Below are 72089 nucleotides of genomic sequence, written 5' to 3' on the forward strand. Positions count from 1 at the left end.
TATCATTTTCCCTTTTTACACAAGCTCTTTTCCAATTTTATCATGTTTTTGTATTTTTGCATTTTTACTGTTTTTGTATTTTCTGAAAATACATCTACTCCCCCTAAATACCAAAACAGGTAAAAAATCGACAAACCATTGCAGATTGTTTCTCATCTTCATCCGCAACAGTACTCTCATCAACGCCAATTATGCCATCCAACACCGAAAGAAGCTTCACACCATTCAGTTTTAACAAATATTTAAACCGATTTTTATCAAAAGCTTTGGTATGTAAATCAGCTTTCTGTTCGTTAGTGTGGATTTTCTCAATTCATATCAACTTTTTCTCGAAGTAATCGCGAATAAAATGATGACGAATTTCTATATATTTAGTTTTAGCGTGATGTACTGGATTCTTTATTATATTTATTGCGGCCTCATTATCAACAAAAAGAGGTGTGTTAAGAAACTGCAAACCGTAGTCGCGCATCTGTTGCTGTATCCACAGGATCTGAGAGTAGCAACTGCTAGCAGAAACGTACTCCGCTTCACATGTAGATAGTGCCACAGACGTTTGTTTCTTACACTGCCAGGTAACCAATCTAGGTCCAAAGAACTGGCATCCTGCAGTTGTTGATTTTGTATTGACTTTGCAGCATCCGAAATCCGAATTGGAATACCCTTCGAGCGTAAAGTCGCCTTTTCTAGGATACCACAACCCCAATGTAGGAGTTCCCTTAAAGTAGCGTAATATCCTCTTCACAATAATCATGTGCGAAGCTCTCGGGTTAGATTGATATCTTGCTGCGAGGCACATTGGGTACATGATATCAGGACGTGAAGCAGTTAGGTACATCAAAGAACCTATCATGGAACGGTAGAACGTTTCATCAACCTTGTCTCCGGTGAGATCTAGATGAATCCCATGATTTATTGCAAGTGGGGTAGCAGCTGGAGTAGAACTTGACATTCCAAATTTCTCTAGAATATCATGCACGTACTTCGTCTGATGAATGAAAATTCCCTCAGGTAGTTGTTCAACTTGTAGTCCCAGAAAGAATTTCATCTCCCCCATTGATGACATTTCAAATTTTTTGCTTCAATAAAGATGCCGATTCATGCTTCGCGATCCAGGAAGCTCCGGCAATTCAAACTGCTTAGTCAAACATGGTGTCCACCCAGGCCTCATCAGCCTTAGGTGTAACCTTGACAGTTTTAACTCTCGCAACTTGAATTTTAAAGTTTTCAGCCTTCAGAGGTGGAAAATTTGCATCATAATCAACTTGAATTGAATCCTCAGAAGGTAAAATCTTTTTCTCTGTTTTTGGTTTCCAAACTTGTTGAGATAATGCAACCCATTAGTAAAATTTATCATTTTTAGTTACCGACTTCTTTACAGATTCATTTTTCACTTTGATGTTGTCATTTTTCACACTCCTTTTCTCAACAATGATTGGTGCTTTACCCTTCACTTCAACTTTCTTCTGTTGAGTCTTCACAGTTTCAGTCTTAGGCTTCGCATTGGTACACTTTCGTGCAATGTGACCAACTTGATTACATCTGAAGCATGTTCGAGTATCAGCCACTTGACTTGTGCCTTCAGACTGAGCCTGTGAAGCTCTTTTCTCAAAGAACTCTTCATTCGATTTTGAAAATATCTCTTTCTCTTCATCAGCAAGTGAACTTGAACTGTTCACAAACTTTTTCTTCTCAACAAACCTTTTGTTTGAAACATTTCTTTTCTGATATGGCTTACCCCCCTGATAACCACCCGACCAATTGTTTCGGTTCTTGTTGTAAAAACGCGGTGAATTAACAGATTTCTTGTTGTAAGCTTTTTCTTTCTCAAAACTCATTTTTCTCTTCGTTTGACTAAGATTGTTCACTTCTGACAACTCAACTTCGACCAACTTGAAAATATTTGTTAATTTGTTCATGTTTACATTCTCAATTGGAAACTCTGAATCCGAAAACAACTTATCAGATCCCAACATCTTGTACATGAAAAGAGTAGGTTCATCATCTGAGTTGTTCTTGGACTTTTGTTTCGGAATGTATTTGTCCAGAAAACATCCATCTTCCTCAGTAGTGTCACTATCCGTTTTTAGCACATTTTCAACAACACCTTTTACAATATCATTTTGGACACTATCGTCATTGGAAGATGTGAACGTGACATCAATTGAATCCGGAAGTTTCATTTCACTTTCTTCCTCAATTTCAACCAACCCAGATTGCTTTTTCGTGTAATTATCCAAAATCGGCGGTGGAACTCTATGAAAACCCACCCCGGTTCCATCAGAATAAACATCTTCGCCAGTTTTGTTTTTCCCGATGGGTTTGGGAACAATATGTTGCAAAACAAAGCTTGCGGAGCTGTAACTATTAAGCTTCAACTGGATTCGCTCGTTTTCAATTTCAGCCTCTTGAAATTTAAGTTTTAGTTTATCGATTTCATCCAGTTGTTTGTTGATTGATTCTTCTTTTACTCTCAGCATTGCTTTTAGATGAACGTTTTCTTTATAAGTTTTAACATTTCGATCATCACTATCTTTCATTGTGCTTTTGAGTTTTTCAAACTTTTCAGAAATCTGACGGTTTTCAAGAATTAACTTTTCATTTGATCAATTTTATCATTTTCAATTTGGTTAGTTAATTCTTTTATCCGTTCAGTTGAAGCTTTAACTCTTTTGTCACGCTCAAGAATTTGATTCTCAACGCTTCTGACTTTTGATGTCAGATCCTCAACTTTCTTTCCGTTGAGATACGTGACTGTATTACAAAATTTGCACTCTTTGTTCCAATTTTTGCAATCAACATTTCCATCAATTTTCTTACCTGACGCATTTGTTGACAAGTTTGAACTGACCTGGCTTTTTGACTCAGACACGGAGTTTGTAGGATCGTTTGCTGACCTGACGAGTCGTTCAGAAGAGTGCTTAGACTAGTTCAGAGGCGGAATTCATTGAATTAGTCTTCGTAAAGCTTGATTTCACTACTTAACGTCTCCTTTATTGATTAATTGTCAAATTACAAGTACTTGGAGACAAACGGGCAGGGCTTCGCCGGTACACCTACAAAAACACCTACTTGGATCGCTCATATGGACCACTATTTATAGACATTTGGGATCGCTTATAAGACATGGTCCAATAAGCGACCCACACACTTGCCACACGAGCGGTCCAACCCAATGACACTCGAGCGGTCCAGATGAGATGTCATATGAGCGATCCTACTATCTAATTGGACTAATGAGCGGTCCAACAAGTTCAATTCTATACAAGCTTTCTCGTTTCCTATCACTATACAATCAGCTCTGCCCTAAGACTCGAACTAAGATGTAGTCGACAGACAACTGCACCAACAGACTCCCCCTTGAATGTTGACGGAATCTTCAGTGAGAGTCTTCAATCACTCCCAGCTCTTCACTCTTGTTCGGTCTTCTTCAGGAACTCAGCCTGGAATCAAATCTTCTACAGGAACATCTCCCTGAAAACATATGCCTGGATCTTTCTCTGGTTTTAACTTTCATCAGACTCCCCCTATCATCATGCTAGGATCTCTGTCTGGAAATCGTTATCACCATTGAAATCAACTCCTGGCTTTCTCTGTTTAAGCTCTTCTCTGGTTCTGATATGTCTCCTGGCTATCTGTAGCAACAGGATCAGAAACCTGCAAAACTCAAACACACTATCACAATACAACACAATTGTGATTCAACTTAATGAATCAACTAATCATTTGATATTTTTTACCATTAAACACTGATTCACGAATTTGAAACATTTCAATTTCTGATTCAATCTAATGAATCATTTTAACAATTTCAAACAATTTAACCAACCTGTCTGTTCATCAAGTTTAGCCTTTGAGATTTTGAAAATCAGCTCTTCAACATCAGTTGTCGAAAATCTTTTTGGATTTTTCAAAATATAAAACATAAAATGCAAAAACAGAATTTTAAATGCAAAACAAACATATTTTTGTGAGTTTGTACAAGAGGATCATATCAGTTTTTTGAGACATAACACAAGCACCGTTAAGCTTTTAATCGTTTTAAGTTCTAAACGATTCACGTAGATTGACGATATATTTGTCCTCTTAAATTTTCATACAATTTTCAATTTATTTAGGATACTATTTAGGTATTTTATGAACTTAGTTCAATTCATGTGTCCCACCTCTTGAATATATTCCCGTATCCAGAATCCCAATATTCAGTCTTACAGGTATAAACACTACAATGATGTCTGTACATAAATTAGGGGAAAGATGCGAGAACTGAGGGATCTCAGGTCAGAACTTCCGTTCAGCAGAGAGATATCAGCTTCGACTTAGCGGTGTGTCCCCTTTAGAGGATCTTTTTAGCTACAACAGATGATTATCAATTTTATTGTCTAATCAACTGAGGGCTTAATGCTATGTTTCAAGAATTTTGTGGAAAGTATTAGCCAAGGACTAGGTCAGAACTACCGTTCAGCAGAAGTCCCGGAATAATACCCCAGACATCATAGAGTATAAACACCTAGTATATCAGAATACGAGACCTTTCAAACGAGATTTCAGGGGTTACCTATATATCCAAGTAGTGTTCCCCACGAATTTCACAAGTTTGAAATTTTAGGTTTATATCCCGAATAAATCTACTAAATGTACAAAAACCTATCGTCACATCATCAGTGAGACCGTTTATCACATTTGGCATTACATTTCTTTAGCGTGCTGTGATAGTCCTACTGATTTACTATCATTTCCTCTTGTTTCGCAACAAAACTCATTTTTAATTTTTCAATGTTTTTGACATTTTCAAATTTTCAAATTTTTTTTTAAATTTTACTCCCCCTAAAATCAAAATATGTCTCAATTTTGATTTTCTGGGAAAATTTGAAACAAACTGTACAAATATGACAACATGATGAGAATCACTTCAATTCTCCATCCACTTGGCATAAACAATCAGAACTCCCCCTCTCAACAAACTATTTTCCCATTATGATTTCAAAACACTTAAGTTTGTTTTAATCAAAATGGTTTTTTCGGAAAATTAGTTTTGTGTGACATTTCATAAACACGGGGTTACTTCATCATCTTGTTTTCTACACAAAAGTAGGAAAAACCAAGTACAAGTTAATGTCCTTGATTTACAATTTGCAGTCCAGAATCCTCTGTACCACTTGCAAAAATATAAACTCGTCTACTACCTCTTGTAAGAAAAACACATACAAACCTTTTACCGTTTGTATGATTGACGTTACCGAATTAAGTTTTAGACAGATGCCGATTCATGATCCACGATACCATCTTGGGATCTCCGGCAATTCCTGCAAAAACCTTCAAACACAGATTTAAAAAGATGTCGATTCATGCTCCACGCTTACAAACCTGGGAGCTCCGGCAATTCCTGCAAAAACCTTCAAACACAGATTTAAAAAAATGTCGATTCATGCTCCACGCTTACAAACCTGGGAGCTCCGGCAAGTCAGGTTTTTTCTATTTGAATAGTTTCGCCCAAGCCTGACTGTCCTTGGGTGATTTTGAATTCTTATTCAACAATCGTGGAAAATTTTTCTCATCCATTGTTAAATCAGAATTCTCGACTTTTACCTCAACACATGGCTCTTCTGGTTTTACTTGATGAGCCAGATTCATCGCCTGAAGGTGGCTTGTCTGACTTCGGCACGTCAGATTCATCGCCGACCTTTTCCTTCTTCTTCTCCTCTTTTGTCCCCAGATTTGTATCTGATGAGTTCTTTTTGCTTGTCTTTACAGCTGAGGGAGTAGATTCATCAGAACTTTTATTCGATTTGTCGGGTGAACCCGAGGACAAAATCTTCTCCAGATATTCTCTGGCCTTCTTCCTCTTCTTTCGCAGTTTGTCTTTTTGCCCCTGAGAAAGCTTCACTTTCTTTTCTTGAACTTTAGGTTCTTGGACCTTCTGTTCTTTGACTTTCTGGTCTGAAACTCTCAGTTCCTTTGGCTTGACAGTGACTGGTTTCTTTGCCAATTTCTGAGAATTAACCCTCAATCTCTGGCAATGTGTCCTTTGATTTGACAATTATAGCATCTTCTTGTCTCAATTCTCTGTCTCTGGTAGTTAACAGCAATGTGTCCTTGATAACCACATTTGTAACACATTCTGTTATCGTACCAATCACCATCTTCATACCAAACGCTCAGATCAAAGCATTGTCTGGCTTGGTGATATTCCTTCCTCAAGTTTGCTGGATTTGGCTTTTGAGCACTGTGGTTCGACCTGCACCACTTATTACCAACAGTTTTTGAGTTTTCATTTTTTACTTTTTGTAATTTTTTATTTTGATTGGATGATCGATCTGATGAACTTTTATTATCTTTTTGTTTCTGTTCCACTTTCTTCTTCAAAGGTCTTTGTTTAGAACATTCACCTTTTTCAGTCGATTGTAGAACAGTTTTCTGAAATTTTTCTTTTAATTTTAAAAACAATTTTTGTTTTTCTAATTTTTCATTTACATCATCAGATTTTTCATCGCAATCTTCAACTTTGACTTTGTCAAAGTTTGTGACATTGTCACTTATTGGAACAGAGTTGATTGGTTTTGGACAAGGAATATTCAACTTGTCAGGTGAAGTCACAAAACCGATCAACTTCTTTTCAAGTTCATCAATTCTGTTCCTCGAATTCTCAGCTTCACTTTCAAGCTGAGATATTCTCCCAAAATGAGACTTGATTGTTTTTTCATTTTCATTTTTCAAATTTTCAAGAACATATTTTTCATTCATCAAAACTTTTATCTGTTCCTGAAATTTTGATTCACTCGCTTTCAAGTTTTTGTTTTCCAGCTTAATCCAGAAATCCTCATCTTCTGAAGATTTCTTTTTGCTCTCAAACTCTTTTTCTAACTCTTTGATTTTCTTTCGAGCACTTTCACATTCCTTTTCCAAAGTTATAATTTTCTGAAGATGTGAATTGATCAGTTTTTGCTTCTCAATGTTGTTTTGGCTAAAAACATTTCTCCCATCTTCAAGAATTCTCAGTTGATTTTGAAATTCTTTTTCACTTTTTGATTTTTCAATTTCAAAATCTTTAATTATCTCTTCAAAAATCTTTTCCTTTTCTTTCAATTTCTTGTTTTCAAATGTCAAACTGTTCAAACCATCCAACAGTTTGTCATTTTCAGTTTTCAACTTCTCACAATTTTCCTTCAGAATACGAATCTGATTATCATCAGTCTGTTTCTCATTTCTCAACTTCTTGATCTCCAATGCCAAACTTTCCGCATCTTTGACAAGTTTGTCATTGTCGGTCTTCAAGTTGTCACATTTGAAACACACTGATGCAGAACTTGAAATTTCATTCTCCACAGATTCTACATCCTTTGGAGTGTCCTTTGTTTCCATCTTGTATGTACCTGCACAAACAATTTTTACAAAATCAAGAGGTTTTAGATTTTCATCAATATAACATCCTCTTTTATAATCATATTTCATGTTTTGTATTGCACCAAAACATATGCAAATTCTATTGTTAATCTCAGTAATTACATCCAAATTGATTTTATCTAGATTTCCCAGATTCAATCTTTCTAGATTCTCTTTTACTCTATTCATCAATATCTTCTTTTTATCAAGATTTTTAAAATAACGTTTTCGAAGTTTATTGATGAAATCAGATGGATGTAATTTCGAATATTTAGGTTTTTGTTTTAACTCCTCTAACACATTATCCCATTCAGCAGGTAATGCGGCCTCCAACTTTGATGTCATTTCAGTATCTGTCAATTTTATACCAAAAGACTTTAACTTGTCCATCATGTAATCAAATCTTTTTTCCATCTCTGTCAAACTCTCATTTTGTTGACAAGCAAAATTTTCAAGTCGGAGAGTCCAAATATGTTTATCATCTTGATCAAATGAATTCGTACGATATCTCCCAAATCCATTTATCCTTCCAACAAAATCATTTTCTCTTTCGTCAAATACCATCGTCATTTTTCACAACAATCCAACAACTGTCTTTTTTTAAAAAATCCAAAAACAATGTTCAGATAAGCGGATCGAATGGATGTTGTTAAAGCGGTCCAGAACTTGTTCGTTCGAGCGACCCAAAAGATATCTGTTCGAGCGGTTCAAACGATTGTCCGAAAGAGCGGTCCAGAAATTTCAAATTTCGAGCGGTCCTGATGATGTACGAAAAAGCGATTCAAACTTCGAATTTTGGAGCGATCCAAAGTCAATCGACCGAATGAGCGGTCCACAATCAAGCCAAATAAGCGATTCAACCCTATGAAATTACAAGCGGTCCAAGTCACCCGATCAAATAAGCGGTTCAAACACAATCACTTTCGAGCGGTCCAAAAAAGCGAACACCACTCGGACATCATTTTGACCTACTTTTCCTTCGAATTTCGACACCAAACTTTCCAGGGTTTATCTTTGTACTAACGTGCACAATCCCTGAGATTTTGAGCAAGTTTCGACCATGAAAAATATCTGAATCTGAAAAAGAATGAGTAGAAGAGAGAATTTCGAGCGAAAATCGAGCTAAACGGTAAGAACTCTTCCTCCTGAGCTCTGATACCACTTGTAGGATCGTTTGCTGACTTGACGAGTCGTTCAGAAGAGTGCTTAGACTAGTTCAGAGGCGGAATTCATTGAATTAGTCTTCGTAAAGCTTGATTTCACTACTTAACGTCTCCTTTATTGATTAATTGTCAAATTACAAGTACTTGGAGACAAACGGGCAGGGCTTCGCCGGTACACCTACAAAAACACCTACTTGGATCGCTCATATGGACCACTATTTATAGACATTTGGGATCGCTTATAAGACATGGTCCAATAAGCGACCCACACACTTGCCACACGAGCGGTCCAACCCAATGACACTCGAGCGGTCCAGATGAGATGTCATATGAGCGATCCTACTATCTAATTGGACTAATGAGCGGTCCAACAAGTTCAATTCTATACAAGCTTTCTCGTTTTCCTATCACTATACAATCAGCTCTGCCCTAAGACTCGAACTAAGATGTAGTCGACAGACAACTGCACCAACAGAGTTAGAGTCTACCTCAAGTGCTTTAGCAGCCAGCACTTTGTCAGCCATTTTTCCGAGGTTTTCAGCAGTTAACTCCTGCGTTGTGTCAATAACCCCAGTATCAACTTTCTTTGCCTTCTCTATCTCTTCTTTTTCCTTCTTCTCTTTCTCTTCTTTCTCTTTCTCGTCTCCAGTTCCCCACCATTTATTCTGCGAATAATCATCTTCATATTTGAACTCCTTGATTATGGCTTCCAGATCAAGAGTTTTGTCATCCACAACAATATTTCCATATGGATCAAGATAACACTCTCTGTCTGGATCCCATCTTCTCGCTCTCTTCGCTTCCAAATAGATACCAGATATTCGAATTATTCTATTTTCAGCCAACATTTTTCTGTGTCTGTACTTCTACTCTTCAGTTCTGTTGTCTTTCCACGGAATAGGTTCGGTTTTTGCCATGAATGCGTAGTCAACCGCATCTTCCTCTGATAGAACCTCTTGACTCCAATCATACCCCTCATCATCATAAATCACTGCAAGAGCTCTAGATTTCTCTTTGTTGTCTTCAACCTGCTTCAATCTAGGCGGCTCGGATTTATTCTGATGATATATCGCCTTCTTGTAATAGTCTTCTCTGAAAGGGTTCTCTGACTCATCAGCATATGCGTTTCTGCATTCTCTCTTGAAGTGACCTTTCTGCTTGCACTTGAAGCACGTCACCTTGGACTTATCAAAACCCAGCTTGGTAGATGGACCACCAATTGTCTTCCTGCCGGTTATTTCCATGAAACGTTGTGCTCGACGAACAGCACTGGCCATGCACCAACGAATGTCAATTAATTCCATTTCTTCAGGGTCTATTTGATCATAGTCCTCTTTCGTTAAGTTGGTGTTGCCTATCTTCCCTGCTACTAACCCTTCATACGACTCCAACACAGATGCTAGAAAGATCATCTGCTATTTAGCCGACTCCTCATCAAAATTCTGAGCATTCTTTAAGTCTATTGCGATGTTGCATTTAAACTTTGCATCAGAATGACTTGCAGATGATGAAGATCCACTGTGATAACCACTGTGATTTCCACTGCTTTGACCACTTTGACTTTCTTTGTTTGTTGTGGACACATTCTCAGCATAAAAAGCAGTTTTGGGAGAAGTTGCTTTATGCATCATGCTTTTTGGATAATACAAATCCAAATTCTGCTGGTAGGATGAGTGATTGACTTTGTATGTCTTCTTTAGTTCCAACTCGTGACTTTCAAGTCTCTCAATCAGCAAATCCACAGTCAACTTTGCAGGCTCGATAGTGTTTTCAGCATCAGCGCATAATATCTCCAATCCATCTCGTCTGGTAATGAATCGAACAATTTATCGATAAGCTCATCTTCAGGATATCTGATATCATGTCTTGCTAATTCCAGCTTCAGATGACCAAACCTTTCTATCATTTTACACACTGACTCATTCTTTAAACAACCAAACATATCAAATTCTTTCCTAAGAAGTTTCTTTTTTACTTTTCACAATTTCAGCACTTCCTAGACATTTCGTTTCTAGCTTTTTCCAGAGATCTTTTGCATTAGAATAATCGATCAATGAGATTATGTCCTCTCGGACGGACTGGAATAACAATGCCACACATTTCTGCTCAGCCACAAATGATTCAATCTCCTCAGCTGATGTTAAAGTTTCACCATTTTTGTTTCCATTTGAATATCCAGTTTTTAGACTCCTCCAGCTGGGAAATGCAAATGCCATCAACCAATCTTCAAACTTTCTTGACCACCGAATGTATTTCTCGATAGCCATAAGCTTTGGTGGTTTATTGAAGGTTCCAAATGCGCTTTTAGATTCCCAAGCTTCCTTTTTCTTCGCATTTGACGGATTCTCATTCTCTTTGCTTGACGAAGTATCATTGTTTCCAGAATTTCCAGAGAATGCGTACATGTCGCTAAACGGGTTCAAGAATATGTCATCCATCTTGATTGTACCTGCAAAATTAGCAAACACTTAGAAAAATTTTCGAGATTTTTGAACAACAGTGACGAATAAGCGAAATATCAATTTTGTGACAGATAAGCGAAACCAGATATGTCACAAAAGCGAAATAACAACTTGACAGAAAAGCGAAATCTGATCTAATCCTAAGAGCGAAACCCTATGAGCGAAATAGGCAATGTACGTATGAGCGAAATAGCAAGATGTCCCTAAGAGCGAAATACCAATGTCCGTATGAGCGAAACTACCGTATGAGCGAAACCAGGGTAACTTCGAGCGAAACCTTCGAGCGAAACTAGGTATTTCGAGCGAAACCTTCGATGTCCGAATAAGCGAAACCCTATTTTTAACCAATTTTTACCATTTTTAAGCCGTATTTTAATCAGATTCTTTCTAGGGTTTGTTATTACTATGTTTCACACGTTATATTCGAAAATTAGGCCATTTCAACCATAGGAACCAGTTCAAATCGAAAAAATATGAAAGAAAGTGAATAGAAGTAAGAGAATTCGGTAGAATCAAGCTGTAGTAGTATGAACTCCTCGTCCTGAGCTCTGATACCACTTGTTGGACCGGTTTCCGACCCTAAACAGTCAGTGTAAGGCAGTTCATCTCCAAATACAAAGGCGGAATCAATGTAGATGAAGTAACACAACTATTCCTTTCAATGCCTTCTCTTTTTATGCTTTCTGATTCAATTTTGACAGAGTTTGGTTCCACAAGCAATGACTAGGTTCCGCTCCAACGTACACGACTACTCTATGTGGTTTCGCTCAAACTGACTATATATAGTGCCAGTGGTTTCGCTTATATGACCTGACTAATAAGCGAAACCCCCCTAAAACCAAATGAGCGAAACCCTAAGTGACACAAAAGCGAAACCTCCTGTACAAATGTTCACATAAGCGAAACCTCTAATATATAACCTAATTTTGACTTTCAAGCTCCTATGTTGACCTAACTTGACCTAAGACTTAATGCAGACGAAGTCAACAGACATTCCATGCATCAACAAATAGCACCACTTGCCCCACGGTGGGCGCCAAATTGTTTTGGTCAAAAATTACCGATGCAATTTAGTGATCAAAGTAGTTAAGGGAGGTAGTGTGCTAGAAATATGTGTTGTAAATATGCTGATTAAGTTATTTGTAAAAACAGTTTGAGGATACGGCTCAGGATACATAGCTCTATCTATGATCAAACAATGAGCAAAAAAGGTAAAGGGTGACACCGGATATACGATGAAAGCCCTTGATCAATCTTGATCGCCGGCACAAAACCTCGGGAGCTGACAATCGCAGCTGCCTTGTTCTTCTATTGCTTCAAATATCAGGTTACAGTGCAGGATGTGATGCGGATCAACTAGGTGTTACAAGGTAATTCGAGTACAAGTGTTTGTGTGCAGTGATTGCTAGTAGCTAGAGTGTAAATTGTGCGAATGAAAAGTGAGTGCCTTAACTTGATCCGATCCATCTATTTATAGTAAAAGAAATTTAACAAACTACCCTATTAAACCGGGATTTGGCGGATATTCCCCATACGAACGTTGTAGACCTGGTCTTTCGGGTTCAACGTCTCTCACATAACTGGTTTGCCCGAGTCTTAAGGAGAAGAGGTCCACTTGACCGTTAGTGACCCACAGTTTCTAAGCTGCACGTGGTTAATTTAGCTAATACCAGGATATCGCATCAGGATGTTACCAATATCCTGATCCGGTATCCTGATCACAAGTAAACAATCAAAAGCAGAATATTAGTCAGGATATACATGCTTAGAAAATGACTCATAACAGTCATTGGCCATTGACAGTTCCACATTTGAACATTCCCCGTGATAGTCCCACATTTCACCTATTTTTCCTCCACTTTAGTTAAAAAAACTTAACTAAGTTTTTTTTACTGAATTACAAACTAACGTATAAGGGCATTGGATCAGAACGAGGATAGGAGTCTATTGATGTAAAACTTACCTCGAAATGGTACCTCAAACGACTTGATTTTTATTAACTGGAAGTTTAAACACCCGAATTGAAGCATCGTTTTCATCGTTTGGAGCACCGTTTCGAGGTAAGTTTTACATCAATAGACTCGTATCCTCGTTCTGATCTAAAGCCCTAATACGTTAGTTTGTAATTCAGAAAAAAAAACTTAAGTCCGTTAAGTTTTTTTAACTGAGGACCGATAGAGGAAAAATAGGTGAAAATTGGGACTGGCAATGGCCAATGACGTCTAGGTGAGATTGTTACATGCCAATTCCCCTATAAAAAGTTACCATTCCCCTATAAAAAGTTACGGTAATAGTTTAGTGGGGACTTTTTTACGTTTCTAGAATAGTAGATAAACTTCAAATTTTATAGTAATTATTATTTCAAATTCCTGATAAGATATGGAGTAGTTATTGTGTTATCAAATTTTAAATAAAATTAAACTTTCAAATTATATATGTGATAACCGAAAACTAGGAATGTTTTTATTAACAAAAAAATTGATTTTAGGTTAAGTGTAATTATCCTTTTCTTGAGAAATATATTATAAATGGTTTCTACAATTTCTTGAATTAAATTTGGCATCGAGAATCAATTAAGGTTTAGTTTTGAATCAAATTCAAACAAAGTTTAACATATAAGAGCTCAAGCTCGGCTCTCGAGCTTTGTTTTCAAAGCTTGGCTCGGCTCGTTGGTAGTTCTCAAACTCGTATATTAACTATAAATAATATAAACAAGAGACCCGTTTAGACTCGCAAGCTCGATAAGTGAAGCTTGTGCCTAAAACGCAACAACTAGAGTTATTGTGAAATACTAACATGGAATTCAAACTTCCAGCAAACATGATAACCATCCAATATCTTATTCGCAAACTATGCTATTTCTACATTCCTTTCTTTTTTTTTCCTTTTCTTTTTCAATTGTTTAACCATGTTGGAAACGGTTCGACACTTAATCCCTCTTTATCATCATCATTAATTCGCTCAACCTGTTCATAACAGGTCAATTACATGACTATTTTTTAACATATCATTCTAGTTGGTTTGACTCATTCATAACGTGTCAAATACTTGACCATTGTTAAACATAACATTCTAGTTCGTTTGACCCATTCATAACGGGTCAATTACATAGCCATTCTTTAACATAACATTCTATTTCATTTGACCCGTTCATAACGGGTCAATTACATGACCATATTGCTATACGCATTACGATTTTCACAATTTATAACCATACGCATTACTACGAATAAAACTAAAATCGTACAAGTAACATACCTTGGTCTTGCGAGCTTTGAAGTTTGCGGTTGCTTGAAATTTCCTCTTTCACTCCTACACTCAAGACATTCATTCTTTAATTCTACGCGATATAGCTTACGCGACAAAAAAATATACTCCATTTATACAAAAACTCTGTTTCAATAGAACTTATGCCTGAATGTTCATATATATAGATATATATATATACACACACACACAAGTACATATTAGTTCTTTTTAAGTTAATGATCAAAAGTTAACAAAGTAAGATCATATTAATAAAATATTAAAAGTGTATATTATATATAGTATAAGAGAATAAGAACTTTAAAAAAAATTCACACTTACATACAGAGAGGTAGGATCAAACAAATTAGTTTTAGGGGTTAGCATTAGGATTAGGATTAGGATTTAGGGTTCATAGTTTAGTTTAGGTTTTATGTATTAGGGTTTAGCTTTTAGGTTTATAGTTTAGATTTTAGAGTTTACCAATGGACTCTAGAATTAGGGTTAAGGGTTATGTGGTTAGGGCTTATAATTAGGGTTCATAAGCCTGTTCCAATACCACTAGATTGAGACCAATTGGATTTTATTTGACTTGGTTTTCTACATTTCATTGGTTAAGGACATTTTGTACAAGAACCATGCATACATACATACATACATACGTACATACATACATACATACATACATACATACATACATACATACATACATACATACATACATACATACATACGTACATACGTACATACATACATACATACATACATACATACATACATACATACATACATACATACATACATACATACATACATACATACATACATACATACATACATACATACATACATACATACATACATACATACATACATACATACATACATACATACATACATACATACATACATACATACATACATACATGCATACATGCATACATGCATACATGCATACATGCATACATGCATACATGCATACATGCATACATGCATACATGCATACATGCATACATGCATACATGCATACATGCATACATGCATACATGCATACATGCATACATGCATACATGCATACATGCATACATGCATACATGCATACATGCATACATGCATACATGCATACATGCATACATGCATACATGCATACATGCATACATGCATACATGCATACATGCATACATGCATACATACATGCATACATGCATGCATACATACATGCATGCATACATGCATACATACATACATACATACATACATACATACATACATACATACATACATACATACATACATACATACATACATACATACATACATACATACATACATACATACATACATACATACATACATACATACATACATACATACATACATACATACATACATACATACATACATACATACATACATACATACATACATACATACATACATACATACATACATACATACATACATACATACATACATACATACACATATGTATAAATACATACACACAAAATATATACATATAAATATACATGTGCGCTGGCAATACATACACACATCCTCATACACGCACACATACATATACACACAAATACACATATACATACGTACATACATACATACACACATACGCATGCAATTTTATCTTTTGTAAATTTTTTTATTGTATTGTACTAACAACTAACAACATTTAATAAACAACTAGTTTTTTATAGGGAAATTGGCCTGTAATAATCCCACTTAGACCTTATTGGCCATTAATAATCCCACCTCACAATATTCCCCCCACCAGTCCCACATTTCACCTATTTTTCCTACAATGGTCCCCCATTAAAAAAACTTAACGAGGTTAATCTTTTTTCCAAATTACAAACAGATTTTTTAGGGCTTTTGATTAGTACGACGATACGAGTCCATTGATGTAAAGCTTGCCTCGAAACGGTGCTCCAAACGATTAAAACGACTCTTCAATTCGGGTGTTTAAATTTCTAATTAACCAAAATCAAGTCACTTGGAGCACAATTTCGAAGTAAGTTTTACATCAATGGACTCGTATAATCGTTGTTTTGGTCAAAAATTACCGAAGCAATTTAGTGATCAAATTAGTTAAGTGAGGTAGTGTGCTAGAAATGTGTGTTGAAAATATTCAAGTTAAGTTATTTGCTAAAACAGTTTCAGGATACGGCTCAGGATATAGAGCTGTATCTATGATCAAACAATGAGCAAAAAATGTAAAGGATGACACAGGATGTACGAGGAAAGCCCTTGATCAATCTAGATCGCCGGCACAAAACCTCGGGAGCTGACAATCGCAGCTGCCTTGTTCTTCAATTACTTCAAATATCAGGATACAGTGCAGGATATGATACGGATCAACTAAGTGTTACAATGAGATTTGAGTACAAGTGTTTGTGTGTAGTGGTTGCTAGTAACTAGAGAGCAAAGTGTGCGAAAGAGTGTATGTGACTTAATCTGATCCGATCAATCTATTTATAGTAAATAGAAAGCAACCAACTATCCTATTTTTCCGGGATCCGGCGAATATTCCACATGTGAACGTTGTAGTCCACATCTTCCGGCTTCAATGTCTTTCTCCCAACTGTTTTGCCTGAGTCTCAAGGAGAAGAAGTCCACTTGAACGTTGGAGACTCATACCCTTTAATCTGCACGTGGTCAAATCAGTTGTTACCATGATATCATTTCAGGATGTTACCAATATCCCGATCCGGTATCCTGATCTCAAATAAACAATCAAAAGCAGAATATTAGTCAGGATATATGTTCAGAAAATGACCCATAACAATTGTCCCCAAATATATCTGTTGGTATACCAATCCAACGGATATATTTCAAATATTCTATCTCATGGAACGAGGCAATTAATATGACGAGACCCTTGAAGTGACAATGTGCAACTTCCAATGTACTATTTACTCTTTACCCCCTGTATTTAGCCTATATTAATCGAGGGATTCTTCATTATTTCTATCTTCAAGCGAATTTCAGGTACTCTCCCTCTCTATCTTCTCTGTTTTCTTAGTTTAGCTCCGCTATAACCCTTCATGGCTACTCGCACTAGATCACAATTGGCAGATTCAATCTCCCTCTTCGATAAACAAAACCTGCTCAAGGAACCTTCAAGAGAAGTATGCTCATTCGATAATGCTGATATCGCGGCTTTACGAGCTTCTGGTGCCTTCCCCGCTGGTACAGTCTTCCACCCATTTGACCGAGAGGTCCGATCGGATTTCTGTTCCGACGAGTGGGTGTGCTTCTTTGCTTATCCCTTCTCCATCGGTCTTCAATATCCGTTTTCACCCTTTATCTTTCGATTTTTCGAGTTGACTGGCCTCAGCTTCGCCCAAACCATGCCAATGGTTTGGCGCGTCTTATCTACCCTAGAGAAGATTAAGGCTCGTCATATGCCGGACTTGTGCATCGAAGATCTTCCGATGGCCTATCGTTTAAGATCCCACGGAACTAGCCGGTTCCTTTTATTCTCTATCTCCAAGAATCCCCTTATTCTTAAAGCTGCTAAGAATGAGGATAAATGGACAAGAAAATTCTTCTTCGTAAGAAGGGACTCCATCGATAGGGGTTTCGACCTTCCTAAGAGATGGCTAACTTCTGGTAGGACTTAGGGCTTTAGGAAAATCCCCAATCATATCCCGAAACTATATCCTGATACGTTTATCTTTTGCAGCAAATTTCAAGGAACTAGCTCCTCCCATTGCTGAGTCAGTAGAAAGGATAAAGGAGATCTATAAGCTTCCAGAAAGTGAGAGGACCTTCACCCTGCTATCTACAAGTTCAAGTCAAAGATCAAGTTCCAGCATGTCTGGTAAGTATACTTATCTATCAAACTGATTATATTTCAAAAGTGTAACGAGATCAATCGTTTCTTCCCTTATACAGCACCAGTTATCAACCTCGAAGGCTTCCGACTCGATGAATTGGACAGCTACTCAAACCTCGCAACTGTCAAGCAAGAATCCAACCCGAAATCATCTGTCACACCAAAGCCTACCAGTTCAAAGACCATTGCTGCTCCCAAAGCTCCTCCCGCATCCAGAACCCGGGCCTCTAGCTCCCGGAAGAGAAAAGAAGCAGAGCCTCCCGCTACCTCCAATGTATTCCCATTTGAAAATCATGGGTTCGCGGAGTCTAGCAAATTTATGACCAGTTTCCTCAACCAGGTAAATATCCTGATCCTTATCCTGTAACTCATGCTGGTTACTAATCTTAGTTTAAAGTTAATACATGTTTCTTTATTTTGCAGCGTCTTGAACGTTTGATTTTTCTTTACGAGGACGCATGTGGTTCGAACGTCATGCTTGAAAGTCAACTAAAAAAGGCCGAAGCCACTATTGCAGACCAGGCAGCGATCGCCACCGCCAAATCAGAGCATTACGAGGCCAAATACAAGGCCATGAGCAGCAGTCCACCATCCAAAAGGTCACCCAAGAAGCTCAAGCCAAGATCGACGCCACACAAGTCCAACATGAACAAGCCATGGCTTCATACCGGGAGAGCCTCAAGAATTCTGTTGTGATTTCCCTTCTCCAGGCTAGAATGAAAATGGCTTATGAGGCAATGGCCTTGGGCTTTCAATGCCCCTCTTGGAATATCAAAGCTTGGGAGACGAAGCTGAGAGATATTGGGGGAAATCCTGTAGAGCCTCCGGCCGAATCTGCTGTGGAAGAACCTGCTAAGGTGCCTGATGCTAGTGCTTCAAAGGATACTGGTGGAGAGGATGCTGCTGATGATGCTGAGAGGAATGCTGGGGAGGATACTGGAGGAGATGCTGCTGGTGAAGAAGGTGCTGCTCCTTGAAAGCAGTGAAGTGGGCAATGATGGATATTGTTGCAGAGGCCGGAGCCCACTTTTTTAAATTTGATGGTCGTGACTTGTTGAACAATTTATTTTCCATGTCTTTTGAACAATTTACTTTTCCTGCATTAGAACAATTTGATAACCAAAGGTGGATAGGTCCTGGGTTTCAGGATGAAGCCCTTGGTTATCAGTTAGTATATTTTGTTTTGGACAATACAACGGTTGGAGGTGGATGGGTTTCAGTTTGAAACGAAACCTTCAATCGTTGTGTAAATATGGTTATGAATCCCTCGTGCTTTTGGTGGATGGGCCTTGGTTTAAGGTGAAACCAAAAGCACAACTTTTGAAATGCTAATAATATAACCCTCTTTTGACTTATCTGTTGTAGCCTTTTAAATTTTTTCCATGCATTACTTAGTTTAGATTTTGGCTTTGTGACATTAGTGTTATCATTTCTGTGAAGGTATCCTAATCAATATACTTAGTGATATCCTATGCAGACTTTAATAAAATAGGACTTCTTAATATCCAAACAATTTGGACAAGTTCCTCAAAATAGTTTATTTTTCAAAATCTCAACTAATTCGAATAAAATTTTCAAAGGCAAAAGATAGTTTACTCAAAATTTATAAACAAATCCAATTCTGATTTTTAAAGCCAAGTATTGCATCCCAAAGGTTCCAACCAAATATCCTGAATCATATCCCGAGAACATATCTCTAGAATATATCCTAGGGATATATCCTGATTAGGATACTTAAACTTTGAACATGATTTCAAAAGTTCAATCAAGTTGCGTAAGATTCACAAAGGAAAGATCATACCAGGAATTGAGTATAACCTTAGTATCAAACTCCAACCCCTTTTGCAACTTTTCCCACTAAGATGTCCCCAGTCCGAGACACTTAGCCCAACCTTGATCTTTTGAGCTTCAGATAATTGATTTAGAAGGAATGTCCCATGTGCATGAAGTCTCTAAACACTTAGAAAAATTTAGAACATTAGTTCCAACTGTATAGACAATTCTTGCATTACAGGGGTAAAACCCAAAGATATACTGGGGATAAATCCTTAGTATCCTGGGGAAAATCTCAAATTTTCGTGCGCTATAGGCGGGAGTGTATAAACTCCAAGACTTAGAAAGGTGAAAACCGTTAAACGTTAGAGAGTATGAAAATACCCTTTCGCGAGAGAGGGTGATCAATCTTCATATACCTTAAGGACCCAGGGTATAGCCAACAGTAACGAAATTGTCAGCCACTTTTACATGAATTGGTCCCGCCACCTTGAACTATCCTTGGATAACTTGCGCTCCAGGCGGGGTGTTTAAACCCAATTCGTGAGAAAGGTGAATACCTTTAAACCTGTGAAGGGATCAGTATCCCTTAAACGTGAGAGAGGGGGCCAATCCTCTAATCTTCCGAAGTATCCTGAGTATGTATCCTGGAGCTATATCCCGAATCATATTATGCAAAACAACCTTAAACTAAGGTGGGTGTTAGCTTGGCTAACACCCCTCCGATGCTTAAGTTAGTATTGGGTTTAAATAAAATAAATAAGATTTAAAAGAGACAGAATTCATACCATCTTGAGTTAGAAATTAAATTCTAAACTCACTGGAAATAGGCTTTGAGATGTATAGCATTCCAGGATCTTGGTAGCATATCCCCCTCCATATTCTTAAGTCGGTATGCTCCTTTCCCTGATTCTGATTCAATCTCATAGGGTCCTTCCCATTTTGGAGCTAATTTTCCATCGGCAGGACTGGTAGTATTTTGAAAAGCTTTTCTCAACACCCAATCTCCAACTTGAAACCTCCTAGTTCTTATATTCTAGTTGTATGATCTGGATATCCTCTGTTGATATGCTGCCATCCTTAGCTTTGCTACATCCCTTGTTTCATCCACAGTGTCTAACTCGTGGCACAAAGATTCAGGATTCTGCTCAGGATCCTGAAGGCTGGATCTTGCCGTAGGTATCACCATCTCTGTTGGAATCACTGCCTCTGTTCCAAATACCAAAGAAAATGGGGTTTGGCCCGTTGCATTTTTCGTCGTTGTTCTATCAGCCCACAAAACAAAGGGTAGCTCTTCTGCCCATCTTCCTTTTTTGGCTCCTAATCTCTTCTTCAAATTGTTGACAATTATCTTATTTGAGGATTCAGCCTGCCCATTTGCTTGAGGATGTACCGGGGTAGATGTAATCATTTTGATTCCCTAACTTTTGCAAAAGTCAGTAGTCCTCTTGCTTATAAACTAGGATCCATTATCACAAATGATTTTAGTTGGTACTCCAAACCTGGTCAGGGTATTTCTCTTTATAAAGGATACTACTTCCTGGTCTCTGACTTGAAAAAATGCTTCAGCTTCCACCCACTTAGAGAAATAATCAGTCATTGCCAACATAAAGACTTTTCCTCCCGGAGCTTTTGGTAATTTCCCTACTATGTCCATCCCCCATTTCATGAATGGCCAAGGGGAAACTATAGGATACAATGGTTCAGCTGGTTGGTGCAGAATGTTGCTATGCCTCTGACATGCATCACATCTTCGAGCATATTCCGCAGCATCTTTCTTCATTGTCGGCCAATAGTATCCTGTCCTCAATACTTTCGAAAATAATGACCTGCCCCCAGTATGGTTACCACAATCCCCTTCATGTATATCCTGGAGTACCTCTTTGGTCTCGGGATCCTCCAGGCACCTCAGATACGGACCTGCAAGAGATTTCTTGTACAAAACGTTATTTATAATAGTAAATCGTGAAACCTTCATCCTAAAGGCCTTAGGATTCTCATCTTGGGGGATATGTCCATCCTGGAGATATCTTGTGATTGGAGCCGTCCAGGACTTAGGATCCTTGTCAGGATACTTATCCTCAGGATCCTGAATACTTATTACTTCCTTATCCTGAGGATTCGTCGCAGGATACAGGATACGTAATATTGGTATTCGGGTTCCTTCCGGTATCCTGACCGATGATCCCAGATTTGCCAAGGCATCAGCTTCAGCATTATCCTCTCTTGGTACCTGTTCAAGTGTAAAAATATCGAAATATCCTGCTAATTTTTTGAGAATCTCGAGATACTCGATTAACTTCTCTCCTTTAACTGCATAGGTTCCATTAAAATGATTAGTGATTAACAAAGAGTCAACATATACTTGCAAATTCTTGATACTCATACTTTTAGCCAACTCTAATCCTGCAATCAAAGCTTCATATTCTGCCTCATTATTAGTAGCAGGAAATTCACACCTAATAGCCTGGGGTAATATGTCCCCCTGTGGCGATTTTAGTAGTATACCTAGACCGACACCTCTTACATTAGATGCACCAACAGTGTACAATGTCCAACATTCTAAGGATTCTCCTAGTTGTTGAACTTCTAGGTCTACTTCATTCTGAATATCACTACTGAAATCAGCCACAAAGTCAGCTAAAGCCTGAGATTTTATGGCATTTCTAGGTTCATACACTAGATCATAGGCAGTTAACTTCACTGACCATTTAGCCATTCTACCTGACATCTCAGGTTTCCTAAGCACATTTTTAACAGGATAATTAGTTTTAACATGAATCCTACGAGTCTCAAAGTAATGTCTAAGCTTTGTTGATGCTGTAACTAAGGCCAATATCAATTTTTATAAATGAGAATATCTAGTTTCAGCATCTAACAAACTTTTACTAACATAATAAACAGGATACTGCTGACCTTCATGATCCTTTACAAGGACAGCACTTACTGCATTCCCTGATACTGCAAGATACATGGATAATGGTTCACCATCCTCAGGCTTCATTAGTAGAGGTGCAGTTGAGAGGTATTGCTTCAAATCCTGCAAGGCTGCTTCATGCTTCTCCCCCTATTCAAACTTCTTATTTTTCTTCAGGATATCATAAAACTCCTTGCATTTTTCTGAGGACCTTGAGATAAATCTATTTAACGCTGCTACTCGTCCTGTCAGTCTTTGAACATCCTTCATGTTAGAAGGTGATTTGATATCTAGGATGGCTTTGATCTGTTCCGGGCTTGCTTCTATCCCTCTTTTAGTTACCATATATCCTAGAAACTTTCTTGTCCCCACTCCAAAATGGCACTTAGCAGGGTTCAGCTTCATGTTGTACTGATCCAGGATATCAAATGTTGCTTCAATATCCTGAAGATGATCCTCAGCCTTCTTAGACTTTAATACCATGTCATCGATGTACACCTCCATAGTGTCCCCCAGTTTGTCTTTGAACATCATGTTTACCAATCTCTGGTACGTTGCACCTGCATTTTTCAAACCGAAAGGCATAGCTGTATAATAATAAATACCTGTTGGTGTCATGAAGGCAGTATCCTCCTGGTCCGAAGGTTCCATCTGGATCTGCTGAAATCCTAAGGATGCATCCATGAAGGTTAACATTTCATGGCCGGCGGTAACATCTACCATTGAGTCAATATGAGGAAGAGGAAACGGGTCCTTTGGACAAGCCTTGTTCAAGTCTGTATAATCCACAGAAACTCTCCATTTCCCGTTTTTCTTCTGTACCACTACTACGTTTGCTAGCCACCTTGGAAATTTGACCTCTCTGATCATTTTCGTTTTCAACAATCTGTCTACTTCTTCTTGAATAATTGCATTTTGTTCTGGAGCAAATTTCCTTCTTTTCTACTGGACAGGCTTAAATGACCTGTCAATACCAAGCTTGTGTGTTATAACATCCTTAGAAATACCTGTCATATCCTCGTGCCTCCACGCGAATGTTGACATCCTGCATTTCAAAAAGTTAGTCAATTGGTGCTCAATATCCTGAGGGATATTGGTTCCTATGAGCACTGAGATATCCGGATTATCCTGATCCAGGATCACTTTCTTTACATCCTGCTCCGAAGCCTCCGCGATATCCTGGGCCCGTTTCTTTAATTGCTATGCTGCATTAGGCTTGGTAGAGGATTTCATGGAGGATGAGTAACACTCCTTTGCTTCCTGCTGGTCACTGTCTACTTTGACAACCCCCCAGGGTGTAGGGATTTTGATGCATTGATGATAAGTCGATGGCACAGCTTTCATATCATGGATCCATGGCCTGCCCAATATAATATTATAGCAGGATAGGGAGTCCATCACACAGAAGCGTTGTATTGAATTGACCCCTTCAACATATACTGGTAATTTAATCTCTCCCACGGTATTCCTAGCTTCTCCACTGAAGCCAACGAGTACAGTGGATTTTGAAGTGATATCCATTGGGGATACATTCATTCTCTTCAACGTCTCTAGTTGGACTATGTTGACGGAGCTCCCATTGTCCACCAATATCCTGCGTACAAAATGGTTAGCCACGTATAATGTTATTACCAGAGCATCATGGTGAGGATCCTGGACAGTATCCCTGTCATCGCTATCAAAAGTGATCACTTTATCAGCTGTGAGGGTTGTCATCCTGGTTGGTATTTCCCCTCTTTCAGCTTTAGCTTCCTTTGCATGCCTCTTGGCTGCTGAATATGAAGTTCCACAAATGTCGGATCCCCCTGAAATAAAGTTGATTATCTTGGCATCCGCAGGAGGTGATGCTGCATGTTCAGGATCCTTCTCAGTATCCTCCCTGACCCTTGTTTTTCTTTCTTCCCAGGAGATCCTTCAGATAACCTTTGCTCAGGAGATAGCTTATTTCCTTCCTTAAAGCAATGCAATCCTCTGTAATATGTCCAAAATCTTCATGGAAGGCACACCATTTGGACTTATCCTTCCAATCAGCCTTTTGTTGATTCTTCCGAGGCCATCTGGCTTTGTCTCCTAAACCCTGCATAGCATACATTAGTTTAGGTATATTAACAGAAAAACAATATTTAGATAACTCAGGATACTCCTCAGGATCCTCGTCTTCAACAGCATTGACTTTCTTGTTATCATTTCTACCATACGGCTTAGAGCGGTATGGTTTGTACGAGGATTCTGACTTCCTGTTAGTTGATTCATATGTTGAGGATGCATTCATCCTCTCTTGCATTTTCTTATCATCCTCCAGCCTAATATATCTCAATGCCCTGTTACGAGCTTCATCCAGATTTCTGCAGGGATTCATCACAAGATCCTGGTAAAATTGGGAATCTTTCTGCAATCCCATCTTGAAATCATGCACAGCTGTTGCGACATCAAGGTGCGGGATATCCAAGGATTCCCGGCTAAACTTGTTCACATAGTCCCTCAAGGATTCCTGAGGTCCTTGAGTTATCCTGTAAAGATCACTGGTTAATTTCTCAAAACTCCGGCTGCAAGAAAATTGACTATTAAATAAGTTAACCAAATGAGCAAAAGAAGTAATTGAGTGAGGAGGAACATTTAACAGCCATTTTAAGGCCGATCCTGTTAAGGTAGAGCCGAAACCCTTGCATAAGCATGCTTCCTTAAGTTCCGGAGGGATAGGGTTAATTTCCATCTGTTCCCTATACTGGGCAATATGCTCCTCAGGATCCGTGGTTCCATCATAAAGCTTCATGTTGAGAGTTTGGAATCTTTTTGGGATTTCAGCATCACAAATAGGATGCACAAACCGAGATATCCTGTGGCTATCCTGGGATACTTCAGGGATTGGCTGAACCACCCCAGGTACACTGGATATCATATCCTTTAGCTTCTGAAGCTCCCTAGATAATGCTGATGTCACACCTGTATCCTGCAAAGATCCAACACTGTTAGTGGCAAGAGTATTATTATTATTAGACACATTACCAATCGGAGGATTTTGGCCATATCCTGAAGCATATCCTGAGCTCCTCACAGTTGACACTCTAACCGAAGAGGGTATCTCAGGAGTAGGATTCTGGGGATGGCTAGGCACAATATTTCCCCGGTTATCCTCAGTGTAAACCCCAGAGCTGAAGTTCAAAGCCCTGGGCTGCAGGGGAGTGATAGTATCTTCAGCAGGCCTGCTCGAGCTTGACTTCAAGAGTTGTATTTCTCTCATCAGCATCTGATTAGTTTCCTGCTGCTGCCTCATTTGTTCCTACACACTTCTAAATAAGGTTAGAATTTCATCATTAGAGGCTAAAACAGGACCGGATCCCTGAATATTGCGAGCGGGGATAACATCCCGAGCCACATGAATTTCAGTTCCTTGAGAAGAGGCTTGCGATCTCGGAGAAGGTGGTGGAAACACCGAACCAATTGTTGCAGAGGTTGTACCAGGCACGGTGGAAGAGCTCATGTTTGATCTCGAGGCCATTGTGGACAATGTGGCAAAAAGTTTTGAAAACAGAAAACCGATTAATGATTTTATAAAGAATTTTAGTAAAGGTAGCACCACTCGCCCCATGGTGGGCGCCAAATTGTTTTGGTCAAAAATTACCGAAGCAATTTAGTGATCAAATTAGTTAAGTGAGGTAGTGTGCTAGAAATGTGTGTTGAAAATATTCAAGTTAAGTTATTTGCTAAAACAGTTTCAGGATACGGCTCAGGATATAGAGCTGTATCTATGATCAAACAATGAGCAAAAAATGTAAAGGATGACACAGAATGTACGAGGAAAGCCCTTGATCAATCTAGATCGCCGGCACAAAACCTCAGGAGCTGACAATCGCAGCTGCCTTGTTCTTCAATTACTTCAAATATCAGGATACAGTGCAGGATATGATACGGATCAACTAAGTGTTAGAATGAGATTTGAGTACAGTATGTGTAGTGGTTGCTAGTAACTAGAGAGCAAAGTGTGCGAAAGAGTGTATGTGACTTAATCTGATCCGATCAATCTATTTATAGTAAATAGAAAGCAACCAACTATCCTACTTTTCCGGGATCCGGCGAATATTCCACATGTGAACGTTGTAATCCACATCTTTCGGCTTCAACGTCTTTCTCCCAACTGTTTTGCCCGAGTCTCAAGGATAAGAAGTCCACTTGAACGTTGGAGACTCATACCCTTTAATCTGCACATGGTCAAATCAGTTATTACCAGGATATCGTTTCAGGATGTTACCAATATCCCGATCCGGTATCCTGATCTCAAATAAACAATCAAAAGCAGAATATTAGTCAGGATATATGTTCAGAAAATGACCCATAACAATCGTCCTAATCAAAAGCCCTAAAAATCTGTTTGTAATTTGGAAAAAAGCTTAACTCCGTTAAGTTTTTTTAAAGGGGGACTATTGTAGGAAAAATAGGTGAAAGGTGGGACTGGTGGGGGGAATATTTTGAGGTGGGATTATTAATGGCCAATAAGGTCTAGGTAGGATTATTACATACCAATTCCCCTTTTTTATATCGCGCGTTGCGGCGAAACCGAGCAAATGATAATGTAAAACAAACGTGATTTGAAAATAAAGCATGTTGTTTATATGTCAAACCATTAGAACGATTTAGTTTATCATTGTACCGTTTTATGATACCAAATAAATACTTTATTTTGAATATAACCTCGTTTTAACAAAACTTATAACGGAATGTCAGGCAAAGAAACCAAGCACAACTATGTACTTAACTTTTTAGAAAAAAAAGTTTTAAACGTAACTTATTAAAAAAGTATCAAATTAATCGATAATTTAATATATGTTAAAAAGAAAAAAACACAGTTATAATAAAAAGGTAAAGGAAATAGATGTTAAAAAAAAGAAAAATATGTTATTAAAAGTAAATATAATAATAAAGTATTATAATATATTGAATAATAAAATATCAAAATAACAAAAAAAACTATATATTATTATAAAAATAAAGTTACTATTCATCGTCCCTCGTAATCTATATATATATATATATATATATATATATATATATAAAATTGATAACGTTTTGTGGGAAAATTGTCGCTAGTTGCGACAACTTTACCACATATTTAGTAGGGCTGGCATATCGGGTCAACCCGATCTGTTAAGACACGAACACGATAAGACACGAACACGAAACCTGTAAACACGAACACGACACAAAATCTTATCGTGTCAGATTTTCCAAACACGAACACGAACCTGTTAATAAACAGGTTACACGAAATGACCTGTTAAGACACGAAATTGTTGCCAACATATCATATGACCTGTTTAAGACACAAACACGACCTGTTAAGACCCGAACACGACCTGTTAAGACACGGACATGACCTATTATTCCATATTTGAAATTAGCAATTAAGGAACCTGTTTAATGGAAATCTAGTCGCCAAAGGTTCACAAAAGTCATAAAAATGCATAAACACATGATGTTTTAACAAACTTAAAACGAAATCCATAAAAGTCTAATCATAACATCCAAATAGTTTCAACATTCAAGTTCCCATATGCCTTTCTTTCTCAAGATCTTCAATTCCAAACAATCAAACCTACACACAAAGAATTACAATCGTATTAGGCATGGACAATTTGACACAAACTCATTCATATAGTTTTATCAAGCAACATTTCTATAAACATTTGAAGTGAGTACCTTGAGATGTTCACTGATTTTTAACAAGCAACACTACTTGAAGCATTTGGAGTGGATACCTTAGGATTGTTCACAGAATTTGAAGCGTCTGATTCACGGCTAATGTCAAGTGACATTATATCTTCTGTGAGCTCATCTACACTAACTTGGTTCCCGTACCTTGCTTGCTATCAAACATGAGAATATGACCACATTTGTTGCACTTTGATGGAACCTTTCCGCCTAAAGCTTTGTTTTGTTGTTTGGTAAAGTAATGCTAAACAACTAATCTTTCCTTTCGCGATCTCTTTGCCTTGGGTTTTCTAACACCACTATCATTTTTATCATCTACCTCCATAGAGCCAACTTCATCATCTTCCAAATTCATAGACCTATCATTTTCTAGGTCGACTTTGATAGAATCAAAATCCATATCCACCTACCATCTAATTCCAGTTCTATCCTAATTTGAGATTATATTAAGTAATAATTTGGTCATCTCACCTTAATAGTACTTATCTAGATTCTTTCTATATGCGTGACTAATGTATCTATGACTATAAAACAACCTAACAATGAAAACTCTAATTACTTGTAAAATGAACTGCAATGCTATCTTATCAATACTAGTCGTTTACCCGCGCGATGCGGCGGGAAACATATCATTTAGGTTGGTGAGTTTAGGGCTATGAACCAGGATGTAGTTTCCGATGTGGCGTGCGACCACGATGGTGGCAGTGTAGCCGAACGTGAGGGTCAGTTGCAACCTTCTTCAGCGGCGGAGAATCAGCAGTGTGCGGCGATTGGTGGTTTGGTGATGGCGTTTGGTGGTTATTGTGACGGCCGGTTACCGGCGTCAGCGTCAGTACTCATTTTCTGTTGGTTTTCTTATTCGTAGCATAGCTTTGTTTTATCTATGCCATAAAACTTACAGTTAGAGATCTCAATAAAGGATGATTTCCAAGTCATATGTTGCTTAATGAGGTTAATAAAAGCATAAATTTAAACGTGTTTTGCTAAAAAATTAGGACCCTGTTACATTTAAAAAAAAATTCTATTTGTTTATCAATTATCTCGTATTGATATACCGAAGAATACCTATGTTAGTTTTTTTATTTACATGATATTTACAAAAGTCTATTATTTGTTGTTTTGATTTTCTTAAAGTCCCGATCTCAAAGAAACTTGAATTTTATCCGAGCGAAACGATGAGACCGGTAATTGTCATTGGAAGGTTGTTGACGATATTCACTATTGAGATCCTCAATTTAGTCTTAATATAACCGGTTGTTAATGATATTCACTATTGGTTCATCAATCATCAACCCAGATACATAAACATTATAAATGCCCCCAAAGAAAGTAAATTACTTTTACACCACCCTTCAAAACATACCAACTTTAATGATCCCCATTTGTGAGAACAAAAATTAAAATTTCACCTTTCTTTCTAGGAATACAAAACCACCATGTCATTCTACACTCTCAATCAAACTCTTTGAATCAAAAAGATTCCTAAAGATAAATAAAACATTTGTTCACCCTTATCAAAACAAAATCCGATGAGGCCCACCACATTCTTGTCATGAACTCTTGAAAGAAGTTAGATATCATTTTTAAACTCGAGCCCACCCTGTGAAGATCCTTCTTGAGCTCTTTTGATTGAAATCAGCTGCCCGTTCGGAAGATGCCCTGTCATCAACAAACACAGCACAGAAAACTTGAGGTTTACAATGAGGTTGTTTTCTATAGTTGTAGATGATTTTTTGAAATATCAGTTAATAATAATTAACCGAACATTAGAACTGAGTTGTCATATGTGTTATGTGTAAGAGCAAAACGTTTGCAACCCTGTAGAAACAAATAAGATAATCTAGTGGATATGACGGTTGAAAAGCAACGCGGTTCGCTGGCTCAAAATCTGCTGAGAAAGACAATATACCCTCTCTTATTTCAACCATTCCATTAATTCTAACAGCAGCTAGCTTCACAATCTGGTCATAAAAAACAGAAAAAAAAAACATCAGCATTAATGATTAATTGATTAGTAGCAATAGCTTTGTGTATGATTAAAGGGTTTGGTACCTTGCTAAAAATTAACAGACGGTCTCTGCGCAGGTTTCTCCCCTCCCAGTTGGATTTGGCATCGTTAGACTGCAAATAAGCGTAAAAAGGCTCTCAATTATCCATTGGCGTCAAATATTATTAAAAAATAAAAGTATCTCAATAATAGACTAAACTTTTATTTAAAACGATTCATTAAGGTTTTACAAATCAAAAAATAAAATTTGAGCAATCTTCGGCCCGTTTCCTTCAGAAAAATACAGTTTGACCCGTTCGGGATTTTCATCTCTAAGCAAACAAGTCAAAACTGACATTTCGTTGTAAATTAATATATCGTTTATTACCTGGCAAATGCGGACTGCAAAGCTGGTGATAGCAGCTTTGATTTAAGATTATTAATACCCAAAAGATGATCTTTAACCGAAGATGTGAAGGAATTCCGTTCAACCAAAACACTTCGATATTCAGTGCAAACTCTCCTTGCATTTGCCTCAAATTAATCAACCAGTAGATGGACATTTAGCTCAGAATCCTACAGATCCAAAATACAATCTTAATCAAATGAATCAAACCTGTAATAAATAATTCCAATCATGCTATAATACAATTTATAGTTTATACCTTTTCTCGTTGTTGGAATCCAACAAAAGTCTAAATCGTTGAATAAAACAAAATAGGAGCTTTATTCAATCTGTTCCTTTAACTATCTTCAATAATAGAACAAAATAAGTAATTAACCCCAATCTCATAACCGGAAGCACTCTGAATAAACCCAACTTATTAGACAACAACCGTATAGTTTAATAAACATTAGAAAGTAGACTATGCATTACGTGTTTTTCATCATATCCACGTTTCCAGATGTGCTTTCTAATAAATGCAAATAGGATGTTCCACAACGAAGATTAACCAACTATACTCAAGAAAAAATGATTACTGACTTACTGGCATCATATATAGTACCACTATTCAATATTGAAATAATGAAGTAGTGCTAGATGCTAAAATTTTATGAAACCAAGGAAAATTCAGTCCCCAATGTACTTAGTTAACCAGTTAACGGATGCTTGAAGAAGTATTTCCCTCAAAATTGCACCCACCCGACCCGTCTCAACCTGAACCCATCCGGAAAAGAAGAACTTACTTAGGCTACAACTGCATGGACGATCTAAAGTACATTAGTTACAGCTTATGTTGTCAAAAGCGCGCCTAGGCGCACCTATAGCGCAAAAATCGGGTTTTTTTTTGGAAAAAATGGCCTGAGGCACGGTGCATAAGCAGAAACTGCCTCACGCGGGCCCGTGTTTTTCGGAGCTGCATTCGTGTCCGCAGGTGCAGGCACGTACGAGTTCAACCAAACTCATTTTCGCCTGCGCCTTGCGTCTTTGACAATATAGGTTACAGCAAGAATGACTCCATCTGCATAAAAAAAGACAATTTTAGTCCTGAATTCTGCAAATTATAACTCTAAAGGAACCAGATGATAATAAACACAATGACAATAACCAGTCACTCTACTGATGTTTTTGTCTTGCTGTTGCTTTCTTCGTCCGCGCCATTCGTTTCTACGCCTTTTTGGTCCCTTCTCCTCTGTGATCTCTTCTTTGTTATTCTTAATGTCAGTCACCTTGTCAGGAGCTTTCTTGTCATCAACTTCCATTAGCTCAGTCGTGGGCTCTTCATTACAGAGTGAGATCTGAAACAAGTGACAAAAACTATAAAAATCACAAACTGAAGGTACACGTGCACTTAGCGGAATTACTCATGCATCCAATGTTCCAATTTAGCAACTTGTAGCAAGATTTACATACACATATACACAGTTAAAAGTCGCAAAAATAATGATTTCAGATCAAAAGATGCATATTCGTTGACCGTGTTGACACAGAAAACAAAACCTAACCAGAATAATCCAAACATCTAGTCAAACCACGTACTGTTGCAAATAATCAATACACTTTAATTAGCTTTTCAACTGATTATCCTACTTCAACTCATTTGACGCATAACAATTTTACATATTTTTTATTTTACCAATTTGATTAATGACTGAAAATAGCCCCAAAGAATGTCATATTACCTCTTCAGGGCAAGCTTTTTCAGTTGACCTTGTTTGATTTCTTTGTCCATCAACCATTTGTTTCTTAACTTCATAATTCATTGCAAGCCTACAAGCAACAAAGATTATTTGAATGATAAAAGAAGGAAAGAAAAGAAACAAAACTAATAAACGATTCTTGACAAGAAAATCCAGATCCAGGTCTTTACTCACCAAAACCTTATGACTTGAGAAAGTACGTACCTTTTAGTCTCAAACCACTATCAACAGTTTGATCCAAGTCAGATCTGGAGCACAATCAGAGTAAAACTAACAAAAATACATCCAACGAATAAAAATTAGGTCAAAGTATAAACATTAAAAAGAAAAAGACCCTGAACAAGTTAATGACCATCTCAAAAAGTTCAGATTTGACTTTAATACTTGAATAGAAACTAAGTGGCAGCGGCTTTCAAACTTGCACCAGAATTTCATCAGACTTCTCCATAGGTTCTTCTTATGGAAGCTTCGTTACACCCAAAAGAAGAAGAGCGACGAACAGAGATCTGGTGAACACATGTTTAATCATCAAATCTTCAAAGGAAATAACAACAATCAACAAAAAATCTAACCTTATGTGTAATAAACATACCAGATCTAAAAGTTTCACCGTATTAGGGTTTGGGGACTGCAGATCTAAAAGTTTCAACAACATCGCCGTCCGGTGAAAGAAAACCCTACAATTTCACACATCCGTGTCAAATAACAAAAACAAAATGCCAATAGGGTTAAAAAGAAGGTACCGAGAGAAATCGCCGGAGAGACAGGTGAAATCGCCATGAATGTAGAGAGAGAGAACAATGGGGGCGGATGTGAATGATATGTAGAAACCCTAAATCGCCAGAGAGAGAGAGAGAGAGAGCAGAGGATGAGAGGCGAACAAAATGAGAGAATGAGAGAAACCCTAGTTGTGTCCGCATGTTTAGTTTGGGGAAAGGGTATAATTGGAAACTGAAGTTCAATGGTGCTTAAAAGACTTGTACGTAATGCTTTAGGGGTGTTTTAAGGAAATTTCAATGACCTTAAGAAGTCCTTTGGATATGTATATTATATATAGTATAGATAGAAGACATTTTACGTTGAGTTGTTTTCTCTACTTTAAAGACCCATTATTTACAAGATATGAAAATGTTAACACAGGAAGCTGATGATTGAAAGCAGTACTACAAATGATTTTGAGCTTACTCGTACAGGTGGTTAAGATCCGTTAAAGATAGAGCTAGATTCTTTTGACAACGTATCTTCATATTCACGAAATCAAGTTAAAATATTTCTTTTTTTGATATCCTTTGGCTGAACAACAGATGAACATAACAACCTTCATGTAATGACAACCTTCATCTTTTAGTTTACCAAGTATATTCACACAAATCAGTGCATACAAAACTGGACATGTAATGACAACAGATGAACACAACAACACAAATCAAGTATCTTTAACTTACCTGATGGCTGAACGTATGATGGTCTTCGATGGTTGTTCTTGTTCGTCGATTGATTGCGGCTGATGGCTGAACGTATGCTGGTCGATTGATGGCTGAACGTATATTGAACGTGTTCGTCGATTGATGGCTGAACGTATGCTGGTCGTCGATGGTTGTTCTTGTTCGTCGATCGATTGCGGCTGCTGTAGAGATCTTTTTAGGGTTTGGACTTTGCACTTTGGAGCGTGAATTGAAGAATGAATTTCAAAATTAGGATATACCCACCCCGCTTCTCACATGACATACCTGGTATATTTTTTTTAATTTAAATTCTTAGCATGTCATTAACGGGTCTTAACAGGTTAACGGGTTTTAACCTGTTTAGACACGAAATTTAAATAGGTCTTATCGTGTCGACCTGTTTAGACACGAAACCTGTTAAGGTCAAACACGAAACCTGTTAACTTCGTGTAGGTTCGTGTCGTGTTATCGTGTTCGTGTCAGAATTGCCGGCCCTAATATTTAGATTTATTAGGTTTAAAAATTTTTAATTTTTGTATACTAACAATTAACAACATTTAATAAATAATAGATCAAAATTTGTGGGAAAATTTTCGCTAGTTGCGACAACTTTACCACATATTTGGAATTAGTTTTTAAAATTATTTTTTATACTAACAATATCATGAGTTATTAATAAAAAAATAATGTTTTGTGGGAATATTGTCGCAAGTTGTGACAACTTTGCCACGATTTTGGACTTTATAGTTTGTAAAATTGTTTTTTTATCTTATAAACAAATAACATTAGTTAATAAATAAAAAATGTTTTGTGGGAAAAACGAAGCAAAATGCGACAACCTTGCCACACATTTTTTATTTTTCTAGTTTTTTTTAGTATGCTTATTTATTGTACTAACAATTAACAAAAACTGTTAAATATAAATTAAATTTTGTGGGAAAATTGTGGCAAGTTGGTACAAATTTGCCACGATTTTGGATATTTTTTAGTTTTACAAATTATACTAACTAATAATAAAAATTAATAAATAAAAAAACAATGTTTTGTGGGAACATTGTTGGAAATACAGTTAACTTTGCGATGGAACTGATACAATTATAGGTATGGTGACTATCTTGTCGAAAAATTGTGGGAAATTTGTTGGTTTTTAATATTTGTCGGAAATTTGTGGAAACCGGTCACCAAAATTAAGCTGTAAGAAATTTTTCGTAATTTTGTAGTAAAAAGTCAGTTTTATAGAAGTGGAATTTTTGGAAAGAACATGAAGAATTAGCTTGGAAAACAAGAAGGATTCTCCGTATGGGTTCGATAGAAGGATGGTTACTTGGAAAGCAAGAAGGATTCTCTATACGGTCATTTTATATGGCCAAATTACCCTTCTGATAACAAAATTATATAAAAAATGACCGAATTGTCCTTTTAGTTAACAGAAAAATGGACGGAGTTAACACAGCGGACTAAAATGTCAACGTTTGAAACTATTTGGATTAAAATGGTAAGGTTTCAAACCTTTGGATTAAACTGGCAAAATGACCCAAATCACATAGACTAAAATGGCATTTAACTTTATCAACAAATATGCCAGCTTATATACACTCCAAGTTTGATATAGCATGGAAAATTTGTATTGATTTTCTTTCTACTTTCATTTTGACATATGCGTGGAAAATTTGTGTACATTGTAGAAAGACTCAAGTCTTCACAATTTGTATCTAGTTAAAAAATCATTAAAGTTGGGTCATGTTAAAGACTATCAAGTCTTCACACATAAAAGTTGGGTCACTAAAGACTCACAAGTTTTCACACAATTATTTCGGACCCAAATGATACGTTCCAAACAATTTCTTTCCACACAGAGTTAAATTCGATTATATTCTATGAGGTTCGACAAAAATAACCATCCCCCCCCCCCCAAACAAAACTAATTGATGAATAGAGAAATTGATGGTCTTAAATTTATCGTCAAAGGCTCATAAGTCTTTTTATTTTACTAAATTGCAGGAAATGTCTTGTTATTATTTTAGTCCACTTCTTTAAAAAATATACATGAAAGCCGTATTGTTTAACATGCTTTAGTCATTTTCGCTTGACATTTATACCTTTAAAAAAATCTATTAATGTATGTGAAAAGAAGATGATTAAAATTCTAATGTTTATTGTTTGCTACTTCTTATTACATGCTTCAAAATCAAGACACAAAAATGTTTTGAATATATAGAAATTAAGGATCTTGATGTTGGTTATATATAATACTATACGGAATCTGAAGAAACACTGGTTTAATCGACCGGAATCACTTGAACCACGGGGTTTGAATCTCCATAAAAGGGTTAGATCTTCTCGTTTGATTTGGGGATGACTGATCTCCTTCTTTAAACAATAACTGCAAAACAGACAACCGTTAGACTCGCCACGGGGAGAAAGGGGGTTCTCTCCGTGACCACCCTCCGGCGTTAGAATAAGTACAAGGTTTGATGAAGAAGAAGAAGTAATAGTAAAGTGAAGTGAGAGTAACTTGAGGAATTATACCTGAATTATCCTTTATTTATAGCCAAAGTTTGGGCGAGAAAGTTTGTTGATGGAAAACTTAACGGAAAGTACTCTTCCGTAAGCGGTTATTTCTCCCTCCGTTAATCACTAACGGGTGTGTATGCACACGGATCGTGGTCACGATCAACGGCTGGGGTGATGCCACGTGGAAAGTGGGCAAGTGTGGATTTTCCTTCCATTTGGTGCCATCATCGTGATTTTGGGGACTGTCTCAAGATGATGCCACGTGGCCATTCGGTTATAACCGAATGGTGATGCACGATAATGCCTTCTAGAAGGATTACAGCTGTAATCCTATGTGACTCTTCCTCATGCTAATTCTGTTATGAGAGAAAGGTTATTTTTTCCAAGTCTGAGTGACTTTTGCGCGGAGGTATTGTTAGGATCTTACCCTATCTGCTGTATGAGAGCTTGCGCAAGGATTTAGTTCCTTTTGGCACGCGGATGTTAAATATTGTTTTTCTTTTTAAGTTCTCTTTTAGAACCAGTGCGCGGCTGCGCATGGTTCATTCTAAAGAGAGCTTATTGATGAGGTTGTGGTATGGTCTTAAGCACTTGTGCAAGGTTTTTGGGACCTTACCCCTTCAAGTCCCCCAGTCTAGTGTTGCTCTTATGCGAATAAGTGGAGCACTGGACTATAAGAGGTGGGTGATTTGTGCTGTAGAGTTTTTAGGCGCGAAAAATGGAGAATCTTCTTGGGGAAGATATTTCTTGATTTGAATTGTTCAATATTTTAGAATGAAGTGTTTTTTAATCATGAATTGTTTGGAGTGACGTGGCCCTTGTGTGCCATAGAGCAGGAAATGAACAGGTGCTTTGACTTATCACCTTCTTACTGAACTGTAGCTTCTGGGAATGCGTGTAGGCGTTGTCAAAGATCATTTAATGAAATGGATGATTACTGCGTTGCCGCCGTTTCATAAAGTGTTGATGTGACATTAATTATCATAACTTCCGCGATTCCTCTTAGCGGTGCTGACGTCAACTTGTTTAGCTATATATTCAAATGGGGATTATTCAAATTTTACGAGATTTGGAAAATATGAGAACCAGGAGAAAATTCCGTTTTCGGAGGATTTCTGAAATTTTGAGGACCTTCGATGCTGCTGAAGCTTTGCTTCTTCTCGCAGGCTTGCCACCGGAAAAGACTGCTGATAGGGGAGGATTTCTTGACACCGCTCCCTATTCGTCTACAAGATAAAATTTTTCCTCCCTTCTTATTAGAAGTGATAATGATAAAGGGGTTACCCGATTGTCGGCGACTGTTTTAACCCAACGTTTTCCGATTGGCTGGAGAGGCAGTTGTTCGATAGTGTAAGAACGGCGTCGGAGTGATCGGCGTTCTGTAGCTCCGGCCGGAATTCAGATGGCATCTGTGGTAGGTGATGGCAACGAGTGGATTGTCGATCCTCACCCTTTGGAGTGGTATGGTGAAGCAATATATACCTCTGCAGAGGTGTTGGCCATGTTTCTAGGTGTTTAGTTTGTTTACTTTGTAACTACTGTTTTGATACACTGCTGTGTTTTGTATATTTTGCTAATGTGCTTTGTTGCACAAGTAACTTTTTGATGCACAACTGTGCATATAGATTTTTGCAATTGCGTTTGGTACGCAAGTAACTATTTTGAATATATTATGTGTTTGGATTAAAATATCTTGCATGTGTATAATTACTTTGTTTAGGTAAAGCGAATAAAGATGGTATTGAGCTCATGTGTGAACGTAGGTCTGGATTGTATGCGGGACTTGTACCCGTTAGATCGTTCATGAGACTTATAATGTTTTACCATAGTGTTTTCGCGCGTACCAAAAGGAATTACATGCATTTTGTAATAAACAATAGAACATATAAGGATAAGCTTTGTATTGATAAGGTGCGGGGCCAGTGGATACAAAGTGAATAATTAGAATAATTATGTTGCCTGCGCATGTGTTCCGCTATTGTGTGAGATGGCTAGGCTGGTTACATGTAGCACATGCGCAGTTGTTGTGCGTTCCAAGTGTGTGGTACATTCGTTCCATCGAGCCTTTTTAAAGTATATGCGCCTTTACCCAGGACTTCATGGATGATATATGGTCCCTCCCATTTAGGCACTAGTTTCCCTGGTTTCTCCGTGTTGGATGCCTCATTGTCGCGCAGGACGAAATCCCCTGGGACACAGGTGCAAACGCGTACCCGAGCATTATATTACTTCTCTAACTTAGATTTATACCTGGCTTCTGCAATAGCTGCATTCTCGCGCCATTCTTCGAGAAGTTCCAGGATCAAGTCGTCGTTCTCGTTCGTTGTCTTGTTTTTCCATGGCGATCATGCGTGGTGATGGGAGGCCAACTTCTGTTGGTATTACCGCTTCTGAACCATAAATGAGGCTGAATGGAGTTTCGCCTGTATTGGTTTTTAGCGTGGTGCGGTGAGCCCATAAAATGCTACGGAACTCGTCCACCCACCCCCTACGCGCGGTCCCCAGCCTTGCCTTGATGACATCCATTATTTGTTTATTCACGCTCTCAAGTTGCCCATTCGCTTGTGGGTGCGCCACAGAGGCGAAGCTCTGTTCAATGTTCATCTCTTTGAACCATTTTTGTACGTCCTCTGATGCGAAGTTTGTACCGTTATCAGATATGATACGTAATGTAACCCAAATCGGCAAATAATGTGCTCCCAGATGAATTTGCGAATTACCATGGCTGTAGTCGATGCGAGAGCCTTCGCTTCTACCCATTTGGTAAAGTAGTCTACTGCTACTACTATGAACTAAACTACGCCGGGCGCATCGGGGAAAGGGCCGACGAGGTCGATGCCCCATTGCTGAAAAGGCCAGTGGGACCAGAGGGTTCTTTGGGCGGAGCATTTTTGGGGCATGGCGCTGACATGCCACACACTTGCGCAATAGTTCCACTACATCTACGTGCATACCTGGCCAATAATAGCCTGCATTCATAATCTTTGCAACTACCATGCGCGGGCCTGCATGGATTCCACATAACCCTTCATGAATTCCGCGGACTAAATATTGTGCATCAGTCTTATCTACGCATCGTAAAAGTGGACCCATGAAGGATTTACAGTATAAGATACCGTCCGCCATTTCGTAGTTCAATGCTTTGTGTTGAATTTTCCTGGCTTCCGCCTTTCCTTCTGTAAGGATCCCATGTTGCAAGTATGTAATGATTGGGGACATCCAAGATGGATTCCCGACCTCTATGATGTTCACTTGTCTTAAGGGAACAGATGGGTTAGATAATACCTTGATACGGACTTCTTTCGCGAGTTGTCTGAAGCTTGTAGCAGCCAGTTTGCTTAGCACGTCTGCATGTTTGTTTTCGCTTCTTTTGATGTGGACTATCTTGAATGTTTGAAACTGGTTGATAAGGATTCTTACTTGTTCCAAATATAGAGCCATGGCTTCGCCTTTAGCGTCGTAATGACCGTTGACTTGGAAACGACGTGCGTTCGAGGTTCTTTGCTCCCATTTTGAGTACCAGGCGAAGGCCCGCAAGAAATGCTTCATATTCCGCCTCGTTGTTGGTACTTTTAAAATCCAGGCGAATAGCGTACGTGAGCTCATGGTTGTCAGGGCTGACTAGGCGAAGACCTGCGCTTGCACCATCGTCGTTTGAGGCGCCGTCTGTATGCAATGTACAAACCCTGTCATCGAAGACAAGGATAGGATTTTGGATTGCCTCGCATTCTTGGATTTTGTCGACGGGAACTTCGGTGGAAAAATCTGCTAAGACTTGCCCTTTAATTGCTGGTCGAGGTTTGTACAGGATGTTGTATCCTGCTAACTCGATAGCCCATTTGGCCAACTGCCCCGCGACATCTGGTTTAGACAAAATTTGTCCTAGATGATAATTTGTAAGGACGGTGATAACGTGGCCAGAGAAACACCGTCGCAGTCTTCGTGATGCGTGAACTAGTGCAAGGACGAGTTTTTCTATCATAGAATAGCGTGTCTCTAGACCAGTTAACATTTTGCTGATGTAGTATATCGGAGTTTGAATGCGATCTCTTTCTACCATTAGTACCGAGCCGACTGCTACTTCCGCTGCGGATAGATATAGGATTAATGGTTCTTCTTTTCGTCATGCTGTTAAGGTTGGTAACTAGACCAGACACTCTTTCATCTGTTTGAAAGCTTTCTTCGCTTCTGGTGTCCATTGAAAATGGCTCTTTTTGGCGCAGTTGCGCAATGTGCTGATGAATAGATAAGACTTTGTAGCGTGATTTGCCAAAAATTTGTTGAGTGCTGCTAATCGACCCGCGAGTCATTGCATCTCTTTAACTGTTGCTGGTGATGGCATTAGTTGGATGGCCTCTACTTTCTCTGGGTTGACCTTGAAGCTGTCTCTGGTTACTATGAGCCCTAGGAATTTGCCTTCCTCCATTCCGAAGGAACACTTTGTTGGATTCAGCTTTAGATTGACGCTGCGCAAGGAGTCAAAAGTGCGTTGAATGTTTGCAAGTATAGACTCTTCTTCTTGGCTTGTGATGACGAGGTCATCCATGTAAACTTCCACTGTTACGCCAATATCTTCTCCAAAGACTCTATCCATCAAGCGTTGGTAAGTAGCCCCTTCGTTGCGGAGACCAAAAGGCATTTTCGTGTAGCAAAAAATACCTTTATTTGTGCGGAAGGCCGTTTTATCTTCGTCTTCCTCCTTCATTTGTACTTGATGGTAACCTTTATAGCAGTCTAGAATACACTTCCAGCGGAAGGATGCTAGAGAATCGACTTTCTTGTCTATTTCTGGGAGGGCGTAACAGTCTTTTTGGCAGGCCTTGTTGAGGTCTTTGAAGTCGACACACATGCGCCACCTGCCGTTGTGCTTTTGCACCATTACTGGGTTGGCTACCCAGGTTTGATATTGTACTTCGCGCTGGATTCCAACGTTAAGTAATTCTATTACTTGTTCGTTCATTGCGTCTGCTTTTTCTGCACTGAGACTGCGCCTTCCTTGCACGACTGGTTCTGCCGAAGGTCGGATATTTAAGCAGTGCTGTGCTATGTCTCTTGGTACTCCAGTCATGTCCGTCGGGGACCAGGCGAAGATATCCATGTTGTTAGATAGGAGTTCTTTTAACTTTATACGAATTGCTGGTGAGATGGCGTGTCCTAACAAAATGGTTTATTCAGGATATTCCTCGTTGAAGACCCATTTTTCTTGTCCGTTTGATGTTGACGATTTGGCGACTTTTGCCGGTGGCTCATCGTCCACATACATCACTTCTTTGCTGGAATACAAAATTGCTACCCGTGTTTCCGTCGGGAAACCGCAAGCGGCATGTGGTATGGAGGTAATCATGCTGAACTCTCTCTGAGATTGTCTCCCTAACAATACATCGTGACGCGATGTTGCTGGCATAAACCATAAAATTAACTGTGATAGTGCGCGAGTGTTCGCTGTCTGAGAGGGTCACAGGAAAAGTGATTTGCCCAGCGGAAAGACAGCTTCGTTGCAGAAACCGGTGAGAGGAAAATCGACTAGTTTTAAGTGTGCCTTATCCTCTGGGTCCAGTTGCTTGAAACATTGCCATAAATTATATCCATGGAACTTCCTGGATCTATATGCATATAATCAGTTCGGTAATGGCCGAAGATACCAGTGATGATTACTGGGCGTTCTTCTTGAGGACCTCCTGGGACGACAGGGAAGACGACCAGTTGCTCTCGCCAATGCTGATTGTGGCTTCGTTTGTGCGGTCTTCATGAGGGTCCTCCTTGTATCATATTTATCCGTTGTGCTTTGGCTTCCTGGTAATTGGTATCTTCTGAATTTTGTTCCACATATCCTTGGCTACTAAGTTGGATGTCCCACTGACGGGCTGACTGTGGGTCTAACGTTGAAGTGTCGGATCTTCTCTTGTGTTCTTCTTGAGCATTAGATCTGTTGTACAACAACTCAGATCTGACGTTTTGTGCAAAAATTTGGTTCATGGCGTTCTGGAATCTGGTGAACCAGTACTCTGGAGTTTCCTCCGGGAGTAGAATACCCTGGGTTGCATTACCCTTGGTTTCAGATCGAGGACTTGATGGGTGAATTGACGAGTTCTCTACCATGGGAAATAGAGAGTGAACAGAAAATGAATCAAAACGAGAAAATGTGAGTAGAAACTGAGAAATCGGTGGGCGCCAATGAAGAAACACCGGTTTAATTGATCGGAATCAATTGAACCAGGGGGTTTGAATCTACATAAAAGGGTTCGATCTTCTCGTTTGATTCGGGGATGAATGATCTCCTTCTTCAAACAATAACTGCAAAACAGACAGCCGTTAGACTCGTCACGGGGAGAAAGGGGGTTCTCTCCGTGACCACCCTCCGGCGTGAGAATAAGTAGAGGGTTTGATGAAGAAGAAGAAGTAATAGTAAAGTGAAGTGAGAGTAACTTGAGGAATTATACCTGAATTATCCTTTATTTATAGCCGAAGTTTGGGCGGGAAAGTTTGTTGATGGAAAACTTAACGGAAAGTACTCTTCCGTAAGCGGTTATTTCTCCCTCCGTTAATCACTAACGGGTGTGTATGCACACGGATCGTGGTCACGATCAACGGCTGGGGTGATGCCACGTGGAAAGTGGGCAAGTGTGGATTTTCCTTCCATTTGGTGCCATCATCGTGATTTTAGGGACTGCCTCAAGATGATGCCACGTGGCCATTCGGTTATAACCGAATGGTGATGCACGATAAAGCCTTCTAGAAGGATTACAGCTGTAATCCTATGTGACTCTTACTCATGCTAATTCTGTTATGACAGAAAGGTTATTTTTGTCCAAGTCTCAGTGACTTTTGCGCAGAGGTATTGTTAGGATCTTACCCTATCTGCTGTATGAGAGCTTGCGCAAGGATTTAGTTCCTTTTGGCGCGCGGATGTTAAATAATGTTTTTCTTTTTAAGTTCTCTTTTAGAACCAGTGTGCGGCCGCGCAAGGTTCATTCTAAAGAGAGCTTATTGACGAGATTGTGGTATGGTCTTAAGCACTTGTGCAAGGTTTTTGGGACCTTACCCCTTTAGAATCAAAAAGAATTACAAAATTATCAGGAAAAAGAATAGCTTTTTATATCACAATAACTATGCTTACCGCTGCAACTCTATCTGTAGCCACCATAAGGTTGCTGACCATAACCTCTACCCATTATCGGATTATAATTTCTAGGCGGCATAAATCCAGTAGTAGGTGGCTGTTGCATCTAGTTCCCTTGCCCATTGTTCATTCACATACCCATATTTTGGGGCATAATGTTTATTCCCATATTCATGTTTTGCGGCATATTGTTCTTTCCCTCACTCGCCGAGTGAATCGATCATGCTTCTTCAGTTCTCCACTCTTTCATATATCTAATTCAAAGCCGAGCTAGGTTTTCTTGGGACAATTTTAATATCGATCATGGGGTTTTCATATATCTAGAATTCGCACGATTAGTCCACGGGTTAGACCGTGAAAGACAATCTATGTAATTTAGTTAAGTACATACAACCTATAAAGTCATTAGCTAATACTTATGTATCTAATTATATTTCAAATATAATTTTGACTTGTTCCAGTCAGCATAACAAGTTGCAGCATCCAGTCGTTGCTATAAACTCATAATGAATGAGACCTAACAAATCAACTACCCAAGAACCAAACTTATGGCATTAATACACAATATATCTTCTTTGTTTTTTGTTCTTGTTCCCGATACAACACATGTCGCTTGTGTCACATAGTCTTGAAACAGATAAACAAACATTGATCGACTTGAATCTCAAACAATCACGGCTAACCCCTAAATAGGGGTGTTCAAAAAGCTCGCGACATGATTGAAGTTCACTCGAAAAAAGTATTAAACCTAGTCCAGTTAAAAAGATACTTCGTTTCCTCTGGTCGTGCTCAGGGTCATATAGTCTGTATTGGGGCTCCGTGGGTAATTGTAATCAGGATGCATAAAATCCCAAAGATTTGCGTGTTTGTTTTGGTGGTCCGTGGGTAATTGTAATAAGCATGCATAAAATCCCAAACAATATTGTGGTCCCACATGGATGGGAGGAACAAGTTTAAGAGGACACCTCTGTAAAAGGAGAGGTGAATCTCCGGCCACTAACAAAATAATTGTTGGAAATTTTGTGAAAATATGAATTTTCACAAATATAGGAATTGCATTTTTCCTATTTTTGGACTAGAAATAAGTATAAGAAACGAAGGAGATTTTATATATTTATTTTTTGGGTTTGTGTTCTATGTTGGAAGAGCTTCGCAACGAACTAAACCGCGTCCAAAACGGAGCTAAGATGAATGAGATATCGATGCTCGAAGTTTGGTGTTTGAAACATTGAATACTGAAATAATGGGAAAATGGCACCTTGTCCCACATAGGAGACAGATAAAACTTAAAGGGTATTTAAATGGGAACACTCCATCCTTATTGTTTCATGGAACACACTAAGTGTACTCGCAAAGGGTGCAGACCTGCGCTCGCACACGCGCGCACGTGGCGTGGGCGATGGGTGCAATGTGGCGCTTTGATGGCGCCCTTTGCACTTCGCGAGCCGCTTGATAGCCGCCTTTGTATTTTTAACCGCCGGTGCGTGGTAAAACACATGGGCTGCAACGAACAGGTGGCAGGAAACCTTGGAGGATGACATGGCAGGCAGGCGTGCGAGTACACGGGGCATGACCAGGTTGGTCTGCGTGCACTGGCGCATGGCCACTGAAGTGACGCGCGTGGGCGCAACAAAGTGAGCCAATACGACGCTACTGTGTGGCGTGCTCGTATAGGTTCACTGGTGTCTGGCGTATGCGAGCATGAAAGTGAGCCAAACCAGCGCGCGCACAATGGGTGGTGCAGAACTACTCGCACATGAAAGTGAGCCAAACTGGCGCACACGCGCATGAGTGGTGCAGGCCTGGGGCGCATGAAATTGAGCCAAACCAGCTTGCGCACAATGGGTGGTGCAGACCTGCTCGCACATGAATGTGACTTTTTCTAAGCTTATGACTTGCTTGTGAATGTTTCTAAGCATGTGAATTTCATATGCATGTTTCTAAGGATGTGTTCTCTTGGTGAAAATTACTCTTCTCACTTTATTCCTCCTTGGATACTTGTCTCTATAGTAGCTTCTTACCTTTCTTATTTTTAAACCCGTTTATACTATAGCTCATCACACAATGTATAATATGAATCCTTTATGTTGACAAATAATGAAATATAAAAGATGTAATACAAATATACATGGAAACGTTTAGCTTCTTACCTTTCTTATTTTTAAACCCGTTTATACTATAGCTCATCACACAATGTATAATATGAATCCTTTATGTTGACAAATAATGAAATATAAAAGATGTAATACAAATATACATGGAAACGTTTTCAAAAGGGTGTTGCTAAATGTAACCCTTTTGTCACCAACTTGGAGCCCACCACTAGAAGGTATTTTCCCTCATATGAGGGTATGTTTAGTAGGAGGATAGACACATCTATAAAAAAAAATGAGTTAGATTTCATGTTAGACAAGATTCATAGGACGACTTTGAATAGATTACCAATTTAATACCGACACCGTCTTCACCAGGCAATCTGAGGGGGCCATGTCACATTCTCGCCCTCTTATGAAATTTAGTGAAGTACATACAGGTATAACCTAAAGTCATTAGCTACTGCTCGTGGATCCACTTAAATTAATCTTGACTTATTCCAAGTCTATCTTAACAAGTTGAAGTATACAGTTGTGGTCATAATAAATGAAAAAGACTTGCCATAACCAACTTTCTATATATATTTATACATCCAAACACCAATACCCAACAACCAAACTTACTGTAACCAGAAAACCATCATGGCTTCAATCATTCACCTTTCCAAACTCCACATTCTTATCCTATTGGTTTTCTGTTCTTGTTTCTTACACAACACATATGTAACTTCTGTCACTTTAAGTCTTGATACAGATAAACAAACCTTAATCTACATGAAATCTCAAACAATCACCCAGCCCCCAGATGCTTTAGCTACATGGGATCCAAACACATCCCCATGCAACTGGACCCGGGTTTCATGTGGTGATCATGGCCAAAGGGTTGTAGATGTTGACCTCTCTGGCCTTGGGATATCCGGTCCAGTTAATCCCCATATCGGGAACTTGTCTTTTCTAAGAACACTTCAACTCCAAGAAAACCAGTTTCAGGGTATAATTCCTGAAGCAATCACCAATCTTTTACGCCTACGAATCCTTAACGTAAGTTTTAATAGCATCCAAGGCGCCATTCCAGCAAACATAAGCCGTTGCATGAAGCTAAGGATTGTTGATTTCATGCAAAACAAACTTTCAGGTTCTATTCCTGAAGATCTCACTCTACTTGTGAATCTTCAAATTCTGAACTTGGCAGGAAACCATCTTTCTGGTTCAATTCCACCTTCCATTGGTAACCTTTCTTCATTGTTAACTTTGAAATTGGGAACCAATACACTTAGTGGCCCGATTCCTGGAGACTTGTCTCGTCTCGTGAACCTAAAGAATCTTGATCTCACCATTAATAATCTTACTGGCATTGTTCCACCATCGATTTACAACATGTCTTCACTCGAGACTCTAGCGGTGGCTGCTAATGATTTGGGGGGTGATATACCTTACAACGTTGGGGATACACTCCCAAATCTTCAAATTTTCAACTTTTGCATTAATAAATTCACAGGTACCATTCCTGGTTCGTTGCACAATTTAACAAACATAAGAGGCATCCGAATGGCACATAACAGATTGCACGGGACAGTACCACCAGGACTTGGTAACCTCCCTGAGTTAGAAATGTATAATATTGGGTACAATAACATTGTAAGCTCGCAAGGTGAAGGTCTTGGTTTTTTAAACTCATTGGCAAACAGTACAAAGCTTGATTTCCTAGCCATTGATGGTAACGGTTTTGACGGTGCCATCCCAGAGTTCATAGGCAATCTTTCTAAAAAACTTAGAATGTTGTACATGGGTTCAAACCAGATATTTGGCATCATCCCACCCTCCATTATGCAACTGCAAGGTTTAGCCTTACTAAATTTAAGCTTCAACTCCATTTCCGGTGAAATTCCTTCCGAAGTAGGCCAGTTGGAAGGCTTACAAGAGCTTGTTCTAGGCAAAAACAGATTGACTTCTAATATCCCAAATTCATTGGGTAATCTTCGGAAGTTAGGAAAAATTGATTTATCAAGCAATGAATTGGAAGGAAGCATACCAACTTGTTTTAAGGCTTTCGAAGGGCTAACTTACATGGATTTGTCCATGAATAAGCTCAATGGGAGTATACCCAGTGAAGTTCTTGATCTCCCAAGTTTGACCACCATCCTCAATCTTTCGAGCAACTCATTAACCGGCTCTTTGCCTGAAGATATAGGGAATCTAGAAAGAGTGGTGACAATTGATCTCTCTAACAATCGTTTGTCAGGCAATATTCCAAACTCGATTAAAAAATGTAAGAGCTTGGAGCAACTGATCATCTCTGAAAACTCTTTGTCAGGAAATATTCCAAATGGTTTGGGTGAATTAAATGGTTTGACAACTCTAGACCTTTCCTCCAATGAACTCTCTGGTTCAATCCCTCTTAATCTTCAAAACTTAAAAGACCTCCAATTCCTCAACCTCTCTTTCAACAACTTAGAAGGAAATGTTCCAAGTAATGGGATTTTCTTAAATCTCACCAAAGTTCATGTTGAAGGTAACCCAAAGCTATGCTATGAATCCAAATGTAGAAGAAGTGATACCAACAAACTGGTCATGATTTTAGGTGCAGCAACCGCCTCGGTATTGTTAGTACTTATATCAATCGCTTTGTTCTTTTACTTCCGGAGAACTGCTGCTAAGGCCACAAACACTTCTTCTGATTCCTACAAGGGCAAACATTACATGGTGACATATGACCAGCTCCGTACTGCTACTAGGAACTTCCACGAGGACAGCCTGATAGGACGTGGGAGTTTTGGCTCTGTCTACAAAGGGTGCCTCGACCTTGAAGGACAGCCACAAGAAATAGCTGTGAAAACGCTCGACATGGAAACCACCGGCTCTATACCTAGTTTTTTGGCTGAATGTGCTGCACTTCGCCATCTCAGGCATAGGAATCTTGTCAAGTTGATAACGTCCTGCTCTAGTTTGAATCACAAGAACAACGAATTTCTTTCACTGGTGTATGAATATATGAAGAATGGGAGTTTAGAGAAGTGGATAGGGAATGGAATGAGCTTGATGGACAGGTTAAACGTAGTGATTGATGTAGCGTGCGGGTTGAGTTACCTTCACCATGAATCTGTGGTAGCTCCGGTGGTGCACTGCGATTTAAAGCCAAGTAATGTTTTGTTGGATGAAGATCTGACTGCAAAAATTGGAGATTTTGGGCTTGCCAGAATGTTGATTGACAAAGATCAGTCTTTTAGCTCTGCACATGTTCTTAAAGGTTCCATGGGTTACATACCTCCAGGTTAGTTCACTAATCTCATCTTCGTTTACTTGAAAACATGCTTGAATGAATAGTTTCGTCTTATAATGACTTGTACTTTGGTTGCAGAGTACGGTATGGGAGCAAAACCATCAACCAAAGGAGATGTATACAGTTATGGCATTATGCTAATAGAGATTTTCACCGGGAAGAGTCCAACGGACGAGATGTTCGTTGGTGGTCTAAGCCTTAAGACGTGGGTGCAGTCTGCTTTCCCGGATAACTTGGATCAAGTTTTGGATCCTAATATGCATAAAGAACCAGACGAATTCTGCTCGGATAGTGAATCTATGAGCTTTAAGGTACAACTTGATTGTCTGACAACTCTCATAGGAGTTGCACTTTCGTGCACCAATGATTCTCCTGAAGGAAGAACCACCATCACCGAGGCTCTCCGTAAACTCAAGTGTGTTCGGGATATGTTTCAAAAGCACCATCCATCAATCAAAGTCGAGTGCTGAAGAATCAAGTTAATTGGATACCGGATACTATCTAGTTATACTGTTAAAGTTTGTGTGTGTGTATTGTATAATTACTAGCTTTTAAAAGTAATTAGACTAAAAGTATAACATAAAAGTTCTTGAACTTAAGAGTTGGATTATTAACTTTTTAGAATTTGAATTTAGATCTTTACAGTTCTTTTTTTAGTAATTTTTAAGAAATTAAATGTGTGAAGCAATATTAATTATGAATCGAATATGCACAGGCAGACTTTTAACAAAAATTAGCAAATAAGTAGAAGATGGAATGCTAGAATGTAAGGGTTATCACAGTTTTTATTGCATTAGAAGAAGAGTTAGTCTTAGAGTGGAGAAAAATATTTATCAAAAAGGATAAACATTTTAACTAGTGGTTTCCACCCACGCATCACGGAGCGGCAGACTGATTTTTGATAAAATAGAAACTGAAACATGTACACAATGTGATATTGGGGTTTGGTTTGGTACAGTACGGTCATGTGATATAGCAACAGAAAGCGTAAATCCAAATATTAAAGTTGTGATATTCCAAAAAAGATACCAAAATATGTTCTTAATTAATCTAGAACCATATGATACCGGATACGATAATATATATTAATAGTCGACATATTTATAGAATAGATTGGATTGTATTTTTGTATTCATTATAATTATCATCTCCTAATATAGGAGATTATGTTGTAACTATATATTGAATGTTTTGTGAATAGAAGAGGTACGATTTATCATTATCTTACATGGTATCAACCCTAATTCGGTCCTCTCTTTGATCGCCGGTTTCTTTCCGTCGTTTCTTTGTCCTGTGCCGCCTACCTTATTCTGTTTCCATGGCTGATCAGAAGCTCCACCCTGCTGTCATCGTGTCCAACATTAAGACCTTCGTTCCTGTTACCTGTTACCCTGGATCATGAAGCCTCGGACTATAACACTTGGTCCGAATTGTTTCGGCTTCACTGCACCGCCTATCTCGTTGCTGATCACCTCTCCCCTCGAACACCACCTGCTGCCGCTGACAAAGATAAAGAAAAATCGACCTCTGGCTCTCCTTCATCTCCGGCCGACTCTTGGGAGCGGCTCGATGCTATCGTCCTTCAGTGGATGTACGGTACTATCTCCACGGACCTTCTCAAGACTGTCATCAAGACCCGAACCACTGCGTACGATGCCTGGAAGGCCATTGAGTCTCTGTTCCAGGATAACAAAGCCACTCGTGCATTGTTTCTGAAGCAAAAGTTCGCCAACACACGCTTGGAAAATTTTTCCTCCATGGCCGCATACTGTCAAGAGCTCAAGGTTCTCTCTGACCAACTAACCAATGTCGATGCTCCTGTCGATGAACAGACTCTGGTTCTTCAGACCATTGTGGGTCTCACGGAGCAGTATGAAACGGTCGATACTATCCTCCAGAATACCAAACCCCTACCCTTCTTCTTTGATGTCCGTTCGCAACTTTGTATGAACGAGACCACCAAAGCCAATCATGCCCTCCACTCCGCCACCCAAGCCTCTTCCGCTCTTCTTGCTCAAAGCCGACCCACCCACTCCCCTTCCAACCCTCACCACTCAACTGCCCCTCACAATTCTCGTGACCCCAGCCGGGGCCGAGGTCGCTCTCGCGGCCGAGGCCGAGGCCGGACCTCCACCTCTCAACCCCATCGCCCCACCAACTCACAGCAGCCTACCCATCCCTACATTGTTTTCCCTAACAATTGGACCCAAAGCCAGTGGGCTAATATTCTAAATCAGGCCCAACAGTTCAATTCTTCTCCTTCCTCCACTTTCGGCCCAACCCAGTCTACTCCACCATGCCCTTATCCCTCTACCCCACGGCCCAACAATAATCCGGGTATTTTCGGGCCACGCCCTGACCAGGCCTACACCGCCACCTATACACCGACACCTACAGACATTGCACAGGCTCTCTATACTCTCTCAATGAGTCAGACAGCTGATCCAGTGGGATTTTACGGACACCAGCGCGATCACATGCAGCAACCAGGTAAACATTCTCCGTCTGTTTTTAATTCTAGCACTAATAAACAGATACTTGTTGGAAATGGCATGACCATTCCAGTTATCGGGCAGGGTAACCAAACTCTCCCACCACCCTTCCCCCCCCCCCCCTAATTAAATAATGTTCTTTACGCCCCTAACCTTATTAAAAACCTAATCTCGGTTGGTCGTCTCACGACGGACAACTTATTATCTATTGAATTTGACCCATTTGGTTTTCTTGTGAAGGATCTCAAGACCAAAGCTCCTATCCTACGATGCAATAGCTCGGGCGACCTCTATCCTCTCACTACCAATTTTATCAAGTCACCTACCTCACCAACTGCTCTCACCGCTATCACTCAAGATCGTTGGCACCAACGTCTTGGCCACCCGGGATCCAACCTATTGCAATCGTTAAAGTCTTGTTCTTTTGTTAACTTTAGTAAACCAAACAATACGCTTTGTCAGTCCTGTGTTTTTTGGCAAAAGCGTCAAACTTCCTTTTTATGATTCTATCAATAAAACCCATTTGCCTTTTGATATCATTCATAGTGATTTATGGACTTCACCAGTTTTAAGCACTTAAGCACTGGTGGACATCGATATTATATTTTATTTTTGGATGATTTCACTAATTTTCTTTGGACATATCCTCTCACCAATAAATCTCAAGTTTATACTATCTTTACCCAATTTAATAATTTAATAAACACCCAATTTGAACGGAAAATTAAGCAATTCCAATGTGACAATGGCACTGAATATACTAATAACAATTTCAAACAATTTTGCCATCTCAATGGAATGCACTTTCGTTTTTCGTGCCCCCACACCTCCTCCCAAAACGGCAAGGCAGAACGGACGATTCGTACTATCAATAACATGGTCCGTACACTACTTCCCCAGGCATCCCTTCCCCCCGATCATTGGCACCATGCTCTAGAAACCGCAACTTATCTTCTTATATTCCTACCAAAAAAATCCCACAACTTTCTTACCCCTACCACCCTCTTATACCACGTCAATCCTACGTATACACATCTTCGTGTATTCGGCTGTCTATGTTATCCCATTCTCCCCTCCCACACATCCCTCAAACTCACCGATCGCTCCAAACCTTGTGTGTTTCTTGGATATCCGTCAAACCATCGTGGTTATAAATGTTTTGATATTGCTTCTCATCAAATGTTTATATCTTGACATGTCCTATTTGAAGAATCAATTTTCCCATACCTTATACAACAACCACAACCTCCTACCAATTATCAATTTCTGTCTCACAACTAATCTCCTCTCCTTTGGCCCCACATCCACAACTCTCCTGTTACTTCTCTCACACCCCAAACCGTCCTCCCCATTTCAGCCCAACCCTCCAGCCCAACCCCTCACACTTCCGGCCCAAATCCTAATAACACCCCTTATGATACAACACTAACTCCCAGCCCAAACGCTCCCATTTTCAGCTCCTCTTCTCAGCCAAGCCCAACTTTTACTACCCACAATGGCCCACACTTCCAGTCCAGCTCCTCCATTCCCACCAACTCCCTTTCTGACCGACCCATCTCAACCGGCCCATCCCAAGTGGCCCAACCCCATAGCCATTCCGTTTGCCAATCTACCACACCCTCTCCACCGTCAATCACCCATCACAACCCACCGATACCGCTCCCGTTCGCACCATGCGCACCCGCGCAATGGACGGCATCACTAAGCCTAAACAACATTTCAAACTGAACACCTCATCCCTGGTCCCGATACCCAAAAACCCACAGGTTTCCCTGTCCATACCTGAACGGAATACTGCCATGACCAATGAATTTAGTGCTTTTATTAAAAATGAGACCTGGAATTGGTACCTCGTTGCCCCGACATGAATATTATTCGGTGCATGTGGTTATTTAAACACAAATTTTGTTTGGATGGTACTCTAGAACGTTACAAGGCCAGGTTGGTTTGTGATGGTCGTAGTCAGCAGGTGGGAATCGATTGTGGTGAAACATTTAGCCCAGTGGTTAAGCTAACTACCATTCGGACTGTTCTTATGTTGGCTCTTTCTCTGTCGTGGCCTATTCACCAAGTGGATGTGACCAATGCATTTTTGCACGGGCACTTACAGGAAACTGTTTTTATGCATCAACCAATGGGGTTTCGTCATCGTGACTATCCAGACCATGTCTGCCGTCTCAAAAAGTCTCTCTATGGTCTTAAACAGGCGCCTCGGGCATGGTACCAAAGGTTTACTGACTTTGTTCTTCAACAAGGATTTTATCAGTGCAAGTCGAATAACTCCCTCTTTGTCTATCATCATGGTCAACATGTGGCTTACTTATTACTTTATGTTGACGATATTATTCTTACGACCTCGTCTGACTCTCTTCGCCAGCAATTAATGTCCATTCTTGCAGGTGGATTCGCCATGAAAGATTTAGGGCCACTGACATATTTTCTTGGTATTTCGGTCACGCGAAATGGTGACACCTTATTCTTATCTCAGCAAGCTTATGCAAAGGACATTATTCATCGCGCAGGCATGGACTCTTGCAAGCCTGTTGCGACTCATGTAGACACTCAGACAAAATTGGGTGATACGTCACGCCCCCTCTTTAATGACCCCACCACCTACATAAGTCTTGCAGGTGCTCTTCAATATCTTACATTCACTCGCCCGGATATCACATATGCGGTTCAACAAGTCTGCATGCACATGCACTCTCCTGGTCTTGCTCATTGGAATGCTCTTAAACGCATTCTACGATACATTCAAGGAACTGCTGACTTCGGGCTCCATCTTCATGTATCATCTTCTCTCTCCATTCGTGCCTACACTGATGCGGATTGGGCCGGGTGCCCTGATACTCGAAGATCCACATCTGGTTATTGTGTTTATTTAGGGAATAACCTGGTTTCCTGGTCTTCTAAGCGCCAGTCTACCATCTCCCGTTCTAGTGCTGAAGCCGAATATCGAGGGGTTGCCAACGTCGTAGCTGAAATATGTTGGCTCCGAAATCTTCTTCTTGAACTTCGACGGCCATTATCTAAGGCGTCTTTGGTATACTGTGACAACATAAGTGCCATCTACTTGTCAGGTAACCCGGTTCAACACCAACGTACTAAACACATCGAACTCTCGATATACGCTTTGTGCGTGATCATGTTCAGAAGGGTCTTGTCCGCATTTTACATGTGCCTTCCAGATTTCAGGTTGCTGATATCTTCACCAAGGGATTGCCACGGGTTCTCTTTGACGACTTCCGATCCAGTCTACACATTCGTTCTCCTACCGCTTCGACTGCGGGGGTGTAATAGTCGACATATTTATAGAATAGATTGGATTGTATTTTTGTATTCATTATAATTATCATCTCCTAATATAGAAGATTATGTTGTAACTATATATTGAATGTTTTGTGAATATAAGAGGTACGATTTATCATTATCTTACATATATATACATATATATACCGGTCCTGCTAGTAGGAGTAAGCAATAGTTAGCAAGGCAATTTAACATATCATGAGGGAAAACAGAAGCATACAAAAACTACACCATTTTAATCCAAAAAACCATTGGATTAAAAAATGTAAATAATAATATGTTATGGATATGAAACTAAAGAATGTTTCTGCATAGAAACTTTGACAACTTCCATTCAAACTACAAAAGTATAAGTAACAGTGTAAAAAAGTAGAAGGAACCTTTTTATTGTTTAGAAATATGCAGATTACAAACACGCACATTTTTTAGAATAATGATGGAAATAAATCAAAAGTGTTTGGTGTCTATTTATCAAAACTTACCATAATCGGTTGACCCGGTCTATAAAGCTAACCAATTGATGCGGGCCCAAGTGTGGAGGAGCGGGCCATCCTATATTTAGAGTACCAAGATCGTGTAATAAAAGTGGCTTCACTAAATTGGCTCTAACTTGGGCTACGGGGTCCGTTTTGGGCTACGGGGGTCTGTTTTGGGTCATCGTCCGGGCCAATAAACGCGTATTTCTATTAGTTATTTACGTTTTTATGTTTTTTTGGAGTGTTTTGGGCATTTTGTTTTTGGGCTTGTGTTTGGCCCATTGTCTTTTTGAGACCCATTTCGAATTTCTGTTCCTATTTATATGTTTCTCTAGTAATTTGAAAGATCAGACTTGAATTTTGAATTAACTCATTTTCACTTCAAATTCTGTGCCCTTTGGGTTGAATTTTGGGGGTTGAGGAAGAACTACACGGGTATTCGCAAAATCAACGTGTTTGATCTTCGTTTTCGTAACACACGCTACATCACCAATTAGATGCATTTTATAAAATTTTAGAAATATGCAGCTTATACACAAATGTTTTTTTAGTAAAAGACTAAAATGATGAAATAAATTAAAAATTTGAGGGTAAATACCGGTACCGAACCGGACCGGTACTGAAAATGTCAAAAGTCGGTACCGAATCGGTACAGAAAAAGTACCCGGTTCGGTAAATTTGGTACCGGTACTGGTACCGGGTCTGATTTGCTCATCCCTAGTTTGTGGAGCAAATACTTGAGAAATCAAGTGATCCTCAGATGGGTAAAGCTTACGTAGAGGTTATTTATGAGTATCTTCGCCACATAGAGATTTGTTGCGTTCCCGGATTTTTTTTTAATTAATGATTCTACCGTCTTAGAGTTGTGTTAGGTCATCGATCTGTTTCTTCGCTAATTTTTAGGTTTCTTTTAGACCATGTGTAGTGGTACACATGAATAATGCCTCCACCCATGGGCGTTTTGCCACCGTCAATCACCCATCACAACCCACCGATACCGCTCCCGTTCGCACCATGCGCACCCGCGCAATGGACGGCATCACTAAGCCTAAACAACATTTCAAACTGAACACCTCATCCCTGGTCCCGATACCCAAAAACCCACAGGTTTCCCTGTCCATACCTGAATGGAATACTGCCATGACCAATGAATTTAGTGCTTTAATTAAAAATGAGACCTGGAATTGGTACCTCGTTGCCCCGACATGAATATTATTCGGTGCATGTGGTTATTTAAACACAAATTTTGTTTGGATGGTACTCTAGAACGTTACAAGGCCAGGTTGGTTTGTGATGGTCGTAGTCAGCAGGTGGGAATCGATTGTGGTGAAACATTTAGCCCAGTGGTTAAGCTAACTACCATTCGGACTGTTCTTATGTTGGCTCTTTCTCTGTCGTGGCCTATTCACCAAGTGGATGTGACCAATGCATTCTTGCACGGGCACTTACAGGAAACTGTTTTTATGCATCAACCAATGGGGTTTCGTCATCGTGACTATCCAGACCATGTCTGCCGTCTCAAAAAGTCTCTCTATGGTCTTAAACAGGCGCCTCGGGCATGGTACCAAAGGTTTACTGACTTTGTTCTTCAACAAGGATTTTATCAGTGCAAGTCGAATAACTCCCTCTTTGTCTATCATCATGGTCAACATGTGGCTTACTTATTACTTTATGTTGACGATATTATTCTTACGACCTCGTCTGACTCTCTTCGCCAGCAATTAATGTCCATTCTTGCAGGTGGATTCGCCATGAAAGATTTAGGGCCACTGACATATTTTCTTGGTATTTCGGTCACGCGAAATGGTGACACCTTATTCTTATCTCAGCAAGCTTATGCAAAGGACATTATTCATCGCGCAGGCATGGACTCTTGCAAGCCTGTTGCGACTCATGTAGACACTCAGACAAAATTGGGTGATACGTCACGCCCCCTCTTTAATGACCCCACCACCTACATAAGTCTTGCAGGTGCTCTTCAATATCTTACATTCACTCGCCCGGATATCACATATGCGGTTCAACAAGTCTGCATGCACATGCACTCTCCTGGTCTTGCTCATTGGAATGCTCTTAAACGCATTCTACGATACATTCAAGGAACTGCTGACTTCGGGCTCCATCTTCATGTATCATCTTCTCTCTCCATTCGTGCCTACACTGATGCGGATTGGGCCGGGTGCCCTGATACTCGAAGATCCACATCTGGTTATTGTGTTTATTTAGGGAATAACCTGGTTTCCTGGTCTTCTAAGCGCCAGTCTACCATCTCCCGTTCTAGTGCTGAAGCCGAATATCGAGGGGTTGCCAACGTCGTAGCTGAAATATGTTGGCTCCGAAATCTTCTTCTTGAACTTCGACGGCCATTATCTAAGGCGTCTTTGGTATACTGTGACAACATAAGTGCCATCTACTTGTCAGGTAACCCGGTTCAACACCAACGTACTAAACACATCGAACTCTCGATATACGCTTTGTGCGTGATCATGTTCAGAAGGGTCTTGTCCGCATTTTACATGTGCCTTCCAGATTTCAGGTTGCTGATATCTTCACCAAGGGATTGCCACGGGTTCTCTTTGACGACTTCCGATCCAGTCTACACATTCGTTCTCCTACCGCTTCGACTGCGGGGGTGTAATAGTCGACATATTTATAGAATAGATTGGATTGTATTTTTGTATTCATTATAATTATCATCTCCTAATATAGAAGATTATGTTGTAACTATATATTGAATGTTTTGTGAATATAAGAGGTACGATTTATCATTATCTTACATATATATACATATATATACCGGTCCTGCTAGTAGGAGTAAGCAATAGTTAGCAAGGCAATTTAACATATCATGAGGGAAAACAGAAGCATACAAAAACTACACCATTTTAATCCAAAAAACCATTGGATTAAAAAATGTAAATAATAATATGTTATGGATATGAAACTAAAGAATGTTTCTGCATAGAAACTTTGACAACTTCCATTCAAACTACAAAAGTATAAGTAACAGTGTAAAAAAGTAGAAGGAACCTTTTTATTGTTTAGAAATATGCAGATTACAAACACGCACATTTTTTAGAATAATGATGGAAATAAATCAAAAGTGTTTGGTGTCTATTTATCAAAACTTACCATAATCGGTTGACCCGGTCTATAAAGCTAACCAATTGATGCGGGCCCAAGTGTGGAGGAGCGGGCCATCCTATATTTAGAGTACCAAGATCGTGTAATAAAAGTGGCTTCACTAAATTGGCTCTAACTTGGGCTACGGGGTCCGTTTTGGGCTACGGGGGTCTGTTTTGGGTCATCGTCCGGGCCAATAAACGCGTATTTCTATTAGTTATTTACGTTTTTATGTTTTTTTGGAGTGTTTTGGGCATTTTGTTTTTGTGCTTGTGTTTGGCCCATTGTCTTTTTGAGACCCATTTCGAATTTCTGTTCCTATTTATATGTTTCTCTAGTAATTTGAAAGATCAGACTTGAATTTTGAATTAACTCATTTTCACTTCAAATTCTGTGCCCTTTGGGTTGAATTTTGGGGGTTGAGGAAGAACTACACGGGTATTCGCAAAATCAACGTGTTTGATCTTCGTTTTCGTAACACACGCTACATCACCAATTAGATGCATTTTATAAAATTTTAGAAATATGCAGCTTATACACAAATGTTTTTTTAGTAAAAGACTAAAATGATGAAATAAATTAAAAATTTGAGGGTAAATACCGGTACCGAACCGGACCGGTACTGAAAATGTCAAAAGTCGGTACCGAATCGGTACCGAAAAAGTACCCGGTTCGGTAAATTTGGTACCGGTACTGGTACCGGGTCTGATTTGCTCATCCCTAGTTTGTGGATCAAATACTTGAGAAATCAAGTGATCCTCAGATGGGTAAAGCTTACGTAGAGGTTATTTATGAGTATCTTCGCCACATAGAGATTTGTTGCGTTCCCGGATTTTTTTTTAATTAATGATTCTACCGTCTTAGAGTTGTGTTAGGTCATCGATCTGTTTCTTCGCTAATTTTTAGGTTTCTTTTAGACCATGTGTAGTGGTACACATGAATAATGCCTCCACCCATGGGCGTTTTGCGACACGTGTCAGTCTAGTCAGCAAAGGGGCATTATGGGACGTTTTTTTCATAAATGAGTGTAGTGGGATAATGCCTCGTCAATGATTACCCAATTATTATCTTTTAAAAAAAATAAAACAAATAATATTAGTTGGAATATTCTTGTTGGACAAACAAAAGTGAAGGAAGCATGCGCCAGCGTAGCGTTTCTGTCTCTTCGTTGTCACCTTCAAAGGGCCTCTTCTTTGAAAGAGATTTTAAAACCTCTTGGGTATCTTCTTTCTTCAAACTAGTAACCTCCAACCCCTGCAAAAACATCAATTGGTTTGCCAATGGACTTGGAAACCTTCTCAACATAGGGGTAATTAAGCCATTCCACATGATGAACAACATCCTTGAAAACTTGTTGAGAATCAGGGCTAAAATAAGGAAGTTGCTCCATGGGACAACCGGCCTCAGAATCTTTGTAACCATCAACTAAACTTTGAGGTAGGCCATAGTTAAGCAATTTAGTATTCATGTCACCAAGGGGCTGATTAAACTCAACAGAGTGGAGCACATAGGCGACAACATGCTAGAAACCATGCTCAATGAGCCATTTGTTGTCAGCAACCAACTTATCACCACAGTTCCCTACCTCAACCAAAGAAGCCTCTAGGGCTCGCTTTTTAGGAACAAACACCTTCTTATTAGCCTCCAGGGCTTCATGGTTAGTCCACATCTTCACCCTTTCAACCTCTAGCAAATCAACCATCCTGTCAATCTTCTCCTTATTAAGCTTATACTGAGCCTTGGCAACTTCAAGCTTAGAAGACAACTCCTTTTCACAGCAAATAAAACTTCAACTTTCTTCTTTGAACCTGCTAAAGATGACTTAAACTTCTCCTTCATAAAAAATCAGCATACTCATCCAAACGTTTTTCCGTCGATTCACTTTATCAGGAATCAATGAAACAAGCCTCGTAGCACTCACCGTGATCTTGGCCATAACCGTAACCGTGTCATCAGGCATTGCAATCCAAGCATCCCTCTCAGCGAAAGTAACAAGATGAACCAAAGCTTTTTGACACACGGTAGGATTCTTAGAGGTATCCTCATGCAATATCGACTAGTCAGGAACATAAACCGCACCTTTCATGTCAGCGGTGAGGCGTGGAAAGGTATCCTCAGTCTTGCTATCAGCAACCTTGGAAGGTTCAACAACAACCTTCTTAGCTTTCTTTGAAGTAACAATAACTTAAGATGCCAAAATGGAAGCAATAACATCAACCTGGGACTCCTCACTGGTCTCACCACCTAAATCAATATGCTCAGGCTTCAAACGCTTTGAACCAACTGAAACAATGTCCAAACACTTGCTAACACGTGTTAACACTTTTTTCGCCTTGAGTGTTGACAAAACGAGAGGCATTGAGGACATTATCATAAACACCATACTTATAACGAACACCTTGAGTTCGAACCAAAACACCATTTTCACCTTCCACTACAGCTTGAGTCGTTAGTCGTTACATCATTTGAATTATCATCAGACTTCATGAAATCCAAAGCACTCATACCTACAAATGAAATAACAAGGTGTCATGATAAGAATGTTCCCATTTGGTGCTAAGACTTAACCAGACAAGCAACCTTTTTGGAAAGGGATGAACCCTAGAAGCTGAAAAAATGGATTTTTTAACAAAAACTCTTTATCTAACTGTTCTCAAAGGGTTTCTTATCATTCAGAACAACATCAAAGTGTCGCCAAACCATTTTGAATGGAATAATAGACTATGAAAGCCAAAAGAATCGATCCTTCCAAATACCAAGAGTAGTAACCGTTGAAGAAATCAAACGAATGTCAACATGATATTTATCAAACGTGTACTAATTTCCATTCTTGGCTAATCGAAAAAACCACCGGAACATAAGCGAAGAAGAACCATGACCAAGAACATAACATAAAACCTCAAAATGCATAGCCCAAGCTAGACCTAAAGGTTTTGACCAAGCGATAAACGATAGTATTCAAGAACATTCAACAAGAAACCCGAAAATGGGAAACGAATTCTTTGGTTTGAAAAATGTCGAACTTATAATGTAATTGAACCGGCAAGACATTGATCCACAAATTTATCAAGGCCAGATGCAAAAGGATTGTATTTCGAATCAATCCCTTGCTCCAAAAAAAAGGCCTCAACCTCTCCTTAGGTCATTTTCAAAAACAAAATATTCATATCATTCATAGCACCCATGTTTCAGAAAGAGCAAAGTATACCAAAAGACTAACCTTTAGATCGGAGGAGGAACACGGAGTGAAGAGGGAGCAACGATTAGGGTTTTCTCACAAAGGGGATAAGTAAATCTGATAAGAATGAAATGTTTAAGTGTGTTTTAAATTCAAAGAAAAGAACTTGAAGGGACACACCACTGTCCCGTAACCGCCTGAACCCTTCAACTGCCAATCAATCACATCAAAACCGTCAAACCTATTTTAAATTCAAAAAATCGAGAAAACGCAAATGAGCCTAGCAGTAGGGCTGTAAATGAACCGCACAAACCCGAACAAGGCCATGTTCGTGTACGTTCGTTAAGGAAATTAACATGTTCACGAACTGTTCACGAACGCATAACGAACATAAGTTTGTATTCGTGTTCGTACGTTAAGGAAATTCAGTTGTTCACGAACAGTTCGTGAACACCGGTCTCGAACACAAATGAACGCAACCAAATAAAAAGAACGCAAACGAACATTTAATTTGAAAATAAAAAAAATAAAAACATTGTTATCTTTAAACATTGGCTATATGTAGTTTAACACAACCATTAAATGATAAATCAAAACGCAAGAAGTCTACTACACCACCGAACGATGAATCATGTTTAACTAACTTAGACATATTATCCCCAAAAATGTCTTAGAATGTCCAAAGTTTAGCTAACTCAGAAATAAAAGGGTTTCAAGTTTTCAGTATGTTTATATAAAAGGTTTATTATTTATTATTTTTTAATATAATCAAACCAACACAAACGAACGTAACCGAACATATTAACAAACGTTCACGAACGCAGTCAAAGGAACGAGACCTGTGTTCGTGTTCGTTCGCTAAGCTAATGGAACGAAAATTTTTGTTCGTGTTCGTTCGTTAAGCTAATCGAACGAACATAAACGAACTTTCTTCCGAACGGTTCACGAACTGTTCATTGAACGTTCGGTTCATTTACAGCCATACCTAGCAGCTAACCGATGAAGCGTATAAGCGATTAAAGTTAGAAACATTCATCTCATAAAACCTCTGACTTGGGGGCTGATGACGAAGGTAGACTCACCACATAAAATGTAAAGTATACAAATCCATTATCCTATGCCTCTGATAACTAAAATTCTAAAAAGGTTTTATGAGTATCCACATGACGAGACATCAACATTGACATCTCAAAAGGCTTAAAAGCATCTACATGATGAGGCATCAACACTGACATCGCAAAAGCTTGTGCGCTAAATACAAAGACCGAGGGAGACTGTAGCACATGGTTGTGTGAGGGAAATCTATTATCCACCAGATAAAACCATTACTTGCCTAAAAGGGTAAACTCCATCATGCAACAAAAAAATGAGAGATCTGCCATACCCCTTTAAGCCCCCGAGCTGGACGACAAAGCCATCTGGGCCAAGAGGGCTCCACTATATAAGAATGCCTTGTGCATCTCAGGTATCAACTCTCACATTCCCACTCACTTCACATTCTCACTATTCTCTCTAAACTCTGATTACTTTCCAAGAACTACTAACTTATTCTCATGCCCACCCCCAAAAACCTAAAAAAAACCAAACCCCCCACCCCCACCCTCACCCCCAAAAACCTAAATCCCCCACCCACCCCACCCCAAGCTAAATGCTAAAAACTAAAACTCGCTAAAAAAGTTAAACCCCACAACTAAATGCTAGAAAAGTTTTTTTTTATTTTTTTATTAAAAATAGCTAAATTTCGTCACTAAAAAATTGAACAGTACGGATGCACATCTGCATGTGCATATGCATATGCATGCACATGTGCAACAGTACTTTATGTTCAATTTTTTATATAAAAAATGCTAAATTTCGTCACTAAAAACTAAAAAATGAACAACAATACCGATGCACATGTGTAACAGTACCGATACACATGTGTATGCACATTGTTGTTCAGTTTTTTTAGTGACGAAATTTAGCGTTTTCTTATAAAAAAATTATTTTTGTATGCTTTTAATTTTTTTTTAGTTTTCAGGGTCAGTTAATGCTTTCGATATGGTTTTGCAAAAGTACATTCCTTTTTCCTTTGTTGGTTTATTTTGGCTCATATGCTAGGGGTGTGCAAGCAAGTGCATGCTAAAGCTAATTTCAGGCAATTTAATGTTGATGCAAAACAATCTTTATGGTAAGAAGATACTGGAAATGGTTGAAAGGATGACGACTCGTACAAAGTAGTTACACTTTATTGTTCTTATAGAAAACTAACAACCCCACGAGTTTTACACGAACATAACCTTTGTACATTAAACGCCTTAAATACAACCATTTTATTCTCTTTAATCCGAGTATAGTATTGCTATAGTTTTCTAATAAAAAAATAATATGTTACATGATCAACTGTATAACTTAATCGTAAATCAAAGTTGAGCCGAAAACTGAAGAAACATAACTGAAATAACCAAAAACTGAATTAACTGATAACCGATTAATCAATCAAAAACCGAATTAACTAAAAATCAGTTATTTGTTTTTTTACCCTCGTTTAACCAAAAATTAACTAAACTGAACAATTCATATTTTATATATTTATAGCTTTACATCCAGTTATGTATTTCATATTTTATACCTCTATTTCATGTATTTATATACCCATTTCATGTATTTATACCTTAATTTCATATATTTCTAAGCAAAAGTTTTAGCCAAAGTTTGGTTTTGGCTATTAACCGAAATCAAACGAACCGAACAATAAACCGTCAATTTAACCCAATAAACCGAACCGAACTGATTAACCAAAAATTGTTTGGTTAAAAAAATAGACTAATCGATGACTTTGGTTTCGGTTAAGGATAATAAACGAAATCGACTGAACCGTTTACTCCCAAGCAGTGTCTTTGTTTCCCGCCGCATCTCGCGGATACGCTTCTAGTCCAATATAAAAGAGGTAGAGGGTCATGGTGGTTCCCTACCATAAACAATCTTTTTTAATTATAACATAATTAATAATTAATTAGTGATAGATATGTCCATGCGTAATTTGACTGTAAATTTCGTTGTTGAGAACTCCATCTGTAATCCGCCGGTGAAATTATTATCTATTTTTACATGATAAAAAATCATGTACAAGAGAGCCATTCCATATAAAGTGTAGGGGGGAATCATGTACCCTTACAGGTCTTTCTCAATCTAAGAAGGGGAGGGTACGATGGTCTTTTCTCCCTTGAATCAAACGGCTATAACCTTTTCATATGTTAAGATTTTTTTTTTAATTACACTGTATTAACAAGTATTTCATTCTCTTTAATTCGAGTAGACTCTTGCTATAGTTTTCTTAATTCTTTTTATAGGATACGTAATTACACATTCAATAAGATTTGTTAAAATTTATGTTATGACAATCATGATTATTACGTGATTACACATTCAATAATAAGAACTTAATTGTTTATGCTTTAATATGTGATTATATATCTAATATACGACATTATGTGGTTATTATAGGTTGATTGACTAATATTTTGTATTACATTTATATTTAATACGTGATTAGACCTAAAATATTTAGGTATTTCATGAAATATTATGTATTACATATTTTGTTTTTTTTTTATTATAGTTATGATTAGTACAGAATTACGTAATCACTCAATAGGGTTTCACATAAATACTATAAAGAAATCATATAATGGGTATTCAAAAATCACGTAATCACGTAACATTAATTACATAGTCAACTATTGTTACGTAATTACGTAATCACTTAGTGGGGTTTAACATAAAATACAATAATGAACTCACGTAATGGGTATTCATTAATTATGTTCCAGTTCGTAATTACGTACTGGAACACAGTCATGTAAAGTTACACAATCAAGTAACCTATAGCTTGTAAAGTAAAATTCTAAAAATTTAAAAAAACTATAGCAATAGCCTACTAAAATTAAAGAGAATGAAATGCTCGATAATATTAGAATGTGAAAAAGTTAGCCGTTTGAAAATCACGGGGGAAGTGCGTTTATGAGTCAACAATATTGGATTTTCCTATTTTGTCATTTTCCCCACCTGTTTCACTTGATTTTAGTTAAGTGAATTTTATATTTGGGGACCACATAATCTCAATCATTGAACTTGCAAATCGACGACCCACATATTATTTTACTTATAATATATATGTTGGTGCACTTGTGTCTGTACTTTGTCTGTATTCGGTCTGTATGTAACGATGTCCTTGGTAGTCTGTAAGTTGACCAAGTCAACCATCCTCCGGTTTGACTTGGACAACAGATTGTATGTTGAAAGATGTTCTGATCGAAGGATAGCTCCTCGAAGGATGGTGTTAATCCTTCGAGGTGCACGAAAGATATGGTTCGACTGATTAGACCTCGAAGGATGATCCTTCGAGGTCCTTGCTAATCCTTCGAAAGCATTGTATCCGAAAGATGATCCTTCGGACCATCCTTCGGATCCTTCGATCTGGCATCATGAGCTGGGTATATATATACCCATGCAGTGTTAGTGTGAAAGAGTTCTGCCATTTTACACATCCGAGAGATAGAGAGCTTTGAGAGCATTCTGTCCAGAACTCACACACACACTTAGAGAGTTTATAGAACATTTCTGTAAACATTGAGCTTGTAATCGAACCCTCATTGCATTAATACAAGTTGTGTTAATCGGTGAACTTGTGTGTTTGCTTCTCTACTTGCTACTAACTCGGTTTGCTTGCTAGCTTGGATTCCGCACTCGCTAGTAGGTTTGTATAACAAGGTTTAGGTTCGTTATCCTCCGCGAAACAGGGACCTACAAGTGGTATCAGAGCTAAGGCTCTTAACCTTGTTTAAAACCGGGTTTTTACAAGTTTTGGTGTGTTGAAACACTTGGTTTTGCACCTGTTTTTACCTGTTTTCTTGCATTTTCTTTGAGTAAAAACGTGTCTAAACTAACCGGGAGTGTTTAAAGTGGGGTTGGGTAACTTGAAAACTTGTTTTTGAGTGATTTGGTGAATTCCGGCAATATTCCGGTTAAGGTTCCGGTCACCGGTTTCTGGGTTAAGTTTTCCATTTTTGGCATATTTTATTTCAAAATCTTGGTTGGTAAGAAAGTTGTCAGCCTGCCATACTCTTTGCCGAAAGTTGACCTTACCAACCTGTCACCTTTTCACCAACCTTTCACATCAGATCAGTTTGTGTCAGAAGTCTCGAAGGATATCTTTCGATATCGAAAGATCATCTTTCGATCAAGAAAGGGTCGAAAGATTACTATCCTTCGATTCATCTTTCAAAGTTTGAATTATATCCTTCGAGAAAGGAATCTTTTCGAAAGACTAGTGTCCGAAAGATTAGGATCCTTCGTATTGGTGAATCTTTCGAGATCTGTTGTTCGAAAGATAAGGATTTAACACGAAAGATAAGGATCTTTCAAAAGGGAATCTTTCGTGTTCTTGAGTCTTTCGAGATCATTGTTCGAGAGTCAACAGTAATCTTTCGAGTACTGTTGATCCTTCGAACAAGGTTATATCTTTCGATTGTGGTTTGCTTATTGTTAACAAGTTTCTGTGATTTCAGATCTTTCGACCAGGATCTTTCGGTTGTGTTATCTTTCGGATCATTCTAACTTAGCATTTATTTTGCTTATCTATCATGAATCCGAGTTGGTGGGGAAGTCCGGCTCCAGACAGTGGAAAATACATGAATACCAGTCAATCTCCATCATGGGCCGAATCTCCGGTATCTACATCCTCACAAACAAATGCCACTCAAGCTGGTCAATGGGCGTTTGTTTCAAATCAAACTCCGAGTATTCAAAGTCTTTTACTAAGCGAAAGTGAAACCGGAAGTTTAAACAGGCCTCCAAAGTTGATGCATCTTAATGAATATCCGGGATGGGTTGATCGCTTTCATACATACATTCTTGGTCAAAATACAGAGTTGTGGTTGCGGTTCACTACGGAATTCGATCAAACTATCGAGGTTGCTGCTTCTTCGACAGCTACATTTGCCGATCTTCCTGATGATCAAAAGAAGACGTATGACTTAGAAAAGAAAGCATACGCTATTCTCACTCAAGCACTGAGCAAGGATATTTATCATCAGTTCGTCAGTTTCAAGACTACAAAGAAGCTGTGGGATGCATTGAAGACAAGAGGAGTAGGTAATGAAGCCACACGTCAACTACGACGAGATCTACTGAAGAAAGAATTCGATGGCTTCACATGTATGGATAAGGAGTCATTGGGAGATATGACAAGCCGTTTCTATCACCTACTTACTGAGCTGACCAACTTCGAAGTCACAACGACTCCAACAGAGGTGGTAAAGAAGTTTGCCGATGCATTGCCTCCTCAATGGAATAACTTCCTGGAAATCTTGAAGTACAACGGAACGTTGAAAACTACAAATATCAACGATTTCGTGCAGCTTCTGGAGAACAAGGATCAGGAAGAAACGTTGAAGGCAAAGAGAGTTGCAGTGCCACAGAATCCAGAGATGTATTATGGCACCTCCACTACTTCATCTGCAAAAGCCGGTTCACATGCTCCACTTCAAACGGCGTTTGTCACAAGCACGGATATGTATGGCAATCCAGTGCAAGTTCCTGTAAAGCCGCCTCCAACCACAGATCTGTATGGAAATCCAATACAACCACCTCCTCCTCCTCCTGCTCAACAACCACAATATGCGTGTTATGGAGGAACATCATCTGCTGCAGGTCAACAATCAAAGTCAAATACAGTACAGCTTGACACTTCAAGTTTTTCTAAAATCAGTGTAGAAGTAGCTAAGGAACACATGGAGCTGCTTAACACTGTAGTGAGCGCGTACTGTGGGTTGATAGAAGGTCAGATTGGAAACATTAATCTGACACAAGAAGATTACAGGCAGATTGATAAGGAAGAGATGGACTTGATGGATATCAAGTGGGCCTTTGCGAGTGCTGTGAGAAGAGCAAAGGATTGGATGGAAAGTACTGGCAGAACCAGCTTGGAAAGTAAGCGAGACACCAAGTATGGGTTCGATAAGCAGGCTGTTAAGTGCTTCAACTGTGGTGAACGGGGCCACTTTAAAAGGGAATGTACAAAGCCAGCACAGCACGGGAATCAAAATCCCTTCAGAAACCGAGGCAACCAGCAGAATCAGAGCAGAAACACTGAGCGTTCATTAGTGCCTGCAAATAACCAAACCAACCGAGCACTTGCAGTTCAGGTGGATGAAGGTTGTGACTGGTCAATCCAGTTGGGTGCTGATGCTCCTGATGAAACAGCATGTTTTGCTAAAATTGTGGAAGAGTTGGTTCACACCAGTGGTAGAGAATCTTCTGCCAGTGGTGGTGAATCGTCTGAAGATGAAGACTCTTCTGGTTATAGCAGGAGTGCTGATGAAGAATCATCCAATTCTGGTGATGATTATGTGGGTGAGACATCGAATGCAGCAATCGATGCAGATATTGATGAACTCTTGGAGGAAGCTGCAGCAGAAACTCAAAGAAGATCTATTCTGGTGGATCAAGCTGCTTATACTTCGTCTTCTCTCCATTCAGCCTTTATGGCTAATGTCGACGGTTCATCAAGTCAGGTATGTGTCGATGAACCCACTGCTGTTAATTGTGATGAATGCGCTAGGTTGCATGCTAGATGTGCTGATCTGGAGAAAAGTATGTCTGAGTTGCAAGGCAAACATGATGCTTTACAAGCTAGTTTGTTTGACTTGCAAGACAAACATACTACTGTGAATGAGAATTTGAGTGACTTGCAAAGTAAGCATGACGCTTTGCAAGAAAAATATGATGTGACCTTTCTCCACAATCAGAAGTTGACTGTGGATCTCTCTAAATGCACAGAAGCCAACATGTTTCATGAAAACCATGAAAAAGAATTTAAGTCAATGATTGAAACATTAAAGAAAGATAAAACTGAATTGACAAAAATGGTTTCAAGAAAACAGACGGACATTAATTTGTATATCTCTCGTCTTGAAACAATGCAAAAAGAAATGGCTTGTGTGAAAACTGAAAGTGATGCGATCCGACTCAAGCTAGACAGTTATTTGAGCTCTAGCTATGTGTTAGATCACATCATTGATGTTCAGAAGGAAAAGAGAGATGTCACATGCATAGGCTACAAGAAGTGTCCACCACCAGTGAGACATAATTATGATGCCATGCCTGATGAAGAGGACAGGGTTTTCTTTGAACCTACTGTGCCTCTAGATGTTAAGGAGTTTGCTGCAGGACTCGGATACCAAAAGGAAGTATCCTCAGATTCAGATGTGTCAGCAGATACATTTGTGAGTGCTGAACAGAATCAAGATCCTCCAGTGGTGATTGAGGATGCTGATTCGTCTGATGATGAATCTGACGATACTGTCCCAGCAAAGTCTGATGCGGTAGCTAAAAATGAGGACATACCTCTTGAGAATCACATTCTATGTGATCCCCCTGTCAAACCCGCTAAGACTGTTGCAACTGAGTCCTCGTCTGAGAAGGAGTCGGAGAGTGTGAATTTGCTGTACACTCTAGTTGGTGATGATAAAATTTACTCAGACAAAGATTTTCCCATTAAGAATGTTAATCAATCCTTAATCTGCAAAGTCTTTGAGAATTCGACAAGTAAGTTCTTGGGAAAGGCAGGACCTAAAGTTACAGTCACACAGTGTCCTCCAATCCCAAAGGCTGAAGTTCGAAAGCATTTTGGCAACAAGAAATTACCAACAGTGCCAACACAGCAAAATCACACCAAACCCAAAGGTAAAACACCGGCTCAAGCTAACAAGAAGCCGAACCAAAAGAAGAAGAAGAATGTTAACTTTGTGAAATCGACGGGAACGGACAAAATTGAAAAGTTTGAAAATCAATCTAACTTAGATTTTGTCAAGAAAGCTTTTGTCGAGAAAAGATATGAACCAAGCAGTTCAAAACCTAGTACCTCGGGTTCACAAAGTTCAACATCATCGGCTAGACGACCACATGATTCTTCGGGGTTTGTAGAACGAAGATCATGTTTTGAGTGTGGAACCATTGGACATATTATTCGTAATTGTCCATATCTTCATAAACAAAAAGGAAAGGTTGATGATCCCCGTGGCAAAACTGACCATAAGCCAATTGTTTCCACAAAACAAGATCCCCGCCTTGTAAAAGAAAGGGAAAAGAAACAGAAAAGGCAACAGGTCAAGAAAATTGAAAAAGCAATTAAAACTGATGTGGTTCAAAGACAATCTGTTGCTGTAAAACCAGAAACTTCTACAATTTCAAACAATCAAGAAGTTAAAGTTTTAAAGAAAGATTCTGGTAAAACAAAACAGACATGGAAACCTAAATCGGTTACTGAATCAGGGGGACCATCACAATTCACCAACCATCAAAGACAAGAAGTTATTGTCATTGATGAAAATGGAAGACCCAAGACCACAATGGCTTGGGTCCCCATCTCCAACTAATTCATTTGAGTTCATGTGCAGGGTGCTTCAGGAGGAACTATCAGTAGTCATTGGATTGTTGATAGTGGGGCATCCAGGCACATGACAGGCGACATGAAGCTCCTCTACGACGTTAAATCTATAAGAGGAGGTTATGTTGCTTTTGCTGGAGATAAAGGTGGATACATTACGGGTGAAGGAATGATATCTAACGGGATTGTCAGCTTTGACAAGATCAATTTTGTGCAACAACTTGATCACAATCTTCTTAGTGTTTCTCAAATTTGTGACAAGAAATTTTCAGTACACTTTGATGCTAATGGATGTTATGTGCTGAAACCCGGCTTCAAAATTCCAAAAGAATGGATTCTCTTGTCGGCTCCAAGGATAAATGATTTGTACGTCCTTGACATGAGCCAGGCTATTACTACGTCTGCACAAGCAACTTGTTTCGTTTCAAAAGCCACAGAAAAAGACACTATCTCTTGGCACAGACGAATGGGTCACATTCACTTACGCAAAATGAATCATTTGGTTTCAAATGAATTGGTGAATGGTGTTCCCCTCAAAAATTTCCATCTTCAAGACGTCTGTGTTTCGTGCCAGAAAGGAAAGCAAACGAAGAAAAAGCACCCTACAAAGAAGATCAACACCGTGGCAGTTCCCCTTGAACGTTTGCACATGGATTTGTTCGGTCCTGTCAAGCACAAGAGTATTCGGGGTGATCAATACTGCCTCGTAGTTACTGATGATTATTCAAGATTTTCTTGGGTTGCGTTCATGGCACACAAGAGTGAAACCTTTGGTATTATCAAAAACTTAATCATTCAGATTGAGAATTTGTATAAGTTGAAGGTTAGGCGGATACGTAGCGACAATGGTACTGAATTTAAGAATCATTCCATGGCGGAGTTCTGCACTTCAAAAGGTATTCTTCATGAGTTTAGTGCAGCCTATACTCCTCAACAGAATGGTGTCGCTGAACGTAAGAACCGCACATTGATCGAGACTGCTAGGACAATGTTGGTA

At 39.0% G+C, this 72089-nt stretch overlaps 2 protein-coding genes and 2 long non-coding RNA genes across 9 annotated transcripts; 1 reads left to right on the forward strand and 3 right to left on the reverse strand.

The window, feature by feature from the left end:
• Positions 1 to 28182: 28182 nt before the first annotated feature.
• LOC110889891 lies at positions 28183 to 34446 on the reverse strand. Its single transcript, XR_002564028.2, has 2 exons — positions 34078 to 34446; positions 28183 to 28387 (listed from the first exon to the last, which is right to left on the reverse strand). It is a non-coding gene; the product is annotated as an uncharacterized LOC110889891 (long non-coding RNA).
• On the reverse strand, positions 29855 to 33545 carry LOC110889890. Of its 6 annotated transcripts, none has more exons than XR_002564022.2 (11): positions 33376 to 33545; positions 33225 to 33309; positions 33017 to 33138; positions 32837 to 32902; positions 32615 to 32702; positions 32041 to 32230; positions 31679 to 31953; positions 31156 to 31241; positions 30879 to 31066; positions 30556 to 30624; positions 29855 to 30464 (listed from the first exon to the last, which is right to left on the reverse strand). It is a non-coding gene; the product is annotated as an uncharacterized LOC110889890 (long non-coding RNA). The 6 variants fall into 6 exon arrangements; XR_002564027.2 differs by having other exon boundaries at positions 29855 to 30162; positions 30413 to 30464; positions 31156 to 31953; XR_002564023.2 differs by having other exon boundaries at positions 29855 to 30162; positions 30269 to 30464; positions 31156 to 31953.
• A 4389-nt stretch (positions 34447 to 38835) lies between the features above and the next one.
• On the reverse strand, positions 38836 to 40032 carry LOC110887951. The gene has a single exon (XM_022135505.1). It carries the CDS (start codon positions 40030 to 40032, stop codon positions 38836 to 38838), a length of 1197 nt encoding a protein of 398 aa, XP_021991197.1.
• Positions 40033 to 46418: 6386 nt separating this feature from the next.
• On the forward strand, positions 46419 to 49744 carry LOC110889893 (putative receptor-like protein kinase At3g47110). Its single transcript, XM_022137467.2, has 2 exons — positions 46419 to 49075; positions 49163 to 49744. The coding sequence occupies exons 1-2, from the start codon at positions 46447 to 46449 to the stop codon at positions 49552 to 49554; spliced, it is 3021 nt and encodes a 1006-aa protein (XP_021993159.1). The 5' UTR covers positions 46419 to 46446; the 3' UTR covers positions 49555 to 49744.
• The last annotated feature ends 22345 nt before the right edge of the window (positions 49745 to 72089 follow it).

Source organism: Helianthus annuus, chromosome 11 (genome assembly GCF_002127325.2).
Source record: "Helianthus annuus cultivar XRQ/B chromosome 11, HanXRQr2.0-SUNRISE, whole genome shotgun sequence".
In the NCBI taxonomy this organism is placed as follows: domain Eukaryota; kingdom Viridiplantae; phylum Streptophyta; class Magnoliopsida; order Asterales; family Asteraceae; genus Helianthus; species Helianthus annuus.

Bases quoted from the DNA above. Each gene is read 5' to 3' on its own strand.
- LOC110887951 (XM_022135505.1), bottom strand. From the start codon at position 40,032: ATGGCTCTATATTTGGAACAAGTAAGAATCCTTATCAACCAGTTTCAA.
- LOC110889893 (XM_022137467.2), top strand. From the start codon at position 46,447: ATGGCTTCAATCATTCACCTTTCCAAACTCCACATTCTTATCCTATTG. The intron at 49,076-49,162 runs GTTAGTTCACTA...CTTTGGTTGCAG, and splicing joins CATGGGTTACATACCTCCAG to AGTACGGTATGGGAGCAAAA.